The sequence below is a fragment of the Helianthus annuus genome, chromosome 14 (assembly GCF_002127325.2).
Source record: "Helianthus annuus cultivar XRQ/B chromosome 14, HanXRQr2.0-SUNRISE, whole genome shotgun sequence".
Classification (NCBI taxonomy): Eukaryota; Viridiplantae; Streptophyta; class Magnoliopsida; order Asterales; family Asteraceae; genus Helianthus; species Helianthus annuus.
In genome coordinates, this window is record NC_035446.2 from 90346433 (window position 1) to 90398254 (window position 51822).

The following is a 51822-nucleotide window of genomic DNA, read 5'->3' on the forward strand; positions in this document are numbered from 1 at the left end:
GTAGTTTACCATTTCTTGTTGATCGTCCGTTTCTTTCATGCAACTCCAATTTTCATGTGACCCACCACACCCTTCACAAGCCATAACCGAGACTGTTTTTGTCATTTCTAATTTTTTTATTTTTGAAGAAAGGGCCTCGATTTGGGCTTGTAAAGAGGTGCTTTCGTCGACCTTATGGGCGCCCGGGGCAATAGACTTATTTCCCCGGGGAGTGTGCCATTGAAAATTGGTTTGAGCAATTTCCTCAATCTGATTATATATTTCATTTGAGCGTCGATTACCTAAAAGTCCCCCGGAGCTAGAATCAAGTGTCTGCCTAGTGTGTGGCAACAATCCATTGTAGAAAGTGGATACTTGTTGCCATATTGCGAGGCCGTGATGGGGACACTTGCGTAATAGCTCCTTGAACCTTTCCCAAGTTTCATATAAGGATTCCTCATCCTCTTGTGAGTATGTATTAATTTCAGCCATTAATTTAGCAGTTTTAGAAGGAGGGAAATACTTATATAGAAACTTTTGGGCTAGTTCATCCCAGGTGTTTACTGATCCAGCTGGGAGGGTGTTGAGCCAAGCTTTCGCTCGGTCTTTTAGTGAGAATGGAAACATACGGAGGCGGATGGCGTCGTTTGATGCTCCATTGATCCGAAAGGTATCACATATTTCTAAGAAATTAGTTATATGCAGATGAGGATCCTCGTCCGCAAGCCCGTGGAAGGTTGCGGAGTTTTGGAGCATTTGTATCAAATGCGGTCGAAGTTCGAAGTTATTGGCTTCGACATTCGGAGCATTGATAGCGGCGCCTAGATTACCTACGGTGGGCCGTAGATAATCCATGAGGGTACGTTGGTCCGCCATTGGGGGTGGATCACCCGAAACCTTCTCTTGGTTTTTGGCTTTTAACCTTTTTCTGAGAAAGCGTTCGGGTTCTTCTAGCGGTTCCTTTATGTCTTTATTGGAACTGGAGCTCATACACTACGTGAGGACGGCGTCGGGTTCCAAGTCCTGCAATAAAAACAGAAAAGAACGTTGGTCAGAAGGTTCACCACGGCCCCGTGTTGAGCGAACACGGCCCCGTGGTCGGAATTTCAGTGATTGTTTTTCAGATCCCAGTTACTGGAAGTTGGACACGGCCCCGTGTTGCACCGGCACGGCCCCGTGGTCAGCCTTCTGTAACTTGAAAAACAAAAACTGCCAGTAACGTTGCTGAGCACGGCCCGTGTCCGACCAGGCACGGCCCCGTGCTGAGCTCTGCAGAAGCTGAAAATCTAAAAAAAATCCTAAAAAAATTAAAGAAAAATAAAAATATGATTAGGCCGTTGATTCCTAACTTTCTTAAAATCCTTGTGTCCCCGGCAACGGCGCCAAAAACTTGATGTGTGTCGGTGTGTATATAATTTTTGATGTATATTTAAGCCCTTTTTACACTTTTAGCCAAGTTTTAAATTTATAAAACACGATATTTACTAACACTAAACACACATATGGGCAAGTGCACCCATCGTGGACGTAGTATAGTGTTGGTAAGATACCGAGGTCGTCCAAGGACACAAGAGCTTTTAATACCGGTTTATCCTCAACGTCTAATCAAATCAAAAAGGTTAGAAAAATGTTTTAAACTAAGAAAATAAAAACTAACTAAATGCTGAAAAATAAAAATAAAATAAAAACAGATAGACAAGATGAATCACTTGGATCCGACACGTGTATTAGTATAACCTTTGATTATTTTCGCACTTTTGCACTTGTTTAAGAGATTATCTTAGTTATTGTAGTAGGCCCCTATTTTGAAGGCGACGTTACCCTCAACCCAGTAGTTTGAGTCAGCAAGGATACAATCCTAAAGGGTCGGATTATTGAAAGATAATGAATTAAGTTATTAATGCAAATTATGGTAGGCCCCGCTTTTGGCGGTGACGTTACCCTCGGCTAAGTAGTCTGAGTCAGCAGGGATACAGTCCTAAATAGCCGGGTTATAGTATTAATAGTAGTTAACTTATGAGGGGGTCAAAGAGTTTGGATCCCCGCCATCCAATACCTATGGGCATTGAAGGAGATCCTACTAAATTTGACCTAGGTCCCAAGCAGGACCTCTAAACGCTGAACAAGGGCAAGACCCTTACCAAACCGTTCCCTTAACCCCCGACCAGGTAGCCAACATACCTCCATATAGACCGTGGAGATATGAATGGTGAAAATCTTTTATTTTATATAGACAGTAAAATAATGCCAAGACACCACGGACAAACGATAAGGAAAGATCACCTTCAACATAAGTAACTAGTTATTAAAGTCATTAATACAAAACCAAATAAAAAGTGCAAAAGATTAAAAATAAAAAGTATTATACTAAACACTTGTCTTCACCAAGTGATGTAAGAGACTTAGGCAAACATGGCCTTGATTGTCAAGAACTCTTACGATCAATCTTGGATCCCGAGACGACTCACACACTCTACGATGGACAATGGATGATGGTGGTGGATGATGGTGTTATGGTGGTGGTGGGTGGTGGATGAGGTGTGAGAGAGGTGGTGTGCCAAGGGATGAGAGAGAATGAAGCCAAGCTCCTCTATTTATAGGCTGAACAGAAGGCTGGACACGACCCCGTGTCCGCTGGACACGGCCCCGTGCCCGCCTGACACTCTCTCTCCTCATTAATTGTAATTGCGAATTACAATTAATGCGTCTGCTGTACTTTCACCACGCCCCCGTGCTCGCTGGACACGGCCCCGTGGTGGGCAATGGAAGCTTCTACTGGTTTGTCTTTTCTGCTGCTTCCTGGGCACGCCCCCGTGTTCGCTGGACACGGGGCGTGTTCAGACTCTGTTTTTTCTCTTTTGCCTTGGGAGATGCCGTTGAGGGTCCAGGCAGTCCACTTTTGTTCCTTTTCTTGTATTTATGGTAGAATTAGTGGTCTTTTTGCTTCTTTTGTGATTTTGAGCTCATTTCATCCTGAAAATACAAAAGGAAGACAAAAACACTCTTTTTCCAACATTAGTACTTAAAAAGGGTTAGTTTTATGCCTTAATTGATGTGTTTTATATGTTGCATTTTACACACATCAAATACCCCCACACTTGCACTTTTGCTTGTCCTCAAGCAAAACTCTTTAAATGTGGCTTACACTCCCAAATGGAATAGGTAGAAGAGAAGTTTTATAGCTTGTCCTAGAGTGTCGGGAATCCAAGGTTTTTATAGGTTTTATTTTTATTTATTTACAATCCTATTCGTCATGATTTATTTTGAACTTTTCATAAGATGAATTACTTATTTGGGCATAGCATGCCTTATTAAAATTCCATTTATATACAAGTTCACATACCTCACGGGAGATCACTCAACACTCGGCCGAAGGTGTATATTTTAGTGAATCACTCGAGAGCGGCACGGAACTTACGTCTTCCATAGGCTTGCCAAGCAATCAATCCTCCTCCTTTTTAACCTTTTACCTTTGTAAATATCAAGAGGACTTTTTGGGTGAAGGCTTGGGTTTAAAGGTGGGTGGTTGGTTAGTGGTTAGTAAAAAGGGCGAAAATCGTAACAAGCGTCGGTTTTCGTGACGTACCTTGTTTTTAGTGACTTTTTATTTTGAAGTATTTCTTCAAACAAGCTTTTATAGCTTTTGTTTGTTTTTGACTTCATCATTGTTTTTTTTTATTTTTTTTTTTCAATCGTCACATAAAAAGGTGATATTTACGAAAAAGCGAACTTGTTACTAAAATAAAAAAAATAAAAAGGTTTTTGGTGGGTAAAAAGGGTTTTGGGGTAATGAAATGAAAGGTTTAGGCTCAAAGGGGCTATCTAGGGGGATTTTGGGTAGGTAAAAAAAATGAAAAATAATGGTTTTGAAAAAAAAAAATGGTTAGTCCTAATGCCTCCATCATTTACTTACTTGGGTTTAAGTTGGTAAGGACCGGGAATGTATCGTCGTGGCAAGTTCTAGATTTGTAAGGACCGAGCGGCTATTCACATAAGAAACGAAAAATGACCATTTAATCTAAATATGTGTATTTTTCTGCTCAATAAAGGCTCAAAACTCACTTTTGTGGGAATGGGTTTTTAATGTGACCAAGCATATATAATCGAATTTTTAACTAGACTTGTTATACCGTTTCATAATTTTCTTATGTTGGTTCCTTTTTTTATCACGACGCTATCGATTGTAAACTTGTAAAAATATAACCTTTTTAGAACTTGTTATTCCCAACTTAAACGAAGATAAGTAAATAAAAAAAAATGAAAAAGTTTTTGAAAAAATTTGGGGTGTTTAGCGGTTTCAATAGAGTTTTGTGTAAGGCTTGTGTTTAGGATTTTGCAAAATTTCAAGGTTTTAGCATCCCCCCACACTTAAATTACACATTGTCCTCAATGTGTCCAAAAATAATGTTTTTGGTTGATTAGAATGTATAAAAGTGTGTTAAAAAGCAAAGATTTATGTTACTGGCATCCTGGACACGGCCCCGTGTTCACCGGGCACGGCCCCGTGGCCAAGTGCCAGTAACAAAAAATGACAGAATTGAAACAGAAGCCTGGACACGGGGGCGTGTCTGCTGAACACGGCCCGTGTCCAGTTACCTGAACTGGGTGATTTTCTGCAGGGGCTCAGCACGGGGCCGTGTTGGTTGGACACGGCCCGTGTTGAGCCTTCTGTGATGGAGATTTTTGTCGGGTTGCTCTGTTCTTCGTGCATGGTTCCATTTTTCTCGTTCCCTTTCTCATCCATTACCACCATGAGTGTGTTTTATTCTGCAAAAACTAAAAGATTAGACTAAACTTAGGATAAATCCGCGGAATGCCTCCGTGGTGCGCCACGTTTATAAGGGTCCTTGGCTAGACCCGATTCCTGGTTATATATCTTCTGAGTGGAGTGCCTTGCTTCCCAAGTTACACCGTCGGAGAGCGGCATCCAAGCTTGAATCAATAACCTTCATGTAATTGACTGGGTCGTCGTCCTCTATTTTCTTCCCAACTCCGAATTTCACCTCATCGTCCCCATACCTCAAAGTCAGTGTCCCGTCATTCATGTCTACCACTGCTTGTGCTGTGGCAAGGAAGGGTCTCCCTAGGATAAGGGGGACCTCGGTGTCTTCCTCCATGTCGAGTATGACAAAGTCAACTGGATAAACAAATCTGCTTACCCTTACCAAGACATTCTCGATGACACCTTGTGGGAACTTGACTGATCGATCAGCGAGTTATATGCTTATTTTTGTAGGGCTCGTGGTTCCCAAGCCAAGCCTTTTGAACATCGATGAGGGAATGAGGTTAATGCTAGCCCCTAAGTCGGCCAAGGCATTGCGAACGGGTGATTCCCCTATTGAGCATGGAATCGTGAAACTTCCGGGATCGATTTTCTTTTGGGGTAGTTTATTGAGTACGAGGGCAGAGCATTCTTCGCCTAAATTAACTAATCGCAAATTTTCAATTTTCTTTTTATGTGTAAGGAAGTCCCTCATAAATTTAGAATATTTGGGCATTTGGGTTAGGACTTCGATAAAAGGAATATTGACATGCAATTGTTTTAACAGACTTTCGAATTTTGCGAACTGCTCATTGGTTTTTTGACGAATTAACCTACCGGGGTACGGAACTCGCGGAGCCTTGGTAGGCTCTGGTGATGTCGGAGAGTTCTTTTCCTGCAGATGTGTTGGCATTGTTTCTTCCGTTGGTGGAGGTACTTCTGCAGGTCCTACGATGCGGTTTCGTAGTGTGATGAGGTGAACTTGCGCTTTTGGGTTTGTTTCGGTATTGCTAGGTAATGTGCCTTGCGGTCTCTCGGAAAAATTTTGTGCTAGTTGATTTATTTGTTTTTCTATGTTTTGAATGCTAGCTTGTTGATTCCTAAAATTAGATTCTAATTGTAGAAATCTTTCCGAGTTTTTCTTATCAGTGTCAGAGACGAGGCGAGATATAGTATCTTCGAGCCTTTCTCGTCCACCTTGTTGTTGAGTGAAATTTTGTGACTCATTTCTTGATTGCTGAAAGTTTGTTCGTTGGGTTTGTTGGTTACTACTATTGCCGGTTTCCCTCCAACCAAGGTTTGGGTGATTTCGCCATCCTTGGTTGTAAGTTCCCGTTGGAGGACCCGACGGCCTAGGTCTATTATCAATGTAGTTTACCATTTCTTGTTGATCGTCCGTTTCTTTCATGCAACTCCAATTTTCATGTGACCCACCACACCCTTCACAAGCCATAACCGAGACTGTTTTTGTCATTTCTAATTTTTTTATTTTTGAAGAAAGGGCCTCGATTTGGGCTTGTAAAGAGGTGCTTTCGTCGACCTTATGGGCGCCCGGGGCAATAGACTTATTTCCCCGGGGAGTGTGCCATTGAAAATTGGTTTGAGCAATTTCCTGAATCTGATTATATATTTCATTTGGGCGTCGATTACCTAAAAGTCCCCCGGAGCTAGAATCAAGTGTCTGCCTAGTGTGTGGCAACAATCCATTGTAGAAAGTGGATACTTGTTGCCATATTGCGAGGCCGTGATGGGGACACTTGCGTAATAGCTCCTTGAACCTTTCCCAAGTTTCATATAAGGATTCCCCGTCCTCTTGTGAGTATGTATTAATTTCAGCCATTAATTTAGCAGTTTTAGAAGGAGGGAAATACTTATATAGAAACTTTTGGGCTAGTTCATCCCAGGTGTTTACCGATCCAGCTGGGAGGGTGTTGAGCCAAGCTTTCGCTCGGTCTTTTAGTGAGAATGGAAACATACGGAGGCGGATGGCGTCGTTTGATGCTCCATTGATCCGAAAGGTATCACATATTTCTAAGAAATTAGTTATATGTAGATGAGGATCCTCGTCCGCAAGCCCGTGGAAGGTTGCGGAGTTTTGGAGCATTTGTATCAAATGCGGTCGAAGTTCGAAGTTATTGACTTCGACATTCGGAGCATTGATAGCGGCGCCTAGATTACCTACGGTGGGCCGTAGATAATCCATGAGGGTACGTTGGTCCGCCATTGGGGGTGGATCACCCGAAACCTTCTCTTGGTTTTTGGCTTTTAACCTTTTTCTGAGAAAGCGTTCGGGTTCTTCTAGCGGTTCCTTTATGTCTTTATTGGAACTGGAGCTCATACACTACGTGAGGACGGCGTCGGGTTCCAAGTCCTGCAATAAAAACAGAAAAGAACGTTGGTCAGAAGGTTCACCACGGCCCCGTGTTGAGCGAACACGGCCCCGTGGTCGGAATTTCAGTGATTGTTTTTCAGATCCCAGTTACTGGAAGTTGGACACGGCCCCGTGTTGCACCGGCACGGCCCCGTGGTCAGCCTTCTGTAACTTGAAAAACAAAAACTGCCAGTAACGTTGCTGAGCACGGCCCGTGTCTGACCAGGCACGGCCCCGTGCTGAGCTCTGCAGAAGCTGAAAATCTAAAAAAAAATCCTTACAAAAATTAAAGAAAAATAAAAATATGATTAGGCCGTTGATTCCTAACTTTCTTAAAATCCTTGTGTCCCCGGCAACGGCGCCAAAAACTTGATGTGTGTCGGTGTGTATATAATTTTTGATGTATATTTAAGCCATTTTTACACTTTTAGCCAAGTTTTAAATTTATAAAACACGATATTTACTAACACTAAACACACATATGGGCAAGTGCACCCATCGTGGACGTAGTATAGTGTTGGTAAGATACCGAGGTCGTCCAAGGACACAAGAGCTTTTAATACCGGTTTATCCTCAACGTCTAATCAAATCAAAAAGGTTAGAAAAATGTTTTAAACTAAGAAAATAAAAACTAACTAAATGCTGAAAAATAAAAATAAAATAAAAACATATAGACAAGATGAATCACTTGGATCCGACACGTGTATTAGTATAACCTTGGATTATTTTCGCACTTTTGCACTTGTTTAAGAGATTATCTTAGTTATTGTAGTAGGCCCCTCTTTTGAAGGCGACGTTACCCTCAACCCAGTAGTTTGAGTCAGCAAGGATACAATCCTAAAGGGTCGGATTATTGAAAGATAATGAATTAAGTTATTAATGCAAATTATGGTAGGCCCCGCTTTTGGCGGTGACGTTACCCTCGGCTAAGTAGTCTGAGTCAGCAGGAATACAGTCCTAAATAGCCGGGTTATAGTATTAATAGTAGTTAACTTATGAGGGGGTCAAAGAGTTTGGATCCCCGCCATCCAATACCTATGGGCATTGAAGGAGATCCTCCTAAATTTGACCCAGGTCCCAAGCAGGACCTCTAAACGCTGAACAAGGGCAAGACCCTTACCAAACCGTTCCCTTAACCCCCGACCAGGTAGCCAACATACCTCCATATAGACCGTGGAGATATGAATGGTGAAAATCTTTTATTTTATATAGACAGTAAAATAATGCCAAGACACCACGGACAAACGATAAGGAAAGATCACCTTCAACATAAGTAACTAGTTATTAAAGTCATTAATACAAAACCAAATAAAAAGTGCAAAAGATTAAAAATAAAAAGTATTATACTAAACACTTGTCTTCACCAAGTGATGTAAGAGACTTAGGCAAACATGGCCTTGATTGTCAAGAACTCTTACGATCAATCTTGGATCCCGAGACGACTCACACACTCTACGATGGACAATGGATGATGGTGGTGGATGATGGTGTTATGGTGGTGGTGGGTGGTGGATGAGGTGTGAGAGAGGTGGTGTGCCAAGGGATGAGAGAGAATGAAGCCAAGCTCCTCTATTTATAGGCTGAACAGAAGGCTAGACACGGCCCCGTGTCCGCTGGACACGGCCCCGTGCCCGCCTGACACTCTCTCTCCTCATTAATTGTAATTGCGAATTACAATTAATGCGCCTGCTGTACTTTCACCACGCCCCCGTGCTCGCTGGACACGGCCCCGTGGTGGGCAATGGAAGCTTCTATTGGTTTGTCTTTTCTGCTGCTTCCTGGGCACGCCCCGTGTTCGCTGGACACGGGGCGTGTTCAGACTCTGTTTTTTCTCTTTTGCCTTGGGAGATGCCGTTGAGGGTCCGGGCAGTCCACTTTTGTTCCTTTTCTTGTATTTATGGTAGAATTAGTGGTCTTTTTGCTTCTTTTGTGATTTTGAGCTCATTTCATCCTGAAAATACAAAAGGAAGACAAAAACATTCTTTTTCCAACATTAGTACTTAAAAAGGGTTAGTTTTATGCCTTAATTGATGTGTTTTATATGTTGCATTTTACACACATCAAGCTGCGTTTGAAATGAGTGCAATGGGTGAGCTGCAATGCTTTCTTGGTCTCCAAGTACAGCAAATGCAAAATGGAACTTTCATTCATCAAAGCAAATATGCTAAAGAACTTTTAACCAAATTTGATTTGAATGATTGTAAACCATGCAGCACACCCATGGCCACAAATAAGCTGGTCATGTCTGATGAAAAGGATGAGCTGGTTGACCAAACATTTTATAGAAGCATGATTGGGTCTTTATTGTACCTAACTGCATCTAGGCCAGACATCATGTTTGCAACATGTGTCTGTGCAAGAAGTCAATCTGCTCCCAGAAAATCTAATCTCATTGCTGTAAAAAGGATTCTCAGATACATAAAAGGTGCTCCCACACTTGGTATCTGGTATCCAGCTAATGGGAATATCAAGCTTTCAGGTTTTTCAGACAGTGATTTTGCTGGTTGTCACACAACAAGGAAGTCCACTTCAGGAGGGTGTCAGTTTCTAGGTGATTGCTTAGTTTCTTGGCAAAGAAAAAAGCAAGCAGCAGTTTCAACATCCACTGCTGAGGCTGAATACATTGCTGCTGCAAGCTGTACAGCCCAACTCCTGTGGCTTCAAAATCAGTTACTGGATTTTGGTATCACTGCCTTAAAGATACCACATATGCTGGATAGCCAGGCAGCAGAAAATATCATCAAAAATCCAGTTTCCCATTCTACCACCAAACACATCGACATCAGACATCACTTTGTGAGGGATTGCTATGAAAAAGGTTTGATTTCTCTGCATCATGTCCCAACTAAAGACCAGCTGGCAGATGTGCTCACAAAAGCACTTGATACAGCCACTTTTGAAAGTCTGGTCTCTAGGATTGGGATGCTGAACATCGAATAACAAGCAACATCTTGTTTTTCTATGAATAAAAGCAACAAAATGTTTTCAGAAAATCAAAAATCCATCCTTAAAAATAGCTTTAAAATGAAAATTTCATTAAAATCCTTAAAAGTCTGCCATAACCACTGATTGTTCAAAAGTCTGCTCTACTTCAAAAAGTCTGCCCAATGCTGAAAGGCAACCTCTGTTCTCTCATTCGTTGATAACCACTGTTGTTCAAAAGCAGTGTCTTATCCACTGATATGCTATCCACTGATAGTAAAAATCATCCACTGCCCCCTTTCCACTGCTTTCATCCGTTGCTTTCACCAAAAGTACTGTCCTTCATCTTCACCAGTGGTTGTCACGTGGGCAGTACATAGCAGTCAGACTTTTTGTAACGGCTGCCACGTCAGCATTCACAATCTCCCCCTATAAAACTCCCCACTCACCATCCAAATAGGGTTTTACTGTCGAATTGAATTCATAAAAATTCTCTTCTCAAAGAAGTTTTTCTTTCCATCTCTCACAAAATTTCTTCGATCAATCGTTTCAAAAATGACAAAATCGAAGTCATCTGCAAAACCCTCATCAAAATCATCGAAAACAGCCTCTCAAAAGGCAACTACCACTGAACTTCCATTCAAAAAATCTCACAATCTTCTGGGTCTTCTCACAAAACCAGGAACAACAGATGTTTTCGATTCCATTATCACCATCATGGCAAAATCAAAGTACAAAACTTTGCTCACCGCCGACGCACCCATCTACTTGGCAACCCAAAGGGTGTTTTGGAAGAATGCAACCCTTGAAAAACAAGGAGACATTGTCACTGCAATCAAATCTTCCATAAAGGGTAAAGCTGTCCACATTACACCACAATCCATCTCCGAAGTCTTTCAACTCGATGACCGGGCAGGTAAAACTTCCTTCACCAAAAACGAGTTGCACATTGACTTCATTGAAAGAGGGTATGAAGCCACAATGATGACGAAATTAACTTTAGAAAAAGGTTATTTTCCTCCTGGACCAAGATTTTTATTTCATACCCTCCTAGTATGTGTTTCAAACAAAACCACTTCTTTCAATGAGATCCCTATAAAGATTCAAAATCTGGGATATGCGATTATTCAAGAAGAAAATTATAACTATTCTCGGGAAATCTTTAAAGATTTGGTTAATAATGTTGAAAGTAAATCATTTTTACTGTTTCCAAGGTTTTTAAGCTATTATTTTCAAAAGAAATTCAGTAAGGATGATTTGCCTCTAATAAACCAAGGTGAAATAACTGCAATAAACTGTCTAACATCTGAAACATTTTCACGTATATTAGCACCTTGCAAAACACAAGCAGGGGTACCTGAGCAGACTTTAGCAGCTACCACTGCTCCTCAGGTATCTGCTGCTGAGCCTACTGCTCTAGGTGATCAAAGCAGCAGAAGAACAACTGTTTTGAAACCCACACCTACCAAACCAAAAAGGCCATCCAAAAAGAAAAATCAAAAACCCTCCAAACCAATCAAAAAGGCAACTCTGGCAGATGAGATACCAGAGTTAATGCCTGTGACAACACAAATGTCACTAGAAACCACTACTGCTTCTTCCTCACAGCAGTTGGTACAAATATCTCAACCCATAACCATAACTCCTCCTGCTTCTTCACAAAAAGGACAGGTTGTACACAAAGGGCCACCACATCATGATGCTCTGGATACACTTGTCTCCATCATCCACAGCTCACTGCCCGGAGCAACTCCGCCTTCTAAACCCACCATCACACCCTCAATTCCACCAAAAACACAACTATTGTTGGATGCAATTGACTTGAACCAGGCACTATCCAGTCCTTCTCAATCACCTATCAATGAGAATATACCTTAACAAATGACTGAGCCTGCTGTATCATCCATTGCTAACCCACCAACAACGCCTGAGGAGGTTACACCCATTGAGTTACAAGTAACTCTTTGTGGTAATCCAAGTGAAGCAGCCACTACAACTGTTGAACCTACAGGTTTACAGTTGGGCAGTGGTTTCATTAATAAGACTTCCTTGGAGGCAATTCCTTACATAGCACCTCTGCCAACCACCAGCGGATTTATATATCCAACTGGCATCATCAAAAGGTTGTCAAGTGTTAAAGGAAGAAGACCCCAGTACCAAGAAAAAGGGGCATCAGTGGTTAGTGTTTGGAATAAATTCCCTACATCTGCCACTGATAAAACCACAGTTAGTGGGAAATCAGATGATCCCATTAAATTGGGTGATGATTTAAAGTACCAGAAATTGACGGATCGTGTTGAGAAACTTGATAACTCTGTTGCAGAGCTCAAAACTATGCTCCAGCAGTTGTTACAGGTACAAAAGGTACAATCAACTGCTGTTCCACCTCAAGCACCTGCTCTACAACAAGCACCTGCTACAAATGAGCTCTGGAATCTCTTTCAACCTTATCTCCATCATCAAGCACAACTGGCAGATCAACAACATGAAAAACATGTTCAAAAGCTGAGAAATGCTATGGAGTCTAGGTTCAAAGACACTCAGGCTGATCTAAAGGCTCTCAAAACTCAGATCCTATACACCACTGGCAATGCTCCTCCACCAGTATTTTTCATTGATCAACTCCCTGAAGATAATGCCAAAAAGGGGGAGAAAATTCAAGAATGGAGAAGAAAGGGAATAACTGATGGTCTTTACCTTGCACCAGAAAATTCAAATATGACCAAGCAGATCCCTTTGCCAGATGGTAGTAAGAAAATTGATGAGACTACAAATGCACTTGCAGAAGCACTTGCTTGTGTAAAAAGGGATAGAGAGGCCAAAAAGAAAGCCAAGGTGGATTATCCGGATCAGGGTACTTCAGGGTCAAGAGATGATGAAAATCTTTTTGATGAAAAGAAGAAGCCTACTAGAAAAGTAAGGCTACCCAAATCCATTCCGGTCAGGCGTTCAAAGTCTGTTCAAAAACCACCTCCCAAAACAAGTGTTGTAACTTCTGTTGTATTAACTGCTGTTGATACCTCAGTAGTTTCAACATCTGCCCTCACTTCAACACACACCACCTCAACACACACTTCATCTACTGCTTTACCACCATCACCACCAAAATCACAATCACCTCCTGTCAAAAGGCAGAAGACAGCAGATGTTAAAACATCTGCTGTAAAGACAACAGTGGTTGGAACACCAGTTGTTTCAACAGCTGTTAGTCTATCACAAACCACTGCTACTACAACCACCTTTCCATCCAAAACATCATCAGTCCCTCCTCAAATAAAGAGGAGGAGGCTAACTCCTAAAGATGATGTCACTTCACCACCCCAAACATCTTCAAAACCTTTAGCTCTTGTCAATATACCAAAACCAGTTCCACTTTCTTCTGTTCCAATGCACAAACCTTTACCTCCTGCAGGTGTTCAATTTCCTCTTGAACTAGAAGCTGTCAGAGAAGAGATAAAATCCTTCTATACTGAGGATGACCCTGCCAAAAGGAGTTTTCCCTCAATCAAAGGATATCCATGGCCCAAAAACATTGATGAATATTTGAAGATAAAGGCTAAACAAGCAGAGGATATCTCACAAAGAAACTCACAAGGGAAATCTGACAAAGAAGTTTCAAGATACTACCAATATCTGCTTACACAAGTCAATTCCCTAGAACGTTTTGCAAAGAATGTTAGTCAACAAATTTCTGAAAGAGCTGCTGAAACTCTGAAGAAAGACTACATTGAAAGCATCATGTTTTACAAGAAATACAAAGGAGAGAGACACATGTATAAAGAGTGGACTGTTCCTGAGCTTGAAGCTGAAGCAAAAAGAATACAAGATATGATAAAAAGGAAAGTCACTCACACTCCTCCTGATTGGGCAAAATTCAAAAGAAATATTCCTGACAAGCAGTTAGAACTAAAAAGAATGAAAGAAGAATTGGTTGTTGCTGATTTTGGCACCAAAAGACAAGTAGCTAGATGGAAGGAAGATTTGGTCAGGTCAACCTACAAAAGGTTGGAGGAATTAAGGAAGAAAGATCCTAAAATCCCTCAAAAACCTGACTATCCTGAAGCAGCGGTTTCAAAAGGACCATAAAAGCTGCAAATCAGGAGATCCACTGCTCCAGCTGGTACTTCCTCTTACAAAAGGAGGAGACAAAGCCAGTTAGGAGCTGAGACAGTTCAAGATATTCTTTCGGGCAATATAGTTTTAAAAGAAGGCGTGTTAAGAACGTTGAAAGAAGAACTTGAACAAGAAAATTTTGCTCCCACTGCTCAGCCAGTGATGAACCGGCCAGCCTCTCCAAATACTTCTGCAAATAAGCATCTCCCAAGAAACCCACCAGGCTCAAAAATACAAAAGTGGGCAACTGACAAACAGACCCGCGTATTGACTTTGCTCAGATCTGGTGGAGAAGTGAAGATAATATCAAGGGAACAAGCTCTTGGCCTGAGTCTTGAAGATTTGCAGGATCTCCTTGATCTTCCACTTAGCAGGGATGATGAAGATACAGATGCCCTTAACTTTGAATTGCAATTTAAAGGCCAGATAAGGGAGCTGTTGATGAGGCAATAAAATATCCACAATAATGAAGAGTTTTGGCATTATCTGTTCCAGGGGGAGATTGTTGGGATTGAACCCTATCAGAGGAACAGATAATGTAAAGCCAAAACTGGATCAGCTCAGTGGATTCAGAATAAGCAGATGCTGATATACATATCTCTCCCCTTGAAAGTGATTACAACAACTGATGACCTCCTATCTGCTGATCTTACTAACTGCTGACCAATAACTGCTGCTCAATTAAAGATCTGATGAAGACTCAAGTCCTGCTGATTCAATCTACTGCCTTGAGTCAAGCACTGCTGATCCGGATAAGTGCTGCTGGGTTCACAGCAGTAGAAGGTTGCAGCAGTTGTTCTATAGTCTGTTATGTAATAAAATGTAATAGCAGTAGTTAACACAAGCAGTGTCTGTATAGATCAGAGGTTAGAGTTTGTTAGGAGGTTAGATGTCACTTTCATGGTGACGTCAGCTAAAGATGCTCAGTAGTTTGCAAGTGCTTATAAATAGTACAGTACTTTGTACTGTTCTGTTAGCTCTTCACATCATTCGTCTTCTTTGCACGAACAAACTGCTGAGCTCTGGCTGAGGGGGAGTTTGCATTCATTCATCATCATTGTAATCGTAATTGAAATAAATTCAATCATTCGGTTCTTTGTGTAAAGATGTTCGATTAAAAGTATTACTCTCATTTGATTGTATACAAAGTTTGTGTTCATCTTAACTTCCGCTGCACACTCGTTCATCTCCATCTTATTTTACAAACAAAAATACAATCAAAAGGAAACTCAGATCCAACAAATGTTTCTTCCCTCCTTTAGAGTATGTAACTCCTAATTCTTGGGTTCCTTTAATGTATTTTAGAATACATTTCGCCGCTTCCCAGTGACTTTTCTTTGGACTTTCCATAAATCTACTTATTTTGCTTACTGCAAACATAATATCAGGTCTGGTGTTTGTTAAATACATCAGACTTCCAACCAAACTACGATACATTCCCTCATCTACGAATTCTTCTGGATCATCTTTAGATAACTTTAATCCATATTCCACTGGTGTTGACACTGTGTTGCAATGTGTCATTCTATATTTTTCCAATAGATTTCGCATGTACTTCTTTTGTGATAGAGTAATATTCCCATTCTCATACGTGACTTCCATACCGAGAAAATAATGCAATTGACCCATGTCCGTCATTTCAAATTCCTTTTTCATTGAATCCTTGAATTCAGTAATCAATTTCATTGAGTTACTTGCTATTATTAGGTCGTCTACATACAAGCATATCACAATCTTTCCTTCATTTGTGTTCTTGATGTAGAGAGTGTGTTCATAGATGCATTTCTTGAATTCATTCTTAATGAAGTACGCATCGATTCGACTATACCATGCCCTAGGAGCCTGTTTTAAGCCATATAAAGCTCGCTTGAGAAAACATACCTTTTTCTCTTCTCCTTTCTTGATATAGCCTTGTGGTTGTTCTATATAAACTTGTTCTTCCAGTTTTCCATTTAGAAACGCAGTTTTCACATCCATTTGATGGAGATGCCATTCATATTGAGCTGCTAGAGCCAACACTAAACGGACTGTTTCAAATCTAATTACAGAAGCAAAAACTTCTTGATAATCTATTCTGTACTTCTGTTTGTATCCTTTTACAACCAACCTGGCTTTATACTTGTCTACATTTCCATTCTCATCATATTTTGTTTTGTAGATTCATTTGACACCGATCGGTTTTTGTCGTGCAGGAGGATCTACAAGTTCCCATGTTTGATTTTTTTGTATTGACTCTATCTCTTTGTCCATTGCTTCTTGCCACCTTGAATCCTTCCTGGCTTCTTCGAATGATGTGGGATCAGAACTAGTGTAAAGAACAAAATTAACAACCTGTTTTTCTTTGTACTTTTGCAAGATTTCAGCTTCTGTAAGCTTCCTAGTTCTCTGATATATATTTCGTAGATCTTTTGTTCGAATAACTTCATTCTCAGAATCTGACGAGGATGAATTACTTTCTTGTTGATGTGCAGATTCAGTTACATTTTCATTTTCGCTTTCATTTTGTTGTTCATGATTTGTCCCTAGAGACTGATCCTCGTCTTCTTGTAACATCTGTTCATTTTGCTCAGGTGAGCCTGCTGACGTCTGCTCGCCTTAAGCGACATCTACTCCTTCAGTTCCTTGAGTCTGATGTACATTTGTGTCGGATATTATAAATGGAACCTTCGAATTTCCTGAATTTATGACCCATTGTTTGCTTTCATCAAACACTACATCTCGACTTAAAACAATTTTGTTGGTGTGTGGATTATACAGTTTATAGCCTTTGCTTTGTTCACTGTAACCAACAAATATTGTCCTCTCCGTCTTTTCATTTAACTTGCTTCGGTGTTGTTTTGGAATATGAGCATAAGCTAAACTGCCAAACACTTTGAGATGTTCTACGTTGGGTTTCCTACCATTCCATGCTTCATAAGGTGTTTGATTTGGTCTTGTCTTGGTAATGGTTCGATTTAAAATATAAGTAGCACAAGCTATCGCTTCTGCCCAATAACAGTTTGGTAGTTGCTTGACATTCATCATACTTTTGCTTAGTTCCATTAGTGATCTATTTTTTCTTTCTGCTACCCCATTCTGTTGGGGTGTATAACTATTCGTTAGTTGATGACGTATCCCATTCATTTCAAGTAGTCTTGAAATGTCTTGCTACAGTATTCTCCTCCTCGATCAGTTCTTAGTGTTTTGATTAGGTGACCAGATTGTCTTTCATTTTGTGCTTTGAATGTTTTGAAAAAAATTCAATGCTTCTGATTTAAACTTTAGAAAAAACACCCAAGCTTTCCTTGAATAGTCATCGATAAACGTAATGAAATACTTACATCCTCCTATGGATTCTGTTCTCATAGGACCGCATATATCAGAATGAACCAATTCTAAGGGTTTATTAGCTTGCCATGTAACCTTCTTCGAGAATGCCTTCCTTGCTTGTTTTCCCGAAACACACCCTTCACATACACTCTCGTCCTTTATGATCTTAGGTAATCCAAGTACTGACCCTTTGTTTCCCATACTGACTAGAGTGTCTATGTTAACACGTCCGTATCTTTTATGCCATAGAGCAGACGTCTCTTTGGTGGTCATAGTCATTGCAACATTCAGATCACTACTCGGACGTAGAGGAAACATTTTATTACTTGTCATTTTAATGCCTCCAATAGTCTCATTATTTACATCCTTAATAATGCATCGATCCTTCTTGAAGAGTACTACATATCCTTTCTGTAAAAGTTGCCCTATGCTTAGTAGGTTATGTTTCAAACCTTTAACATAAAATACACTTGGTATTTTCCGAACTTGTTCCTTAATTTTTATCGAAACTTCACCACAACCAAGTACTTCTAGCCGTTTGTCATCTCCAGTTCTAACTTCCTTCTTTACAGATTCATCTAGTTTAACAAACAGATCCCTGTTTCCGGTCATGTGGTTGCTACAACCACTATCTAAATACCAACAGTCGTCTTCGACTGTTTCTTCCATATTAAAGATCATGAACATTGTGTCATCTTGATCTGTGGTTTCTTCATCTTTGTGTATTAAAACATTATCAGATTTGTTGCCGTCATCTCTTCTTTGACAAAACTTAGCCGTGCGACCTAATCACTGACAATTATAACATCTAACCGAATTCCAGTTTCGGCCCTTGTTTTTACTTTTTCTTTTTCCTCCTGTATCGTTTCTGGACTGATTATACCTATCATGACTTGAGTTTTGTAATTGAAATGCGTGTTTGATCGGAACATCTTCATATCTCTTCAATCTCAATTCGTGAGATTGAAGGATTCCCATTAACTCTTCAGTCGAAACGTTTTCCAGATCTTTCGTTTCTTCGATAGTGATACAACCGACTCAAAATTTCGAGTCAAACTTCGTAGAATCTTCTCTACTATCCGTTGTTCACTAATCGTTTCTTCATTCATTCGTAATTTATTAACAACTAAGATTATTCTATTGAAATAATCTTCAACAGATTCTCCTTCCTTCATATTTAATGCATCAAATTCACAACGAAGAGATTGAAGTTTAATTGATTTTACCCGGTTTTCTCCTTGATAGGATTTGTGTAAAATACTCCATGCCTCCTTCGATGATTTTGCCAGGGCAATCCTTTCAAAAATGGTGTCACCCACTGATTGAAATAATATATGTAAAGCCCGCTTGTCCTTTTTGACTGCATCTCTGTACGTCGCTGTTGCTTCATCGGTGGGATTTATTCCCAGTTCCCGAATTCCTTCTTCAACAACACCCCATAATTCTTGAGATTCGAACAAAACCTTGATTTGAATACGCCAGTGGTAATAATTCTGTCCAGTAAATTTGGGAATCTGTGTTTGTATTCCTTGCATCTGATTCATATTCGGTGAATTTGTGATTTCGTGGATTGGATCGATGTGGCTCTGATACCAATATGTTAGAATTCTGATTTAGGGTTTTGAAGAACGAGAGATTTTGTTCATATATTTATGAATTGATAATATCAAATATGAATATACGTTTGAATATATACATGAATATCAGCGGCTGTAACCGCCATATAAAAATTAGGCTGATTAATAATTAAATAACATAACAATAATATTAATATAATCTAGCTTATAATTATCCGTCTAACAATAATACCATACTGTAGCTTTAGACATTTGTTTTATCTGAGATAGCCTCGTTCAGGATCCACTCAGGAGCTAGGTACCTGCGGGTTCCTCTCATGGTTGTAAATGAACCAGATTGCTTGGGACTCAATAGTCCCAACGAACCTCGGTTCATATCCTCATACACCAATATCGTTCTAGCCCGTGTGTACAGAACCCCTCGAGTTAAAAAGATTTACATGATGAATGTTGCCGATGATCGTGATTTCAGTATCGAATCCTTCTTTCCCGGAGACCCTAGCGCGGGGATTTCATTTCTCTCAATCGCACGATATGGTTTAGGCCCGTCTATGGTATATATGTTTTATCCGGATCTGGAATCCAGAAGTTTTTGATGAATAGATTTACACGGGTAAGTTTAAACCCCAGGTCAGCAGATTTCAAAGCCACGTGAGTTTCACGAACCATGATAGTGAACTAAGTGTCGGTTTAAACCCCGGATCTGCATAACTACCAAGCACACTTTTGCAGCAAGCATCCGGGTTCAAGTCATAAACTTCTGGCCCATCATACAATTCACTTTGTCATCACAAAAACTAAGGTTCTTACATGAAAACAAAGCTGATATAAGTATACAAGCATGTGACAACCAACATACAAAAACCTGTAGCTATAAAACTGATAGCAACATACGACCCATAGCATTGATTAAGATCAAGGTTTCCAAGGTGACAGCGGAGGAGTCTCCGAGTCTAGATATGTGGAAATACCAGGCCCATCTCGAGCCCCCTTGACTGATACACAAGATGCAATGGATTCAAGTTCCGTCATCTCTTCTGGTGTTAGCTTAACAGATAAAGCTCCTATGTTCTGTTCAAGATTTTCGATCTTGGTGGTTCCTGGAATGGGAACAACATCCTTTCCCTGGTGGTGAACCCAAGCCAATGCTAGCTGTGAAGTTGTGCACCCCTTCTTTGACGCGATTTCTTTAACCCTCTCGTATAAGATCTTGTTGTGTTCAAGATTTTCGGGTTGGAACCTCGGTATGTGCTACAAAATGGAAACTTATATTAGATCTAATGGTTACAAATTCGTTTTGACCCATTTTGTTTGATTATCTCTATTGAGTCAAACGGGTGAGATTAAGAAAACTAACAAAAATGCATTGGGTCAAACAGATTGAAAGTGGGTGCTATGTACTTCTAGTACATACAATTCAATCGATTTTATTTATATGTTTGTAAAAAGAATTTGAACAAAAGGTGTTTTGGGCCAATCAATCCAATATAAAGATTAGAAAGATGTATTTGACAAACCTTACGTATGTCGCCATCTTCCAACTCCTTGAGAGCCTTCGGGCCATATGAGAAGAATCCCCGTCCGAGAGGACTGTATGCAACAATCCCTATCCCAAGTTCTCTGGCAAAGTATGATATGCAGACTTTAGATATTTATATTTTTGGATCCTTCATTATTTATATCATAAAATATTATAAAAAGTAAGGAATGGTCATGGAAATGATCCTTTTGACAAACATTCTTAAATAGGCTTTTGAAACTTTTCAAAAATATATCCCTTTGGTTGTTACAAATGTTTACAGGAACATATAACTCAATCAAAATACCCCATGTGGGGAAATATCGCAGACAACGTGGCACTAGGCATTGAAACTCAAAAATGGTATCTAACCTGCAAGTAGGAATAATATGTTCTTCAACATCTCTCGACCACAAGGACCATTCTAGTTGTATGGCAGTTATGGGGTGCACAGCATGGGCTCTTCTGAACGTTGATGCCAATGCCTCAGATAATCCAACATATTTAATTTTTCCTTCTTCCACCAGCTTTTTCAATTCTCCCATCTATTAAAAAAACAAAAACATAACTACTGGTTACATGATACAAAATAATCAATCAGCTAATCAACTGTAACAAAACCGGGTGTAAGATATGATGTTTGGATGTGCTTCTGTTGAAGTTGTCATAATAAGTAGTCGTGTTTCAAACAAATACGTATTGTTTGTGGACCAAAATGTAAAATGAGCCTAATTAATAAGTTATCCGAATTGGTTTTGTTGTATGTATTTGTTTGGTCTGGAGGGCACCGAGACAACTTTAACCTGTTGTACGCATCCTTACCCTGCATTCCTGCAATGGGTTGTTTCCATGACTCGAATCCGTTACCTCCACATATGGCAGCAAGTAAGCAACCTTATGGTTGCTCCAGCCTCCAAGATTCGCCCCATTGTTCAAAATACATCAAAATTGAGTTGGAGACTTTAAATTTACTTTAATATAATTCAAAACAAATCATAAGAATCATACCAACAACCGGGAACAAACAAATCAATGAAACACTTCCACACATTCATTCTCTTTTACTATACTTTCTTGCAAAACTATGTGCTTATACCTTACAGCCTTATAGGACCTACCACTCAACATCTTCCTAAATTGCAGCCTCAAACACTCAAATTAAGTTCAAAAACAAGAAAACCTGATTGGATCCTGATTTTAAGTAATGCAGAAATATAAGCAGGAAGATCAAAACAAGTTTAGTCTAAAGAGTAAAAATTAACCGTGATTTCTATCGGCACACGAGTGTCAATCCTGTGCTGATAATAAGATCAATGCAATCAACCTCAAGTCGCTTCAGGCTAGCTTCACAAGCAGCCCTTACATAAGCCGGATCTCCCTCAATCTCCCACGCATAACCGTCTACATATTTGACCCCAAATTTGGTAGCCAGCTCAACTTTCTCCCTCACCCCTCCCTTCAAAGCCTGCAATTCAATAATTGTTAAATAATCGATCCACAGAAGAAACAATGTTGGGGCTTCAAGCTTTAAACACACACAGACGAACAAAAGAATTTACTGTTTCAAACCCACTTTTCATTGATTGCAAAATTTACATATAAAGAGAAATAAACACACTTACATCAAAAGAAAAGGAATCAACATACCCACTAACCCATTACTTTGACCGAAAAAACATCAGAAACAAACGTGAGCAATTAACCCAAACATGACCCGTCAAGATTTACAAACAAAACCTAATTTCTGAATTTGTTTAATCTGAACCAAAACATACTGATTGTTAAATGATGCGCTCCACAAATCCTGCAAAGCGCAGTATTTATCCTAGAAAATGTTGTTCAAAAAAAAAAAACATTGAAGATGATACCTTGCCAAGAAGGATTTCGTTGGTTTTGGGGCCGTAGACATCGGAGGTGTCGAGGAAGGTAACACCGGCGTTAACTGCGTGGTGGATGAGGTTGATCATGTCGGGTTCAGGTTTGGGAGATCCGTAGAAAGCAGACATGCTCATGCAACCTAAACCCTGAGCTGATACCTCTAAACCCTGTGAACCCAACTTGACTCTCGGAACTGTAGCCATTTTCGATCTTTGTTGTTGTGAAACTGGAAGATCAAAGGTGGAAGTTGGTACCTGGTAGGATTTATACCGATGTGCGCCTGGGGTTTGCCGTGGTGGACCTTGCGGTGAGGAATAGTGCGACTGCATGAAAATACATGCATTACAGGTAGACACGTGTTGTCTCTCTATATATTTTCTTTTTCATTTTTTTTGAGTTGTCTCCTTTCATCATATATTTTAATCATTTCTTTCATCTAAGGATTATTAAAGAGAAAATTACCATTTTAGCCAAGAAAATAGTCAACTTACCATTTCAGCCAAGTCATGAGTCTTTGGAAGGACCATCTCTAATCCCAATGCGGCTGATGCCTCTTTTTGTTGCTTTTTTCTGTCAGCCAATCACCTATCGACACGTGTAACAGTAATGATTACTTCCAGAGTGACTCATCCAGACTCATCCAAAGCCTCTAATAAGAGGCAAGCCATCCGGCTTGCGTCTGGCTCAAGATAGCACATAATTTTATGCGTCCGTACTAGACCCGTCGGATGAGTTTGTAACGCAACAAAAAAGTCAGGTTCCGAGACGCATCACTTGAGTCGGCCGACGCAAGGCAGGCGTTTGGGTCAGAGCAATCACATCAGTCGCTGTCAAAAATTTTTATGGAAGATCTTGAGTGATTTGCGACGCTTGCCATGCGTCGCAAACGCATCAACTTAACTACTTGCGACGGACTCATACCTCCTCACATCATGTCGCTGTCATACAATCATTAAGTATTTGCGACGCTTACTGTGTCGCTAACGCATATCACATCAGTTTATTAAATACAGGTTTATTAAATACCGGTTTATTAAATACCGGTTTATCTTAAAGTTTTACTCATCTTAAAGTTTTACTACTGAGTGAATTTTACTCTACTTTGAACTGTTACTTTCGTGTATTATGGCGGTTAGATTTGTGGTTTACACCGGTGGCAAGTGGGAATTCGTTGACGGTAGGCGTGAGTACGTAATGCAAGCTGATTCTCTTATACGTGGGTTTGAAACTAATTTTGCCAAAATTTCGTATGATACCTTTTTTAAAAATGTGTGCGACTTTTGTGGTTTTCGAAATATCACACGGTTATCCTACAAGATGTCTGATTATTCTGAACCTATAGATATTATAGATGATTCAGATCTTTTATTTTTTTTCAAACTGTGGGAAAATAATCCTACAGAACTTTTTAAACTATACGTGGTGCAAGAAGTTGGTGTGGGTTCTTCTTCTTGTGCTCCTACGTTTGAATATAAATGCCCCGATTTAAATGATTGTGTTTTTTCAAAGGATGATTTTAAGGCCAACGATAAACTAGAATTTATTGATAATAAAGATAAATGTCGATTTTATGAAGGCTACACCTTTCGTAACAAGCAGGAAATGAAAATCGAACTAGGAAAGATGTGCTTATCCGAATCTTTTTCGTATAAAGTAGACAGGTCATCAAAGACTCGTTATGAAGTATCATGTGTTGTTGAAAATTGTGAGTGGAGTTTCAAATCCGCTAGTCGGCAATCTTGTGATGTTTTCTACGTTAAATCTTTTAACAACAAACATACGTGTTCTAAGACGCAGACACATCCACACATGCGTCAGGCTAACCCAATGGTTGTGGGTAGCATGTTAAAAGAACAATTTCAAAACTCTGGTCGAATTTACCGTTGCCCAGAAATAGTCAAAGATCTTAGAATAAAAGAAGGAGTCAATATAACTTATATGCAAGCGTGGCGAGGAAAAAACAATGCATTACAACTTTTGCATGGAAATTCAGCAAGTTCTTTTGCTGAACTTCCAATTTACTGCTACAATTTGGAGAAGGCTAATCCAGGAACAGTGACGCACATATTGACTGATTCGGAGGATCGTTTTGAAATGGTATTTGTCGCCCTAGGTGCCGCGGTAAGTGACGCATTAAATTTTCTAGTAATAACCGAACTAAAATGTTAATTTTATTCTATGTTACAAAATTGTTAACGTTAATAAAATGTTAATTTTCATCTATCTAACAATTTGTTAATGTTAATATTTATTGATGTTTATTTTCATCTATCTAATAAAATGTTAATTTTTATCTATCTAACAAATTGTTAATGTTAATGTTAGATTCGTGCCTTTGTAAGAACCTTAAGACCGGTCATTATCATAGACGCGGCCCATTTGAAAGGCGAGTTTAAAGGAACATTGTTTTTGGCTGTGGGCATGGACGGAAACAATCAGATTTTGCCTGTTGGTTACGGGATTGGTAAATCTGAAGACGGTAATTCGTGGACTTGGTTCCTTTCAAAACTTAAAGATTGTATTGGCGATCATCCAGAGTTGGCAATCATTTCTGACCGAGCACCTTCTATACAATTAGCCGTAAGGGCCGTGTTTCCACAAGCGTTTCACGGGTTGTGTTGTCGTCATTTAATGGTTAACCTTAAATTACCCAAAAAAAAAAGGGAAAACGAGTCTCTATGGTGGCAGACTTGCAAATCTTACCGGCTATCCGATTTTGAGGAATCTTTCAACGCGTTATGTGCCGCAGTTCCGAGACTAAGGAACACTCTTACGACAATTGGGTTTGAGAAGTGGTCAAGAGCACATTGTCCGGTTAAAAGATACCATTATATGACTTCTAATAGTGCCGAGTCGATGAACGCTCTATCAAAACATTCCCGAAAATTGCCGGTGACGCAACTTATTGAATTTTTCCGGCAATCTGTTCAAAAATGGTTTTATGATCGTCGCAACCAGGGAATCCATGGTGAACACTTGCTAACAGAGTGGGCTGTAAATAAGATCCAACACAAAATTGAAAACTCTAGGACTTGGACGGTCACCGGCGTTCGTGTTAACAGTTTTGAAGTTGAAGATGGTAAAAAAAGAGGGTTCGTTGATTTAGCTAACGGCACATGCACTTGTCGGGTATGGCAATTATCTGGTTTGCCATGTGGTCACGTTATTGCTGTATCAAGATTTTTAGGTGAAAGCGACTGTGGTCATTATTCCATGTCATGTTACAGTAACGAAGTTTATAAAGCAACGTATGCAGAAGAGATAAATCCTCTCCCGCATAAATCTGAGTGGGAAAAACCGGACGGTTTATTAAATCTGCAACCACCGAATATTACCAAACGTCAATCCGGTCGGCCAAAGGAAAACAAGCGAATCCTATCACGAGGGGAGGAACCCACTCCCATATTCTGTGGCCGGTACCGAAGTCACGGCCATCACCGGGAAAGTTGTAGACACCCCACATATTCCCAGAGTACCTCCCGGGGCATCTCAACGGCGCATGTACGAAGCGTAGAAGTCGAACCAGAGGATTTCCGGGATTACGTATCGCAACATACAATCCCCACGTACAATTTAGGAGAGGATTAAAACCCCGTAAATGTATAGCCTATCAGGTTATTAGTTTTAGGGAGTTTTATGTGAAACCGTCTTTATGTGAAATGCACTATTACTGTTATCATGCGTTTTATATTTTTATGTTCATATTTTTAACAAAACCAAATTAAACAGTTAAAGGATGCATTTAGTTTCTAAAACTAAATTAAACAGTTAAACTATATTTTTATGTTCATATTTTATATTTTTATGTTCATATTTTTATCAATACTATTACTGTTAAAAAAAAAGGCATAACAATCTAATTTTAAAGATACTAAATTACAAGGACTAACAGTTAAAAGATACTAGTTCCATCCGATCAGAGATTAACCAAGCATGGTAGTAAAAAAAAGGCCTAACAATCTACTTCCAATGAGCATCATCACAAGACCATTCTGAGTCGGAAGAATGCTCCCCCGGGTAGAAATCATGGCACACATCATCACAAGACCATTCTGGTTGAAGGAGGTCATTCCAAAAAGATTCCAACACCTCTGGGTCGTAGTCCAACTCTGGATCTGGAAGAGACGCCTCATACTCTTGTTTCAACACTTCAATCACCGCGTCATGGTCATCAAACCAATCCTGCACCAGATACCGCATTATGTCTAACTCATTGTCTGCCACTTCCTCAACAAATTGGTTTTTCTACACATCGGACATCATGAAGATTAATATAAACTAGAGATAGCTTCTTCAAAGTAAAATTTAAACTACCACAATCATTATAAAAACCACAATCATGAAGATTAAAATTCATTATAAAATTTTATTTAAAAATACATATAAACTACCACAATCATCAACCAACTAAACAATAAACACATCTTTAAAAACATTGCTTCCTTAGCTTTCTTAATCGCGAAATCATCCTTGCTTTCCATGCTTCTTAAAAGTACCGGTATTACCTTGTCACAACCGTTGCACGAGGACGAAGGTGCAGATGAAGAGCCATTATGAAATACCCATAAAATAAAACCACATCCTTGCTTCTGTTAAAAAAAAAAGAGCCATTATGAAATACCCATAAAATCCGGCATAAGAACATATAAAATCCGGCATAAGAGCCATTACAAAAGTAACTTACACAGCATAAGAACTTTCGATTTGGATTAGCCTCCGTCCTTGAAAGCTTGTAGCAGGTTGCCGCTCCACACGAACATATGAAATTAGAAGGTTCCACGAACTGAGTAGATTTGTTGGAGGAGGAGGAAGCTGATTTTTGAGACATTTGTTTGGTTGGTGTGATCGGTTTTGGGAGAGAACCTTGTAGCAGATTTGGGGACTAAAACATTTTAAAAGGAATGCAAACATATATAGTTGATGACAATCGGTTGATCCAAATTCCAATTTTATATTTACAGTCAAACATATGATTGGTAGGCCCGTGTAAAAGTGGGCTTATTTACAAATTGGTAGGCCCGTGTATGTTTGATACATTTACGTTTAACAGGAACCGGCATTGGTAGGCCCATGTAAACATCCAAATTGGTAGGCCCTTTCTAGCTTTAACAGGAACCGGCCCACAAACTAAATACATGACCTGTTTCATTAAAACAAGGTTACATATTCCACCACCATAAAACATGACCTGTTTCATTCATATGGCCCAAAAAAACAAAATTCTAAAAAAAAAAAAAAACAAAGTAGCATACAAATACTTCAAGTATGTAACTACAAAGATTCCACAAATAGCATACATATTCCACAACCAAAACACATGACCTGTTTCATTCACAAACATAGCGAGACACATTCCATAACCCAAAAAATCAATTGTTTATAGGGTGTGTATACCCGATTAATATCCAAAACGCAATGCAGCAACATTAACCCTCATGATCCGAGTCGTTTTGCATTTTGTTGCTAGTGGACACGATATCAAAATTTTCTGGTAAGAGACTTTCGTAGAATAACACCGTTAGCCTTTGCCTCATTTGCTTCGCAACCACAGCCGTGTCTTCGTCTTGAAATATTGGTTGTTTCTTGATTAACCTTTCTTGGAAAATGCAAACCCAAATCCCGCAATCTCCGAGACCGCCTGATTGTTGGGGCACTTTGTCTGGGTAGATCATTTTGAACGGGAGAGACATCTTCAATGGCTTGTCCGCGTAGTAGCCGTTGATGCGTAGCCATACGTCGAAGGCAACATTCATTTTACAGACAACTTCTGTTCTTCTCATGGCCATACTTGCACACTCCGAAAGACTGCACAAGTTACGATTTTTTTATAGAATTATAAAGCCTGTTGAACTATTGCACAAGTACAAATAAGAGAATTATAAAGCCTGCTTATTCAAAAACATGTCCAATTACCTGTCATATATTGTAAAGGTTTCATCTCGAAGGTTGAATACCCCTAAAAACCAATGCAATCTTGGAATATTCAACGGTACATAAACCTATAGAAATAAGACATAAAACATATAGCATTAATACGCTTGGATGATTACAATAACAACATAACACTTACCTCGTCGACATCGGCGATTGGAGGCACAGGCTCCATTGAGCCATCGAAATAACACCTCGCCTTCCGGTTCGACTCACATTGAAATAAGGTCATTTGAAAGTAAGGCGGTAGAATGCTCCACCGGTCGGTTGGTTTCCTCGTCTCATACATCGTAATCATCCAAGCGTATAAATGCTGTTTTTTATGATGATTAAATACTAAGTTTTTTTTTAAACATAAATAACATAAGAAACAAAACATTATCATTCTTACATCATCGGATAACCAACCGTTTCCTTTTGAAAGAGCCTATGTTAAATCTTCGTTGGACAATTCTACCACCAAAGTTTTATGAGTGTTTATTGGACTCCGTTCCAAAAAACGTGGCAACTTATTGCAATGGTAAGTTCAAGCCGTACCCATCCTTTTTTGACGTTGATTACGTTTTTTTTCCTATACCGCTAGAAAATAAGGAATGGCTAATGCTACGACTCGACCTGGCGACCCAACAACTGTTAATGTATCCCTGTGCAGACATTTGCGAAGGCGAGAAATACCGACAAGTTGTCATTCCCAAGCTTACAAAAATTGCGGTATATCTAGGAGCAGTATTGGTTGACATGCAATACTGGAAAAAATCTGGAAAACAGGAAAAAATAATGTCATTTGAGATGAATGACGACTACGTCGTGTCTCGCAGCTCCCTGTTTGGTAACGAAGCAGTTTATCTATGTATGATAATGGAACATCTGCTCATGGATAAACCGATCAGTCTCAATAGTGATATGAAGGAAATATTTATGACATATAGAAGGTTTATGGCAGATAAATTGTATTTTTGGCGTTGCTTACCGCGTCCAAATATTGTTTAATGTGAAATTTGTTTCGCCGAACGTTTGTTTAACTATAAATCTAAGTACTTTTTAATGTTGTTTTGTTTTATTTCGCCGAACGTTTGTATTTTTGTAACCCTTACAACGTTACAAAAAACGTTTATTATCAACGTTTATTATCAAGGTGACCGTTCAAAGTAAAGTAAAATTCAGTCAGTAGTAAAACTTTAAGATAAACCGGTATTTAATAAACCGGTAAGTATGCATATTTAAAAAAAAATTAACTTGCATTCGTTAGCGACGGATAGTAAGCGTCGCAACTTCAAGATCTTATATTTGTGACAGCAAGCGTCGCAAGTAGTTAAGTTGATGCGTTTGCGACGCATGGCAAGCGTCGCAAATCACTCAAGATCTTCCACAAAATTTTTGACAGCGACTGATGTGACTGATGTGATTGCTCTGACCCAAACGCCTGCCTTGCGTCGGCCGACTCAAGTGATGCGTCTCGGAACCTGACTTTTTTGTTGCGTTACAAACTCATCCGACGGGTCTAGTACGGACGCATAAAATTATGTGCTATCTTGAGCCAGACGCAAGCCGGATGGCTTGCCTCTTATTAGAGGCTTTGGATGAGTCTGGATGAGTCACTCTGGAAGTAATCATTACTGTTACACGTGTCGATAGGTGATTGGCTGACAGAAAAAAGCAACAAAAAGAGGCATCAGCCGCATTGGGATTAGAGATGGTCCTTCCAAAGACTCATGACTTGGCTGAAATGGTAAGTTGACTATTTCCTTGGCTAAAATGGTAATTTTCTCATTATTAAATTATTAAAAGAAGTAAAAGGTATATTAATTACTGACGGATTGGTTTGGTGAATTGCAGATAAAAAAAATCACCGAGTCCATTGACGCCTCAGCAATTCGTGATAAATAGTAAAAAGATTGATTTCGGATAAGATTTTCGGCCAGGCATTTTCAGTTGTTAAATATTTCTGATCGATGGTAATCTGTTGACTAATTTTATGATGGGTGATCTGTAGGTAATCCGTTTCAAGAAGTTAATATAAATGGTAACAAGATGCCAATAGTTATATATAACATTGAATCCTTAGGCCATCCGGGGTGGTCAGTGATGGATGTGCCATCACTCGTAAAAGTATCACGCACACCACCGCCACCATACTCCATCACGGCGGAAATTTATAACGCGTGAACCATATCACGCGTGAACAATTTGTTTTGAAGGGTTAGGATATAATAAGAAGTTTATTTGTCTAAAAAGGCTAGAAAGTAATCTTGACCATCCATTTATTTAATCAAGGGAATGAGGGAAATTGAATGGAAGAAAAGAGGCGCGTGAATTTGTTTAGGGGCATTCTAGTCAATCCAAGGCAATAGTTTCTCTCTCCTCCAATTCCCCTCATTTTTTAAACGTTAATAACTCTTTCATACGATATTATTTTTTTATAAAAATTACACCAAAAAATGAGCGTTTTTTTATCTTTAAAACGAGTATACTATTGCTATATTTTTGAAAAAATTTTTCTAAAACCCAGTTGCGTAAAACGCAATGAAAAAAAAAAACCTAAAAAATGACATTTTTCTAAAACGTAAATGCACCAAAAACACAAAGCAATATCTTATTTGTAAAACGCAATGGCTACAAAACACAAATAAATGTCTTATTTCTAAAACGCAATAGCCAAAAAACACAAAAGAAAGTGTATTTTCTAAAACGCAATGGACTGAAAACATATAAAAATGTGTTTTACCTAAAACGCAATGCACCAAAAACACAAAGAAATGTCTTATTTCTAAAACGCAATGGCCAGAAAACACTTAAAATGTCTATTTTCTAAAACGCAATGGACTGAAAACACATAAAAATATGTTTTACCTAAAACGCAATGCACCAAAAAAACAAAGAAATGTCTTATTTATAAAACGCAATGGCCAGAAAACACTTAAAAATGTCTACTTACTAAAACGCAATGGCCTAAAAAAACAAAAGAAAGTGTTCTCTCTAAAACGCAATGGACTGAAAACAACTAAAAATGTGTTTTACCTAAAACGCAATGACTAAAAACACTTCAAAAATGTGTTTTTCTAAAACGCAATGGCCAGAAAACACATAAAAATGTCTTAGTTCAAAAACGCAATGGCCTAAAAACACCAAAGAAAGTGTTCTCTCTCTAAAACGCATTGAACCAGGACAATAGTTTTGTCTGTGAATTTTCTGAACCAGGAAGTAAGAGATCAAAAGGTTGTCGACCCCAGCCAGGGGCTCTGCCCCTTGGACCCCGCCAGGGGCTGCCGCCCCTTGTACCCTGCTACCAGGGGCGCTGCCCCCGGACCCTGCCAAGATCGTAAAACGCAATGACTAAATCAAAAACCCAGATCGTAAAAATGAAATTAAAGAATTTCTTACATGGATCGAAGCCGATTTCTTCAACGATTGACAAAAATTGAATAATTGAAACACTTATCAGCGATTGAATCGAACGGATCGAGTGATTATCATCAAAATCACCGAAAAAAACGAGATTTTATATGAAATTAAACTGGGTTTTCTTCAAAAAACTGAAGAACACGTTGATCGGGTGTTTGAATCATTGATTAGTGACGAAAATCGCACTATAATGTAGTGATTATTGAGATAGAAAGTGAAGAAATGGTTGAATATGGTGGGTTTTGAAAATGGTGGGTTTTGAAGTTATTGGGGAGAAGAAGGAAGAAGAAACGATAAGATTGACTAAAATACCCATTCTCTTTATTTTAAAATTTGTCACATGTCCTAATCCTATTGTTTCCTATCCTTTCTAGCCAAAATAAACTTTCTATTTGATCCTCACCCTTGTTTTGAATTCAGTTTTCTTTTGTTTTTTTAATGATTTTGATAGTGTGTGGTGAGCGATGGACATTTCCACTAAAAGTCATCACTAGTGATGGAATAAAGCTCTATAACATGGCGGAAATTGATTGGATGTTGTGAGTGATGAGTGTGTGGTGATTGATGACCACCCCTACCCTCCTTATAAATACTCTCTACTTTCTTCATCTCCCAACATTCATCTTTAACTCGCACCACCTCCTTGACCCACTACCACCACCTCTTACTTGTGATGTCAAATAACCAGGAATCGTTGTTTATTGATCGTCAGAAGATTGCTTTAAATAGCGCTAGAGTTACAACGTAAACAAGAGCAATTCAAAGAAAACTATGAGATAGACTCAGCAACTCTAAAGACACAGCAACACCAATGACTACTTTGTGAATTAATCTTAAAACCCTCATGTAATTCAAAGAGTAGTTAATCCTATCTTCCCTCGTAAGTAATAGAACTGATGAACACCAACTGGTTTAGCTCAATTTGCCTAGCATCAACCAAGTTCAGAATAAAGTGATACTTGATGTCTATGTGCTTACTTCTGCCATGGTATGCTTGATTCTTTGTAAGGAATACAGCTGACGTATTGTTGCAGAAACTAGGTGTGGCCTCTTTTTGCAACTGACCCAACTCGATGAGAATCTTCCTTAGCCACGTAGCTTGACAATGAAATGAAATTTTGATTATTCAATTATTGTCACATTTTAGTATATTATGATGTTTTAAACAATCTCGTTCATCTCACTCCGATGTTTCCGCAATCGGTTGGGGTGTGACAATGCTAGCCTGGTTCTCTTGTAGTGTTTGTGACCGAAAGTAGTGGCAAACTAAATAAAATACACTGCCCCTAAAATTGTTGCTAATATGATTGTTTTTTAAAGGTCACAAAATTAGTCGTTAATTTTCTAGGAAAACTACAGGTGTTAGTGTTAATTCTTTGATTGGAAGATAACGTTCGCCAAATTTGTCTTTTAAATTTTCCTTTCGCAAATATCATTTAGGGTGAGTATCTAAGCGACCTTCAAAAATGTACCAGCCACGCAAGACCAGACATCAAAAAAACCCGCTCAAGCATGCACTTCAAACAAGAAAACTGCCTTTATTTATTCTTCTCAAAATTACATGCAATAGTAAAGTAAACGCTTATTAAGTGCAACGAAGGTTTAAAAACTAAAAAACATCTCTTAAAAGAAAACAAATATGATATTATGGATATAGGAGCACACGAATAAACAAAACACTCGTATGGTTTGATTAAGCTTTCCATGCAGATAATGGAAGAGTCTCTGAGTCCTTATATGTTTTTAAACCAGCACCATATCGATCCCCCTTGATTGAATCAGGTGATGCAATAGATTCAAGTTCAGCCATATCTTCTGGTGTTAATTTAACAGATAAAGCTCCAATGTTGTGCTCAAAATTTTCTATCTTGGTGGTACCTGGAATGGGTACAACATCATTTTCTTGGTGAAGAACCCAGGCTAACGCTAGCTGAGAAGTTGTGCACCCTTTCTTTGTCGCTAGGTCATTAATTCTCTCGTACATAATCTTGTTGTGTTCAAGATTTTCAGGTTGTAACCTTGGCAAGTACTGCAAAAGAGTAATAGATTCAACTTTAAAGTTAATTCTAACAAGCAATGCATTAAAACAAAAAAACATATAGCTTACCATTTAAAGGGAAATTTTTTATGAAGATATATAATTACACCATTTAATTAAAAATATTGTTTGTTACCGTTGAAAGCAGTGGTATTATTTTGAAAGTGGTGCCAATTTTGGCGTTTTAAACAAAACGCACAAGGCCTATGTTTTGAAAAAAACGCCCGGGGTGGTCAGGGGACGTGACTGGGCGTTTTTTGGGGGAAAACGACAAAAAACCCCACTACGAGTGGTCTAATTGGAATTTTTTATGAAGATTTTCTAGGGAAAAAAGTGTTATAAAACGTTTTCTAAAATGTGATTTTAATAAGATAGTCTTCTAAATCATTTGTTAAAAGATCATTAGATATTCATAAAAATGTTCTCACCCCTATGCAACCTTAACCTTACCCTTACGCGTCTTTCAACTAAAGGGAATTGAAAACTAGCAGATAGTTAATGAATGTTTACATAAGGCTTTCTTTTGAAGCAGGGGCGTACCCACCCTAAGCCAAGGGTGGGCGGGCGCACCCCATGAAAAAATATTTTTTTGTGTTATTTTTCGCCGGAAATCCCGACCGCACCCCTTGAAATTTTTCACCCGCACCCCTTGAAAATTTTCAACCGCCCCACTTAGAAAAAAAAATAATTATTAACCACTTATTCACTTAATTATTTAATCCAATTAAAGCCCAATTTGCAATCAATTTTTATTAACACAAGCACAAACCCAACCTAAAGAAATTTGAACTAAATAAAATAACCCAAACCCATCCACCCATTCCATTTCCAAATCCCGCCCCCAAAAAAACTCCCAGCAACTTGACGCCACTGCTCACGACCTGATGGCTTTTTTTACCGGAAAAACCAAAATTCCGGTTGGACCGACCCATATTACGTCAGAATTCCAATATAGAACTAGTATAGTTTATTTATTTATTTTGTTTTATGTGATGATTAGGAGAAAATATAGATGTGTAAGGGTTTAATCTTTTTATATTTTTTTTGATTTTTTTGTTGTTCTAGACTTGTAGTTAAATGAGTTTGTTGTTTTATTTATAGCTTTGTTTGTTTAAATGATTAGTTACAAGTAATCAACATTTAATATTTGGGCATTCATGCTATGGTTGAACATGATTGTTTATTTTGTTTAAGTGTTTAGTGTTGTTTTATGAACTTATTGAGCAAATTATATGTGTTAGGAACAATGAGTAAGAATGTAATGAACTTATGGCGTGTTTAGTATCTTTAGATGATATTTAGGGCACAATTTTAAATACGTTTGTAATTTGTAATGACGTTTGACGTGTTTTTGATGATTTATAAATTTTAGTTTGACGTTCTTTTGTTTTAAATGATCCGACCCGACCCGCTATGAACCGATATTTTTATACAGCTTGGGGCCTAAAATCTTTGAAAATATTCTGCACCCCCAGGAAAAAATTTCCGCCACTGTTTTGAAGTTTTTTGTCCTTAGCTTCTTAAAAAATCTGACACTAGATATTCTCGTAGAAAACAAACTTCTTAAATATGCTAACTTGATAAAACTAAAAAAGGAGTCTAGGACCCACAAATTTCAATTGAGTTTGCTAGTTTGATACCAGACCCCTAGAAACCAAAGCAAGTTCAAAAACTCATAGAAGCACTTATAATTTTTTTTAAACCGTTTAGATATCATTTTTTAAAAAGTAATCAAGTTCATCTATGATGTTTAACGTCTTCTTATTGCAATAGATAGATGGAAGGAACCGAACAATATTGGAAAATAATAAAATAAAAGTGTAGACAACATACCTTACGGGCGTCACTTTCTTCCAACTTCTCTAACATCTTTGGACCATGTGAGAAAAAACCACGTCCTAGAGGACTATACGCAACAATCCCTATCCCAAGTTCTCTGAAAGAGTATGATAAAGACTAAGAACTTTGGAAGTTTGGATAGTTCATGATTTATAACGTCCTAGAAAAGGAAGAAAAGAAGAGGAAAGACGATATTAGACCTGCAAGTGGGAATAATTTCTTCTTCAACATCTCTTGACTGCAAGGACCATTCCATTTGTACGGCAGTAATTGGATGCACAGCGTGTGCTCTTCTAATCGTCGATGCTGATGCTTCTGATAATCCAACATATTTAATTTTACCTTCTTCGACCAACTTCTTTAGTTCACCCATCTATTAAAAAACAAATTAACATCAAAATCCAGCCCAAATTGTAAGCCAAACGCATATATTCCACCTCTAAATGAAATACATTGACTAAAACAATACAATACAATACTGTTTATTAAATTTTAAAGTAAAAATAACACGGACAAAAACATTGATATATACAATATACATCTATCTAACAAAAGCAAGGATCATGTAAAACTAACCGTGATTTCGATTGGCACACTGGTGTCAATCCTGTGCTGATAATAGAGATCGATGCAATCCACGCCAAGTCGCTTGAGGCTAGCTTCGCAAGCAGCCCTGACATAGGCGGGATCGCCTTGGACCTGCCACGAACCGTCGAGTTTGATCCCGAATTTGGTAGCCAGCTCCACTTTGTCCCTCATCCCCCCTTTCAAAGCCTTGCCGAGAAGGATTTCGTTGGTTTTGGGGCCGTAGACATCGGAGGTGTCAAGGAGGGTAACACCAGCGTTAATGGCGTGGTGGATGAGCTTGATCATGTCGGGTTCAGGTTTGGGAGCTCCGTAGAGATCGGACATGCCCATGCAGCCTAAACCCAGAGCTGAGACCTCTAAACCCTGTGAACCCAAATGCCTTCTTGGTACTCTGCTTGCCATTTTTGTTACAGATTTGTTTTAAATTTAATATCTTCTTGTACGTACTGATTGAATGATGAAATGAAGGTATGATTCAATCCTATTTATTGCAATCGGAGTGGGTACCAAGTAGAACTAATTCCATATGGATATGAGGACGTCAGACCCTACGTATGGCGGCTCGCAAAAGGCCCAAGTGTGCGAATAAGCAATCTTTGTAGACGCGTGTTGTGTCTCTTTTTTGAAGGAGTTGTGTTGACTTAAAACATTCAATCTTTTTTAAATAGATAAAAGACACATACAATCTTCTCCTACAAGTGTTATTATCAGCAATGATTTGAAAACTAATTTAATTATTTGTAACATCTGTTTACTTTCTTGATAACTATAATCTATTTCTTTTAATTAGAATAATACAGTACATTTGTAGGGTAAAAACATCAAATTAATTTGGTTTTAAGTCACAAAATAGATTCGTTCTAGTCTTCATGAGTTCCACAATCACATGTTGTGATGCCTCTAGAATCTAAAGTGGTAAAAATATCTTCTAGTAATGTCGAAATTAACTTAATCCTCATTATGAGATCAGTTGTTATTTTTTTATTTTAAATGCAAGGTAGATTACTACGTTAACAATTATTTATGCAAATGGAACCAATAAAAGAACACTACATAGAATTAATGTCCTGGCGATTGAGAATTGCCACATTTGATAATGTATGGTGTTCTAGAATTAGAATGTGTTTGAAGTTTCTCCTTTCCAAAATTCCAAGAAATAATGAATTTCTTAGTCAATTCTGGCTGCTTACACATGTGAATCTTGAATGCCTTTTTGAAGTAATCTTATTTTTATTAGTTTTTTTCTAAAATAAATTATTTTAAAAAATTAGATTTTTTGTAAAATAAATTATTTTAAAAACTTAAGAAGATATATAACTCGTTGTGTCTCCTTTTTACCTTTTGGTTTTATTGTTGGAATGGAAAGCGTAACTAACGACGTTCGACGACAAGACTGCTACCGAGGTATGATTCAAGGGTTATACCGGAGCATCAACTATGTAAACGTTCAAACACGAAATGCACATGGTAGGGTTGACTAGAGAATCTCTTATAGATAACCAACTCTGAAGATAGAGACAGTAACGTATGAAATATATACGGTGAAGATAATAAGGGGTTTAATGTTTGTACTATATGAATAAGAACGAGTACAAAATGTATGCCCAACAATGCGCAAGGTACAACCATATACAACACCGTTAATGGAACAATAGATAGTGAGGGACAATAATTTTGTTTTTTAATCCTTGGTAAATACCGTAGAGAATTAAGTTTGTTTTTCGTCCCTTAGGCTTGGTTATTTTAACTAATTTGGTTCGAAATCCTAAATTTAATAATATCTTTCGGTTACATTCCAATTCTTTAACCGTTTTCGTATTTTCTGCGAAATCTGTTAGACTTTTATGCTAAACGTGTTGCCATTTTTGTTGGTTAAAAAAAAATATAAAACCGATCCCCCTCTTTTTCCCTCAACTATCTGCTATGTCTCTCTAAATACACTCTTATCTCTCTCCAAATTTTTTTACCTATCATTACCATTAATTACCTCACATTTTTTTTCTTTCTAGCGATATCGAGCTTAACCACGTTTTTCAAGCCCCATCCCTCCCACCCTAGTTTTTTGGTGACACTAACCTCACCCACGTTTTTTAGCCACCCATGATCCCAAAAAAACCCCACACATTGAGTGTATATTCGAATCTAGTCTATTGTTGTTGGATCTAAGTGTGTGTTGTGGATATTTTTCTTGGTAAAATAATTAATTAAATTGGGGAATTCAATCAAACAATAATATCTAAACACATCAAACAATTATAGATGAACATGGAATGATTGCAAATGATTCACTATTGATTCAATATATGTAATACAATCAATAAGTACACAGTACTTCCCCTCACTAGGAGATCACACTCTCACCAAGTTTTTATGTTCTTCGGCTCTTAGTGTTAACCGATTACAAAGATATTCAAAACTATTTATAGGAGGTGTAAACTACTGGTGACATCATCATGAAAGCGACCTTCAATAGCGCCATTAATTGTTGTAACTGCCAGCAGTTGTGAAACTGCTGGATTGTTACACTATTTCATTGAACTGCTGGATTCTTCAGAGAAATATAGTGAACTAGTGGATTTCTCATAACACAATAGTTGGTTGTGACCTAGCTCTTAATGAAATCCATAACTTCTTCCTTTGACTAGTTGCCTGGTTTTTGGGGTTTCAGCCTTTGACTTTGGTTGACTTAACTGTAGACCAGCTCTTTTATGATCAACACTTGCTCTCTTTATTCTTGAAGGCAATAGTTCAATGAAATGGGAGTTTGGGCAGCTATTTGGTGAAGCTTTCAAGGGGAGAGAAACTATTCGACTTGAAGATTGTATTTTAACTTATTCAAGCAAGGATGATGGCTTCTTCGAGTTTTGGCTTTTATCATCAGCAGATCTTATATAACCCAACAATCTCCCCCCTTGATCTTCTAATGCCAAAACAGACTTATTTGGGCCTATCCTTTATTCTATTATTTAGTTGTTGAAGAGTCCTTTGAAGGGATTTGTTGCAGCTGTGAACAAGGATAATTCCTTTATCTTCATCTTAGTCAACCATCTTTGACTTTACAGAGAAAAGTTCTATATGTTCACACCTTTTAATCTGTAAGTAGCTTTTTCTCTCTAAGTCTCTAGGTTAGGGAAGATTAGAAACTGTTACTCTTTGTATCTCTGAAGACCAGCAGACACTCCTTTTTTTTAGAGGTGTGGGATTATTAAACATCATCCTTTGGATAATCAACCAAAGCTATTGTATATATGCCAACCTTTGATCTTTATTAGTTCTGAACACATGTGTTGTGTCTGGCATACATGTCACAATTAGTTTCTTCTCTTCTTCATCAAGGTCTATAATCCAATTGGCATAACCATGTTTTTCTTTCAAACTGTTCAAGTAATTCTCTAAGATTTTTGGATTGTAAGAGAAGATTTTCTAGGGTTCGAAAGGAACTACAAGGGCAGTTGTTTTGTGAAACTTTCAAGGGGAGAGAGACTGTTCAAATTGAAGATTGCATTTTAACTTATTCAAGCAAGGATGATGGATCCTTTGGGTTTTGGCTTTTATCGGATCTTATATAACCCAACAATCTCCCCCCTAGATCTTCTAATGCTAAAACACACTTATTGTAACACCCCGAAAACGGGTTTGGTAATCAAACCCCGTTAATACTAAAAGACGGGTAAAGTACCGCTAGTGGTAAAATTTAACCCGGTAAATATTAGGACTTAAATAAATAAACCTAATATTAATCAAAAAGGGGAAATAAATACTTTGAGAAAACAAAGTATATAAAAAGCCCAAATTAGCGGGACTTAAAACATAACGGGTTATAACTTCCCGAACCTGTTAAAGTAACTAGGAATAATTAACCTAGTTAGTGGCATGTGATTAAGTGACTAATGGTGAGTTATAGCCTCATTTGATCAAAATAAAACATGAGGGACTAATATCGCCAAGTGGGGAAACTTGTTTTATTAAAACAAGAGTTAAACACCAAAACACACACCTTGAGTGTGTGTTCTAGTCGACATAAACACAGGAGCCAAGAAGCTTTCTACCTCAAAACCCTAAAGCTCACAAATCCAGCAAAATCAAAGGTGAATCAAGCAAAGAAATTGGGGCTTTAACTAAATCCTTGATCCCCTAAGCTAGGAGGTCACAAGGTATGTCGATTTTTGTAATCCGGTGATATCTTGAATTTATGATGAACACCCACAATCGAAATTCTTGAGTGCATGTGGAATATATGGGTGATAGCGACATGAATACAAGCCTAGGAACAAGTCCTAGAAGCAAACGTGTAGAATTAGTGCCATAAGATTAGAGATTTAATGATTTCCCTTATAGGTGCTAAGTGGGTTTTCATGATAAAATGATGAACCCATGAATCTGAATGTTAAATTGTGAAATTTGAAGATAGGATGAGAGACCTAGATGATGTTTATAAACACTAGACATAGAGATTTGATTCTTGATGTAAATCTTGGTGAAAATGGCTAGTTATGAACTAGTTAGTAAACATGTAGAATTATGCCCATTAGGTGTTTGTTAAAATGCCTAAATGAGAAGTAAAGTATTGAAATTCAAGTGAAACGTGTAATTGGCAAGCTTGACTAACTACATGAGATATGGGATAAAATGGGATTCAATCATAATGTTGATTTGCCTTAATCGTGCATATTATATGACCAAAGGTAGTTGACTTTAGAAAGTCGAACTAACCTATGGTGAAGTCGAATAGAAGTTTCGACATAAAGTCCGTAAGATGAACTAGTCATAATATTGATGACTAATCTAACCATCTTGCGAATTATAATGATAGTTTGACTCTTGTCAAGCTAGATGGAGGCTTGGGAGGAAGCGGGTCAAACGGAGCAAGTACGAAAAGAAAACGTTGCTTGGATGCGAGGTAAGTATAGCTTACACAAGTCTTAAATTGTGGAATATTCTCTTATCATATAAATTATCAATGTGATAACTAAACAATTGAGTAATGATGTTCCGTCATGTAGTCGTACGGAACAGGATAATCAAAGATGAGAGGAACCATAATATTGGTTAAATAGAAGTAAATCGATAAACGGTCATTTAGACTAAACGGGTCAAAAGGTGAAAATATCACCCTTTGACAATATCGACTAATGAATTTGTCGAGTGTATGATTACAGGAATACATATCAAATGGAAATTTGCATCGCTATTAGTTAGCGTTTATTAAGCAAAGCATTAAATGGGTCAATATGTTGATCCGAGCCAGGTATGTGTGATAGGTTAATTACTCATTTAAAACGTGAAGATCTATGAGAGTTAGGCAAAGTAAAAAGGGACATTCGGTTACCTTAAAAGGTAAACCGAAGGATTTAAATTATAGACAAAGTGTTTTGAAAACAAGATTTGGTTAAAAAAATGAGATTTTGGGCGTGCATGGCTTAAGCAAGCCCTTCGTCGTAAAAGAAGAGTTAAAAATGTCCAAAACACCCTTGCCAGTGAAATTAAGCAAGCAACCTTTAGAAGTCGCTTGAAAACGAATTTTATAATCAAGTCAATACTTAGAACAAGTATAAAAAAACGAAAGATGTAAATTTTTGGTCGAAAGACTCTATATGAGTCTTTGCCGTAAAATAATAATCCGAGGGGTAAAACTCGGATTAAATAGATCACCACATTAAATCCACCACAAATATAGTTGTCGTGGGAGATCATTTAATAAGAAATGTGGACATATGTATTTAGAAACAAGTGAAAGCAATTGGCGCTTAAAATATGCTCAAATACCCTTAACGGGTCAAAATGAGCATATGGGTGAAAATGGGTTTAAGAAGGTATATAAACCTGTAATTTGAAATCTATTATGTTAAACATTATTGAACTTGATAGGTTATGGGAAATAAGGGTCAGACAAACTTGTTTGTTTGAGAAAAATCGAACGGGTCAAAATTTGGTAAAAAGGGAATAAGCCGAAGACTTAAAAGTCTGAAATTTTACTAAACCGGATGTTGGATTTTAAACTCCATAAGGTGGAGAATTAAATTACAAACACGTAGGAAGAAACGGTAGGTTAAACGGACAAGCGGTTTGAAAGATACAAAAGATTTCGTGTCAAAAACGGCAAAATGGAAAGGTTGGATGCAGGAGCCACCGTAACTTACGGTGCCACCGTAAGTTACGGTGGAGCTGATATAGATGCGGTAGGTAACCCCTGAGTTACGGTGGAAGTTTTGACATCCAGGGGCTACCGTAAATTACGGTACCCACCGTAATTTACGGTGGACCCTGTAATAAAATATATTTTAATTAGTTTCGCTTCGTGGACTCGTTTAGACATGTTTTTAAACCCCAAATGACTAAAGCATTTCATGTTCATGAAATGTAGGTACTTTTGGATGCCGGAAGACGATCAAGCTTAACGAGGAACCGAACACGATAAAGATACACGCTTCCGCACTTTGCATCGTCATTAATTTTAAACGACGAATCTGATCACGTTATGTCAAATGACTTATGATTTGTAAAAGTTTTTAATAAACCCGTATTTCCGACGTATATGTAATCTAAATTACACGGTTGTTTTTCGTATATTTTACGTTAAAACTTGATTTTTGAGAACGGGTGTTACAAGTTGGTATCAAAGCCTTGGTTTAAGAGATTCAAGTATGGTGGGGAAAACCGTGCTTGGACTTAAACCTTATGCTCTTGACAAAGATTGGTGTTCGGTTCGAGGCTTGATCGCAAATCCGGTAAGTACATGTATGTTAATGGTTTAGTGTGTTAAAGTGTTGTAAACAACACATAGGGTTATCGTGTAATACACGTTACCCTAATTAAAATGATTGATATAGTTGACGAAAATACACGCGTTGACGCGTATAGAAAAAGCCTTGTATTATAATACGGGTGATTATTGAAGTTGATATAATTAACTCTTGTAAATGTTTCAGTTGAAGGACACTCGCATCTAAAGATAGCGGGAGTCTAACAAATTGCGGACTTGACGGGGGAACGGTCCAAAGTACGACAAGTAGAACATGCTCACCAAGGACCTAAATCGCGTAACGATCGCGAACAAGGCTAATGGCAAGAGAAGCCTGTCAGGGCAAGCATTACCAGGTGCACATTTTTTTATTTTAATTGCACGAATAGAAATATGCAACAAATACGTAGAAACTGATAGTTGCATATGTAAATTGAAAACTTGGAAAAACCTGAATAGAATACCTATCCGGGATATTGTTTCCAAGAGAAATGAATAGAGGTGGTACTTACATGGGGCGTGATGTGAAAGTTATAAAAAGGTCATGTATGTCATGTGTTGATCGCCTACTCTGGCCAAGTAGGTAGTGAACACATGATACCATGAACTTTTCATAATGGACATGCTTACACCCGATGTAGTAAGAACGGGGTGAGTGGGACAAATTAAAAAGTACCCAAATGAATCAGATAAGCAAAATATTGTAAAATGATTTAGACAAGTATCGGGAGGGGTGTACCTACACTCGAACCCGAAGAATATAAACATGTACACATGGAAACATGTAAAATGATGTAGACACGTATTGGGAGGGGGTGTACTTACACTCGAACCCGAAGAATATAAACATGTAGACATGGAAACATGTAAAATGATGTAGACACGTATTGGGAGGGGGTGTACTTACACTCGAACCCGAAGAATATAAACATGTAGACATGGAAACATGTAAAATGATGTAGACATATATTGGGAAGGGGTGTACTTACACTCGAACCCGAAGAATATAAACATGTAGAATGATCAAGATATGCACTGGGAGGGGGTGTACTTACACTCAAACCTGGAAAATGCGAATATGTCTCTAAATGGGTCGTTTTTGTAAAACGCCAAACTCGAGGACAAAGTCAGAATATAAAAATGAAGCGAGATCTTAATACATACCTGGAGGGTTACAATAATAACGACTCCGGTAAAACACCCGGTTGATGGGTAAGAATTAAACACATGCGTAGACCGAGAAACGATAACTCGGATGAAAAGTTAAAAGACTTGGGTTTTGGGTCATAACTAAAAGATGACAAGATAATGTAAATAGAATTGTGAATAAATTACGTTCAACTATTTTAAAGTTGAACGGGTCGAATATAATATCATGCCGGACGGCATGAGTAAACACAAGTGGGATAATGGTAGCGTTAAAAGCAAAAGAATAATGAGCCTGGTAATGGGACATATTCAAATACGAATGAATGAAAACTGGATAATGGTGAGCATAAGATAAACCGACGCATAAATGACGTGAGAAGTCATAGAGTCGGAAGAATTATCTTGAAAGAAAACGATTGTAGATACAGACTACAGTCAAGGTAAACGGATTTCCAATGTGAAAAACAAATGATGTCCAAAATAAAATGAATGAATTGCAAGATCATCATCACCTTCGGGTTATAAATAGTGTAAAGGTCTACGGGACTAAAATGACCCACGGGTCCTGACTAGAAAGAAATAGATTGTATGGACCTCGCCTTAAAGAGATGAAAGCCTAATGAAATAGCCCATGAGGCTAAGTAATAAAACCTACGGTTAATTAGACAAAGCGAGTGAATCAGTTGAGAATCCCCGCGTAAAACAAACATTGTAAAAGAATAAATTGTGGACTGTCAATATCCTGGTATGGATGATTGACAAAAAGTCAAAAAGAAGATGCTAAACTAAAACTTCGGTTTTAGTAAGAAATAACGTTTTTATAAATATGAATGCTGATAGGGATTTAAATAATAAGCGTGAAGGATATAAGTCTTGGCACCGATAGGTGCAAGACGATGTATTCGAAAAGTGATATTTTCGAAAATGAAAGGTTGATATAAAATTTAACAGGATGTGACACGATCACGGTCAAGAAATGTAATGTGAAAAAGAACCACATTATAACCAAGCGAGCGGTATAAAGTAACTAAACTAATAAGTCTAGTTATTGAGACCGGTTAAGGTCAGTAATTTAAATCAAGAAATTCGGTTTGCTTGTAAGCGGAGGATTATGTATAACCGAACCGAATGAATAAACTTGAAAACAAAAGAAATTGTCGCTAAAAGTGAAAGATTTCACTAAAGGCCTTTAAACAGGTCAAAATAATGGATTCATAAAGAATCCGATAGTATCTGAAAAGGATGAGTATCCCTAAGTTAACTAAACTAGTAGAAATAACGAGATTACGTTATTTCAAGATGCACTATGTCGTATGAGATAAGTAGACAACTAGTAACCGAAAAGATGTTACCATATTTTTCTGATAATACTAACAATTGGTTAAAAATATAAGTAATGTTTGAAAAGATTTCTCGGATCAAATACATTGAGTTTAAATTCAATAAATTCTGTAAGAAAAAGGTTTCGAGGACGAAACCTCTTTAAGGGGGGTAGACTTGTAACACCTCGAAAACGGGTTTGGTAATCAAACCCCGTTAATACTAAAAGACAGGTAAAGTACCGCTAGTGGTAAAATTTAACCCGGTAAATATTAGGACTTAAATAAATAAACCTAATATTAATCAAAAAGGGGAAATAAATACTTTGAGAAAACAAAGTATATAAAAAGCCCAAATTAGCGGGACTTAAAACATAACGGGTTATAACTTCCCGAACCCGTTAAAGTAACTAGGAATAATTAACCTAGTTAGTGGCATGTGATTAAGTGACTAATGGTGAGTTATAGCCTCATTTGATCAAAATAAATCATGAGGGACTAATATCGCCAAGTGGGGAAACTTGTTTTATTAAAACAAGAGTTAAACACCAAAACACACACCTTGAGTGTGTGTTCTGGTCGACATAAACACAGGAGCCAAGAAGCTTTCTACCTCAAAACCCTAAAGCTCACAAATCCAGCAAAATCAAAGGTGAATCAAGCAAAGAAATTGGGGCTTTAACTAAATCCTTGATCCCCTAAGCTAGGAGGTCACAAGGTATGTCGATTTTTGTAATCCGGTGATATGTTGAATTTATGATGAACACCCACAATCGAAATTCTTGAGTGCATGTGGAATGTATGGGTGATAGCGACATGAATACAAGCCTAGGAACAAGTCATAGAAGCAAACGTGTAGAATTAGTGCCATAAGATTAGAGATTTAATGATTTCCCTTATAGGTGCTAAGCGGGTTTTCATGATAAAATGATGAACCCATGAATCTGAATGTTAAATTGTGAAATTTGAAGATAGGATGAGAGACCTAGATGATGTTTATAAACACTAGACATAGAGATTTGATTCTTGATGTAAATCTTGGTGAAAATGGCTAGTTATGAACTAGTTAGTAAACATGTAGAATTATGCCCATTAGGTGTTTGTTAAAATGCCTAAATGAGAAGTAAAGTATTGAAATTCAAGTGAAACGTGTAATTGGCAAGCTTGACTAACTACATGAGATATGGGATAAAATGGGATTCAATCATAATGTTGATTTGCCATAATCGTGCATATTATATGACCAAAGGTAGTTGACTTTAGAAAGTCGAACTAACCTATGGTGAAGTCGAATAGAAGTTTCGACATAAAGTCCGTAAGATGAACTAGTCATAATATTGATGACTAATCTAACCATCTTGCGAATTATAATGATAGTTTGACTCTTGTCAAGCTAGATGGAGGCTTGGGAGGAAGCGGGTCAAACGGAGCAAGTACGAAAAGAAAACGTTGCTTGGATGCGAGGTAAGTATAGCTTACACTAGTCTTAAATTGTGGAATATTCTCTTATCATATAAATTATCAATGTGATAACTAAACAATTGAGTAATGATGTTCCGTCATGTAGTCGTACGGAACAGGATAATCAAAGATGAGAGGAACCATAATATTGGTTAAATAGAAGTAAATCGATAAACGGTCATTTAGACTAAACGGGTCAAAAGGTGAAAATATCACCCTTTGACAATATCGACTAATGAATTTGTCGAGTGTATGATTACAGGAATACATATCAAATGGAAATTTGCATCGCTATTAGTTAGCGTTTATTAAGCAAAGCATTAAATGGGTCAATATGTTGATCCGAGCCAGGTATGTGTGATAGGTTAATTACTCATTTAAAACGTGAAGATCTATGAGAGTTAGGCAAAGTAAAAAGGGACATTCGGTTACCTTAAAAGGTAAACCGAAGGATTTAAATTATAGACAAAGTGTTTTGAAAACAAGATTTGGTTAAAAAAATGAGATTTTGGGCGTGCATGGCTTAAGCAAGCCCTTCGTCGTAAAAGAAGAGTTAAAAATGTCCAAAACACCCTTGCCAGTGAAATTAAGCAAGCAACCTTTAGAAGTCGCTTGAAAACGAATTTTATAATCAAGTCAATACTTAGAACAAGTATAAAAAAACGAAAGATGTAAATTTTTGGTCGAAAGACTCTATATGAGTCTTTGCCGTAAAATAATAATCCGAGGGGTAAAACTCGGATTAAATAGATCACCACATTAAATCCACCACAAATATAGTTGTCGTGGGAGATCATTTAATAAGAAATGTGGACATATGTATTTAGAAACAAGTGAAAGCAATTGGCGCTTAAAATATGCTCAAATACCCTTAACGGGTCAAAATGAGCATATGGGTGAAAATGGGTTTAAGAAGGTATATAAACCTGTAATTTGAAATCTATTATGTTAAACATTATTGAACTTGATAGGTTATGGGAAATAAGGGTCAGACAAACTTGTTTGTTTGAGAAAAATCGAACGGGTCAAAATTTGGTAAAAAGGGAATAAGCCGAAGACTTAAAAGTCTGAAATTTTACTAAACCGGATGTTGGATTTTAAACTCCATAAGGTGGAGAATTAAATTACAAACACGTAGGAAGAAACGGTAGGTTAAACGGACAAGCGGTTTGAAAGATACGAAAGATTTCGTGTCAAAAACGGCAAAATGGAAAGGTTGGATGCAGGAGCCACCGTAACTTACGGTGCCACCGTAAGTTACGGTGGAGCTGATATAGATGCGGTAGGTAACCCCTGAGTTACGGTGGAAGTTTTGACATCCAGGGGCTACCGTAAATTACGGTACCCACCGTAATTTACGGTGGACCCTGTAATAAAATATATTTTAATTAGTTTCGCTTCGTGGACTCGTTTAGACATGTTTTTAAACCCCAAATGACTAAAGCATTTCATGTTCATGAAATGTAGGTACTTTTGGATGCCGGAAGACGATCAAGCTTAACGAGGAACCGAACACGATAAAGATACACGCTTCCGCACTTTGCATCGTCATTAATTTTAAACGACGAATCTGATCACGTTATGTCAAATGACTTATGATTTGTAAAAGTTTTTAATAAACCCGTATTTCCGACGTATATGTAATCTAAATTACACGGTTGTTTTTCGTATATTTTACGTTAAAACTTGATTTTTGAGAACGGGTGTTACAAGTTGGTATCAAAGCCTTGGTTTAAGAGATTCAAGTATGGTGGGGAAAACCGTGCTTGGACTTAAACCTTATGCTCTTGACAAAGATTGGTGTTCGGTTCGAGGCTTGATCGCAAATCCGGTAAGTACATGTATGTTAATGGTTTAGTGTGTTAAAGTGTTGTAAACAACACATAGGGTTATCGTGTAATACACGTTACCCTAATTAAAATGATTGATATAGTTGACGAAAATACACGCGTTGACGCGTATAGAAAAAGCCTTGTATTATAATACGGGTGATTATTGAAGTTGATATAATTAACTCTTGTAAATGTTTCAGTTGAAGGACACTCGCATCTAAAGATAGCGGGAGTCTAACAAATTGCGGACTTGACGGGGGAACGGTCCAAAGTACGACAAGTAGAACATGCTCACCAAGGACCTAAATCGCATAACGATCGCGAACAAGGCTAATGGCAAGAGAAGCCTGTCAGGGCAAGCATTACCAGGTGCACATTTTTTTATTTTAATTGCACGAATAGAAATATGCAACAAATACGTAGAAACTGATAGTTGCATATGTAAATTGAAAACTTGGAAAAACCTGAATAGAATACCTATCCGGGATATTGTTTCCAAGAGAAATGAATAGAGGTGGTACTTACATGGGGCGTGATGTGAAAGTTATAAAAAGGTCATGTATGTCATGTGTTGATCGCCTACTCTGGCCAAGTAGGTAGTGAACACATGATACCATGAACTTTTCATAATGGACATGCTTACACCCGATGTAGTAAGAACGGGGTGAGTGGGACAAATTAAAAAGTACCCAAATGAATCAGATAAGCAAAATATTGTAAAATGATTTAGACAAGTATCAGGAGGGGTGTACCTACACTCGAACCCGAAGAATATAAACATGTACACATGGAAACATGTAGGGGGTGTACTTACACTCGAACCCGAAGAATATAAACATGTAGACATGGAAACATGTAAAATGATGTAGACACGTATTGGGAGGGGGTGTACTTACACTCGAACCCGAAGAATATAAACATGTAGACATGGAAACATGTAAAATGATGTAGACATATATTGGGAAGGGGTGTACTTACACTCGAACCCGAAGAATATAAACATGTAGAATGATCAAGATATGCACTGGGAGGGGGTGTACTTACACTCAAACCTGGAAAATGCGAATATGTCTCTAAATGGGTCGTTTTTGTAAAACGCCAAACTCGAGGACAAAGTCAGAATATAAAAATGAAGTGAGATCTTAATACATACCTGGAGGGTTGCAATAATAACGACTCCGGTAAAACACCCGGTTGATGGGTAAGAATTAAACACATGCGTAGACCGAGAAACGGTAACTCGGATGAAAAGTTAAAAGACTTGGGTTTTGGGTCATAACTAAAAGATGACAAGATAATGTAAATAGAATTGTGAATAAATTACGTTCAACTATTTTAAAGTTGAACGGGTCGAATATAATATCATGCCGGACGGCATGAGTAAACACAAGTGGGATAATGGTAGCGTTAAAAGCAAAAGAATAATGAGCCTGGTAATGGGACATATTCAAATACGAATGAATGAAAACTGGATAATGGTGAGCATAAGATAAACCGACGCATAAATGACGTGAGAAGTCATAGAGTCGGAAGAATTATCTTGAAAGAAAACGATTGTAGATACAGACTACAGTCAAGGTAAACGGATTTCCAATGTGAAAAACAAATGATGTCCAAAATAAAATGAATGAATTGCAAGATCATCATCACCTTTGGGTTATAAATAGTGTAAAGGTCTACGGGACTAAAATGACCCACGGGTCCTGACTAGAAAGAAATAGATTGTATGGACCTCGCCTTAAAGAGATGAAAACCTAATGAAATAGCCCATGAGGCTAAGTAATAAAACCTACGGTTAATTAGACAAAGCGAGTGAATCAGTTGAGAATCCCCGCGTAAAACAAACATTGTAAAAGAATAAATTCTGGACTGTCAATATCCTGGTATGGATGATTGACAAAAAGTCAAAAAGAAGATGCTAAACTAAAACTTCGGTTTTAGTAAGAAATAACGTTTTTATAAATATGAATGCTGATAGGGATTTAAATAATAAGCGTGAAGGATAGAAGTCTTGGCACCGATAGGTGCAAGACGATGTATTCGAAAAGTGATATTTTCGAAAATGAAAGGTTGATATAAAATTTAACAGGATGTGACACGATCATGGTCAAGAAATGTAATGTGAAAAAGAACCACATTATAACCAAGCGAGCGGTATAAAGTAACTAAACTAATAAGTCTAGTTATTGAGACCGGTTAAGGTCAGTAATTTAAATCAAGAAATTCGGTTTGCTTGTAAGCGGAGGATTATGTATAACCGAACCGAATGAATAAACTTGAAAACAAAAGAAATTGTCGCTAAAAGTGAAAGATTTCACTAAAGGCCTTTAAACAGGTCAAAATAATGGATTCATAAAGAATCCGATAGTATCTGAAAAGGATGAGTATCCCTAAGTTAACTAAACTAGTAGAAATAACGAGATTACGTTATTTCAAGATGCACTATGTCGTATGAGATAAGTAGACAACTAGTAACCGAAAAGATGTTACCATATTTTTCTGATAATACTAACAATTGGTTAAAAATATAAGTAATGTTTGAAAAGATTTCTCGGATCAAATACATTGAGTTTAAATTCAATAAATTCTGTAAGAAAAAGGTTTCGAGGACGAAACCTCTTTAAGGGGGGTAGACTTGTAACACCTCGAAAACGGGTTTGGTAATCAAACCCCGTTAATACTAAAAGACAGGTAAAGTACCGCTAGTGGTAAAATTTAACCCGGTAAATATTAGGACTTAAATAAATAAACCTAATATTAATCAAAAAGGGGAAATAAATACTTTGAGAAAACAAAGTATATAAAAAGCCCAAATTAGCGGGACTTAAAACATAACGGGTTATAACTTCCCGAACCCGTTAAAGTAACTAGGAATAATTAACCTAGTTAGTGGCATGTGATTAAGTGACTAATGGTGAGTTATAGCCTCATTTGATCAAAATAAATCATGAGGGACTAATATCGCCAAGTGGGGAAACTTGTTTTATTAAAACAAGAGTTAAACACCAAAACACACACCTTGAGTGTGTGTTCTGGTCGACATAAACACAGGAGCCAAGAAGCTTTCTACCTCAAAACCCTAAAGCTCACA

The 51822-nt window shown here is 37.9% G+C and overlaps 3 protein-coding genes, 2 long non-coding RNA genes, 2 other non-coding genes and 1 pseudogene across 7 annotated transcripts; 5 read left to right on the plus strand and 3 right to left on the minus strand.

Moving 5' to 3' along the window:
* Positions 1-370: 370 nt before the first annotated feature.
* Positions 371-477, plus strand: LOC118486966. The gene has a single exon (XR_004880133.1). It is a non-coding gene; the product is annotated as a small nucleolar RNA R71 (small nucleolar RNA).
* A 6003-nt stretch (positions 478-6480) lies between these two features.
* Positions 6481-6587, plus strand: LOC118487023. Its single transcript, XR_004880190.1, has one exon. It is a non-coding gene; the product is annotated as a small nucleolar RNA R71 (small nucleolar RNA).
* Positions 6588-19840: 13253 nt separating this feature from the next.
* LOC110908549 (probable aldo-keto reductase 4) lies at positions 19841-21097 on the minus strand. Its single transcript, XM_035982564.1, has 3 exons — positions 20925-21097; positions 20551-20653; positions 19841-20284 (listed from the first exon to the last, which is right to left on the minus strand). The coding sequence occupies exons 1-3, from the start codon at positions 21095-21097 to the stop codon at positions 19949-19951; spliced, it is 612 nt and encodes a 203-aa protein (XP_035838457.1). The 3' UTR covers positions 19841-19948.
* A 693-nt stretch (positions 21098-21790) lies between these two features.
* Positions 21791-22651, minus strand: LOC118479324 (annotated as a pseudogene).
* Positions 22652-23555: 904 nt separating this feature from the next.
* Positions 23556-26018, plus strand: LOC110906826. The gene is made up of 2 exons (XM_035983009.1): positions 23556-24551; positions 24756-26018. Exons 1-2 carry the CDS (start codon positions 23556-23558, stop codon positions 26016-26018), a joined length of 2259 nt encoding a protein of 752 aa, XP_035838902.1.
* A 7258-nt stretch (positions 26019-33276) lies between these two features.
* Positions 33277-36790, minus strand: LOC110908550 (probable aldo-keto reductase 4). Its single transcript, XM_022153497.2, has 4 exons — positions 36217-36790; positions 35841-36013; positions 35635-35737; positions 33277-33792 (listed from the first exon to the last, which is right to left on the minus strand). The coding sequence occupies exons 1-4, from the start codon at positions 36628-36630 to the stop codon at positions 33457-33459; spliced, it is 1026 nt and encodes a 341-aa protein (XP_022009189.1). The 5' UTR covers positions 36631-36790; the 3' UTR covers positions 33277-33456.
* Positions 36791-41084: 4294 nt separating this feature from the next.
* On the plus strand, positions 41085-42766 carry LOC118486265. The gene is made up of 3 exons (XR_004878145.1): positions 41085-41128; positions 41388-41476; positions 42593-42766. It is a non-coding gene; the product is annotated as an uncharacterized LOC118486265 (long non-coding RNA).
* Positions 42767-46858: 4092 nt separating this feature from the next.
* LOC118486266 lies at positions 46859-48540 on the plus strand. The gene is made up of 3 exons (XR_004878146.1): positions 46859-46902; positions 47162-47250; positions 48367-48540. It is a non-coding gene; the product is annotated as an uncharacterized LOC118486266 (long non-coding RNA).
* The last annotated feature ends 3282 nt before the right edge of the window (positions 48541-51822 follow it).

Bases quoted from the DNA above. Each gene is read 5' to 3' on its own strand.
- LOC110908550 (XM_022153497.2), bottom strand. From the start codon at position 36,630: ATGGCAAGCAGAGTACCAAGAAGGCATTTGGGTTCACAGGGTTTAGAG. The intron at 35,738-35,840 runs GTCTAATATCGT...ATACTCTTTCAG, and splicing joins GAAATTATTCCCACTTGCAG to AGAACTTGGGATAGGGATTG. The intron at 33,793-35,634 runs GTATGTTGTCTA...ACTCTTTTGCAG, and splicing joins AAGAAAGTGACGCCCGTAAG to TACTTGCCAAGGTTACAACC.
- LOC110906826 (XM_035983009.1), top strand. From the start codon at position 23,556: ATGGCGGTTAGATTTGTGGTTTACACCGGTGGCAAGTGGGAATTCGTT. The intron at 24,552-24,755 runs GTAAGTGACGCA...TGTTAATGTTAG, and splicing joins TTGTCGCCCTAGGTGCCGCG to ATTCGTGCCTTTGTAAGAAC.
- LOC110908549 (XM_035982564.1), bottom strand. From the start codon at position 21,097: ATGGGAGAATTGAAAAAGCTGGTGGAAGAAGGAAAAATTAAATATGTT. The intron at 20,654-20,924 runs GTTAGATACCAT...ATACTTTGCCAG, and splicing joins CATATTATTCCTACTTGCAG to AGAACTTGGGATAGGGATTG. The intron at 20,285-20,550 runs GTTTGTCAAATA...TCCATTTTGTAG, and splicing joins AAGATGGCGACATACGTAAG to CACATACCGAGGTTCCAACC.